Below are 72,089 nucleotides of genomic sequence, written 5' to 3'. Positions count from 1 at the left end.
CTACTCTCACCGATGCCAGTACAAAGTATAAATCTATTCTTGACCAGTTGCCTCCACCTAATGGTAACTAGTTTTTATGTTTGTCAAAAAGGGGGAGTATACCGAGTATGTATAAGAGTGTACAGTATACTGAGCATAATAGAGTATCCGAATGTATAATTGAATTTGATAGGGGGAGCATAGAACACAAATAGAACACTGAGCATTGATCACATGAGAATTATAGTATATTGATAAGGGGAGGATATATTTTAATATGTTACTATTCATTGACAATTATATATACTGTCATTCTAGTCAAATTTTGTAAGTATATAGATTTTGAGTTATGACTTTGAAAGGAGTTTTGTCAAACATACCAAACTAATGTCAAAAGGGGAGATTGTTATTATTTACTAAGTTGTCATTAGTTTTATGTCCAAAGTCATCCTATAATCTCTAGTCAGTTAATACTATCGAAATATTCAGTCAGTAAGCACTAAAGCAGTCGGTTACAGAAGAAAGGAGTCACAAAGTTAAGTATACACTGAGCTGTCTACCGAGCAGAAAAGAAGGTATACCGAGTAATCTGAACCGAGTAGAAATGTGTTACTAGATTCAATGAACCTGGACACATATGTGGAAATGTGTTACAAGAATTGAGGAGCGGGGAATCATTATCACATAGGAAATTGCACTTCAAGATTTTGTATGATTTTGAGGAAGTTTATCCAATGAAATAATTTCTATGATAATTCATTCGATGAATCTTGTTTAAAAGATCAAAGCATGAACTAGATCACCATCCCAAAGATCTATTTATACAGAGTGATTTGAGAATCAAAAAGAGAGAGACATGTGTGATAGAAGAAGTTAAAAGGGAAAATCATAAGAGGACACATTGAGTTGTGACTGCTACGACTGACAAAGATATTCAGAGGTCATCGAGAAAGTCTTCAAAGAACAGTTTAAGGGATAGAGTAAACAGAAGGGTTTACCAAGTTGATTTATCTATTACCAAGGTATGCTATGAGCAAGGTAATTTCATATTGAACACATAGAATCTACTATAACATTTCAGATGTAAAGTTGCAGATATTTGTAAAGATTTTATTGAATCATTTGAGTTTTAATAGAAACCTTTAATAGGGTAAAAGACTCTAACAAAGTCTATAAATTGTAAAGCCTTTAACCAGGTGCAACATTTTGTATAAGTGTTGTAAAATCCTTTAGCAAGGTAGATCTAAAGATCTTGATACTCCTAACAGGGTAAGCTATCAAAAATAGCTAAACATGTAGCTCTAACCAAGCAACCTTTATTATTGCAGTAGTGAAGTTGTGGGTGCCATCCCCACCGCAGTTTTTCTCTCTAACAAAGCATTTCTGCGTGACCAAAATATTTGTGTTATGGAGTGAAATGTGTATGAATGTTATTTCTATAATTATGTGTTAGTTTTATATTATGAGATCAGCAGTTTACAATTTATGTTTATCAGTAAGATTGCTTTTGGAGAAAAGTTTTGAAGTACTGATTCACCCCTACCCTCTCAGTACATTAGCTTTCCTAGTTGGACCTAATAGATCTAGATAGCTATCGTAGTTGGCGTGAGGGATTGCGTGCATTTTATGCTGATGGCCTCACATACAAACAAGTTAATGAATTAAAAATAACAAAAATGGATTTGAAAAAATATTTTGTGAACCCTAAGATGGGTGAAGAGATAGAGCGGAAGAAACCACGGATCTCTATTTGATGGTGTAGGCACCCAGGCATTGCTAGACACTTTTGGGACAATCATAAGGTCTCGATGTATTTTTTGAAGAAATTATGGGCTGAATTTGAATTGGGAAAAAAGCCCAATTACTTTGATATTGGATCATTTCAGGGGGTTGGGAGAGGCATGCCCTAGGATAGGCCAGGAGCAAAATTGAGCGATAGGGTTAGAAACTGTGTGTGTGATGATCCATTGGTTCCTCTTCCATCACTAGTTGTTCCAACACTTGCCCATCATTGAGTAGTGGACTCTACTCTAGGTTCATTGAGTGCCCTGTTGAGCAATTTGGTACAACAATTGTGCGAGGTGAGGGCTTCCCCTAGCTTAGCACATGTTTGCATGAGCTGTGGGGATGTATGTATGGGTCCACAGAGTGAGGCTGCCCCTGGAGGAGATGGTGATTTTGATGATGCTGATGTTGCCCATGGTGGTTATGATGATGCCAAGGAGGCTACACATGCTGATACCATCTCTTCATATGTTGATCTCCTTTGGGTAGACGATGATCAGCCTACAAAGGTACAAATTTATTTATATAATTTACAATGCAATATTAAATTCCTGATATATACACATATGAACCATAACATGAGTCAATTTTTTCTGAACAGAGGATGGATCATACCACGTCATTGAGGAACCAACATCATGTTACCTCAATACCTAGAGATGTTGGTGCCCCATTTATGGTATGCACTTTCACCTAGATACATTGTATTGATATGTACATTTAAAATAAACAATAAATTTTTTAATTTAATGATGTGTATGATATGTTTTTTCAATTTTCTAGGGTGCTTCGTGTAGCACTGAGGTGGGTAGTTCTTCATGTGACCCGTGGACCACTGAGGCTCAGCCTCATATACCACTAGTATGTTTTTCATCCATTAATTTGAAGTGTTTATATGCTTACAAATTTATGTACAACTTTGATTCATGTTCGTTATTTTTTGCAATTGTAGGCTTCTAGATTGTTTGATGGCACATCACATGTATGCCTTCGACCATCAATTACTTTGCCTACATCACATGTATGCTTTTATGTGATAATCTTGTAGTATATATATACTTTATAATAAATATATATATATATATATATATATATATATATATATATATATATATATATATATATATATATATATATATATATATATATATATATATATATATATATACAAGTTTGATTCATTCTTTATATATGTTGTTCAGGTCGATACCATTACCAGTATTGGCATGGCTATGGGATTGAGCTAGATGCAACCATCCACATTGTCATTTGAGGTGATGATTAGAAAAATAATTTCTAATTTGTTTATACTGTGTACTTGGCTTTTATAGGGATTATCAAAATTGATGTACAATGTTTTTTTTTGTAGGACTTGACTACGACCACTTTTCTTGTTCATGATAGTGGACCTCCATGTACCAGTGAGGGCATTGTAGAGCATGGTCGTATGGTAATTTATTTTAAATTTTTAGTATTTAATTACTTTATAAGTGAATTATGTAAGTAAATTCTTCTCATGTAAAATCTTTTAATAATGTACAGGAGGGTGTAGACACTGATACTGCACAGGAGGGTGGAGTCACCGATACAACACAGGAGGGTGGAGACATTGATACTGCACAGACACAGGATGGTGCATCTCAGGACCACGTGCAACATGATGATTCATCTTAGTCACCTTCACGTGGAGTAAAGAAGACTATAGATGAGATGCACGCGAGTTCTTAGATTGTATATTTTAGATCATGTCATGTTATTGTATTATGGACTTTTTATGATGACACTTGTTATGTTATCTGCACATCAACTTTTTCTTAGGTTCTACACATCTAGCTAGCCAATACTCAACTTGCTCATCATTATCCTCAGGTGCAACAACAACATACATATGTCCTAGAAAACAAATTTAATTACATGTAGAAATAAAACTTGTTAGAATTTATAATTCAAATATGTAATCATAAACTATATGACAATACATAAAAATATATAATTTAAAGTTATAAACAATAAATTGAATTAAATTACCAGGTTGTATGAGGTCTAAAACACGATCATAATCTTCTGATGCAAATGCATGATCGGGGTCTTCATTTCTTCTAACATCTTTATATTGTGTCTCAGTAGGTATTAAGGATTTGTGTTGCCATTCTTCGACCCATTCCGTAGTCTCGCATTCTTCCCATTCACCTACAACACAAAATTAATAAAAACATGCAAGCTCTCTAGTCCATATAGTCCAAGTGTTAGAATTAGAACTCTTAAATGAATGCCATCTAGCTGACCCATTGATTGTATCACAATCATATCTTGGAAGGATATTCTCCTCTTTAACTAGCCAGAAGAAACATCTAATTGCAGAGTTCTGACTTGATCCTATGTATAAATTTGCACTACACCAATCCACACTTGCACTTGCATTTTTAAATTTAGCCCTTTCCTTGAATTTGAGTTGCTCTCTGCAAATGGTTCTCTTAACACATGCACTGACACCGACATGTTCTCCTTTCCTGTATCTAGCCTCAAAAAAACTCCACATGTGTTCTAGAATTCTTTAATTGCCCTGTGTAATTATCAGACCATATTAGATGTTGTGTCATTTGAATTTCTCTCTCCCTCAAATTTTGAAAAAAGGTCTTGAAGCAAAACTGGACAAACTCAAATGAGTGTAGGGTAAGTGCACAAAGATGGTGGTCAAAAAGGGGGGTATAAGTGGACACTTTTTTTCTGAAATCAAGTGAACCTGAACTTGGAGGCAAAAATTGAAAGTCATCCACTCAAGATATGAAGATAATCAAAGAACAAATATTGTAGTACTCTGAATCTAGTTTCCAAAAAACTAAAATTTTTAAAAATTGGATAAGATTAAGGGGGTCAAATCCTTCACGCACGAAAAATAGACCCTATTTTTTTTAGAAAACATAGCATAGTGTCTGACGTGCGCATCAAAAAAGTCATATTTAGATTTAGTATTTTGACAAATCCTTTGGCAGAAAGATAGTTAAGAGTGAGCACTAGAAGATGTGTATTTTTTTGTAATTTTTGGTTGAGTAATTTTTTTTTAATGATTTTTCCTATAGAGAACATCCTGAAAATTAGGTACCTGTTCATGCGTGAAGCATAAGTTGCACTAAAAAAAATGAAAATACATTTTTTTTTTTTAAATTGTAAAGAATCAAGTTCACTACAATAATATATAATTTTTTTAAAATTTGGATAATTATATCAAAAGTTATTAAAAAAATGGTGGATATATGTCTGTGAGAACTATGGAGACACTGGTAAAAGAAATTCAATAATAATATGTTGTTGTTGTTCAAATTTTAAAAAAATTATATGGTTAGAAAGCTCAGAAGATGGGTGAAAATATGGTGGAAATTTTAAAAATACCCACTTGATGATGTGTAAACCCAATGATGACAAAGTCGAGAAACCAAGTTGATAAAATAAAACACGCCAAAAAAGAGGGAAATGGAGGGAAATCAAACTTCCAAACTATAGCTTTGTCATCCAGGCCTATTTCCAAGCCTAAACAGACAAAAGCGCATATGGGGTACCTATGGTATAAAAGCATGTACGAGGTACTTATGGTGTAAGAAGCGCGTACGTGTTATCTTTACTATAAAAAGCGCGTACACGCTATTTTTACTATAAAAAGCGCGTACGCACTATTTTTACTATAAAAAGCATGTACGCGCTATTTTTACTATAAATAGCATGTACAGGCTAAGTTTGTTAAATTTTGGGAGTGTGTATAATATGCTATTGTATATATATAATATGTGTATATACATATAATATATAATTTATATATAATATAAAAAATAAAAAATATATAATATTTATATATACATATGTATGTATATAATAATACATAATATATTAAATATATATAAACATATGTGTGTATGTATGTGTATTGTCTCCCTCTCACCCCCTCTCAAGCGTGTACAAGGTATCTCTCTCTCTCTCTCTCTTGACAAGGTGGTCGGTTTTCTTTTTCTTTTTAAAGAAGATAGGATATAAAGTAGAAAGTTTGAAGAAAATGAACGTATTGGTTTCTTTGGATCATGTGGATGTATTAGTTGGATAATATTTATGGGTCATATGGTGTACTAAGGGTTCATATGGTGTATTATGACCCCTTAGGTGTCATTATGGGTCATATGGTGTTCTATGATCCTTTAGGACACCATATGACCCCTTAGGACTCCATATGGTGTCGTTATGGGTCATATGGTGTGCTAAAGGGTCATATGGTATTCTATGACCCCTTAGGATACCATATGATCCCTTACATGTCATTAGAGGTCATATTGTTTCCTAAGAGGTCATATGGTGTCCTATGACCCCTTAGGACACTATATGACCCCTTAACACACCATAAGACCCATAACAACACCATATGGTATCCTAAGAGGTCGTAGGATGTCATATGACCCCTCAAGACACCATACAACCCATAACAACACCATATGGTGTCCTAAAGGGTCATTTGGTGTTTTATGACCCCTTAGGACACTATTTGGTGTCATTATAGGTCCTATGGTGTGCTAAGGGATGATATAGTGTCCTATGACCCCTTAGAATACAATATGACCCCTTAGATGTTGTTAGGGGTCGTATTGTGTTCTAAGGACCTCATATGGTGTCCTCTGAGCCATTAGAGCACCATATGGTATCGTTATGTGTCTTATGTTGTCGTATGACCCCTAGGACACCTTATGACCACTTAGGACACCATATCATGTCATTAGGGGTCATATGGTGTCCTAAGGGGTCATATGGTCTCCTATGACCCCTTAGGACACTATTTGACCCCTTAGGACTCCATATGGTGTGATTATGGGTCGTATGGTGTCCTAAGAGGTCATATAGTGTTTTATGATCCCTTAGGACACCATTTGGTGTCATTATGGGTTGTATGGTGTGCTAAGGGGTCATATGGTGTCTTATGACCCCTTAGGACTCCATTTGACCTCTTATGTGTCATTATGGGTCATATGGTGTCCTAACGGGTCATATGGTATTCTATGATCCCTTAGGACACCATATGATCCCTTAGGACTCCATATGGTGTTGTTATGGGTCATATGGTGTCCTAAAGGGTCATATGGTATTATATGACCTCTTAGGACACCATATGATCCCTTAGGTGTCATTAGAGGTCATATTGTTTCATAAGAGGTCATATGGTGTCCTATGACCCCGTAGGACACCATATGATCCCTTAAGACACCATACGACCCATAAAGACATCATATGGTGTCCTAAGGGGTCATAGGATGCCATATGACCCCTCAAGATACCATACGACCCATAACAACACCATATGATGCCCTAAAGGGTCATATGGTGTTCTATGTCCCCTTAGGATACTATTTGGCATCATTATAGGTCCTATGGTGTTCTAATGGATCATATAGTGTCATATGACCCCTTAGGATACCCTATGACCTCTTAGATGTTGTTAGGGGTCGTATTGTGTTCTAAGGATCATATGGTGTCCTATGAGCCATTAGAACACCATATGGTATCGTTATGTGTCTTATGTTGTCATATGACCCCTAGGACACCTTATGACAACTTAGGGCACCATATGGTGTCATTAGGGGTCATATGGTGTCCTAAGGGGTCATACAGTCTCCTACGACCCCTTAGGACTCCATATGGTGTCATTATGGGTCATATGGTGTCCTAAGAGGTCATATAGTGTTTTATGACCCCTTAGGACACCATTTGGTGTCATTATAGGTTGTATGGTGTTCTAAGGGGTCATATGGTGTCTTATAACCCTTTAGGACTCCATATGACCTCTTACGTGTGGTTATGGGTCATATGGTGTTCTAACAGGTCATATGGTGTTCTAACAGGTCATATGGTGTTCTATGATCCCTTAGGACACCATATGATCCCTTAGGACTCCATATGGTTTCATTATGGGTTGTATGGTGTCCTAAAGGGTCATATGGTATTCTATGACCTCCTAGGACATCATATGATCCCTTAGGTGTCATTAGAGGTCATATTGTTTCCTAAGAGGTGATATGGTTTCCTATGACCCCTTAGGACACCATATGACCCCTTAAGACACCATACGACCCATAACGACATCATATGGTGTCCTAAGGGGTCATATGATGCCATATGACCCATAACACCACTATATGGTGCCCAAAATGGTCATATGGTGTTATATCACCTCTTAGGACACTATTTGGCATCATTATAGGTCCTATGGTATTCTAAGGGATCATGTAGTGTCCTATGAACCCTTAGATGTTGTTAGGGGTTGTATTACGTTCTAAGGGTCATATGGTGTCCAATGACCCATTGGACACCATATGGTATCCTTATGTGTCTTATGGTGTTGTATGACCCCTAGGACACCTTATGGCCACTTAGGACACCATATGGTGTCATTAGGGGTCATATAGTGTCCTAAGGGGTCATATGGTCTCCTACAACCCCTTAGGACACTATTTGACCCCTTAAGACTCCATATGGTGTTCTTATTGGTCGTAGGGTGTCCTAAGAGGTCATATAGTGTTTGATGACCCCTTAGGACACCATTTGGTGTCATTATGAGCCATATGGTGTGCTAAGGGGTCATATGGTGTCTTATGACCCCTTAGGACTCCATATGACCTCTTATGTGTCGTTATGGGTCATATGGTGTCCTATGAGCCCTTAGGACACATGCATGGATCCCTAGGATACCATATGACCCCTGAGAATACCTTTTGCCCCTAGAGAGGGAGAGAGGGGGAGGAGAGGGAGGCAATGGGAGAGAGATACACCTAAGAGAGGAGGAGAGTGAGATAGAGAGATAGAGACTAAGAGGGAGAGACAAGAGATAAATGAGAGTAGAGAGATAGAGACTAAGAGGGAGAGACGAGATAAATGTGTGTGTGTGTGTGTGTGAGAGAGAGAGAGAGAGAGAGAGAGAGAGAGAGAGAGAGAGAGAGAGAGAGAGAGAGAGAGAGAGAGAGAGAGAGAGAGAGAGAGGGTGAGAGATAGGGAGAGTTTGAGTGAGAGGGAGGAAGGGGTGGAAGGATATTACAAGAGACTAGAGAGAGAGGTGCGAAGCGAGGGAGATAAGGAGAAAGTGAGAAAGAGAGGCAATGAGAAAGGGAGAGAGGGAGGGAGAGGGGGGAGGAGAGAATGAGAGAGTGAGATAGAGAGAATGAGGATGAGAGGGAGAGACTTTAGAGAGAGAGAGAGAGAGAGAGAGAGAGAGAGAGAGAGAGTTAAGTGAAAAATAGAAAGGGAGGTGGGGAGGTAGGGAGAGAGTGGAAAAGAGATACACTTGAGAGAGGAGGAGAGTGAGATAGAGAGATAGGGTGAGAGACTTAAGAGAGAGAGAGAGAGAGAGAGAGAGAGAGAGAGAGAGAGAGAGAGAGAGAGAGAGAGAGAGAGAGAGAGAGATAAACTTGATAGAAGAGGAGAGATATTTGATAGATATATTTGAGAGAGGGAGAGAAACTTGATAGAGATATTTGCGAGAGGGAGAGAAAGAGAGGGATATATGAAAGAGAGAAAGAGGGTGAGGGAGATGAGAAAGAGACAGAGAGATACCCGAGAGACAAAAAGGTAGGGGTTAAGGAAGAGAGAGGGGGAATGTAGGAAAGAGATGAGAGACATAATGCTGATATGAGCATGCTGATTACTAAAATTTGACTAAGTCTGAAATTTATAAGAATACTCAAAAAACTAGAATCTGCATTATAACTCTTAGAGATCTGGAACCACTCTCAAACATCTTGACAATATATACATAAAATATAACTTAAATGTTATATTTTATGTATATATCCTACTGAAAAACCTAATGGAATTTTATTGATAGACAGAACTGCGTATGCGGTTTTAGTTTTTAAACTGCATACGCGGTTAGTATTCTTTAAATTGCGTACATGGTTAGCATTCTTTAAACTGCATACGCGGTTAGTATGTTTTAAACTGCACACGTAGTTTAGCTTTGGTTAGGCTCGACAAAACGAGCCTAAATGCGTACGGGGTTCTTTAAATTTGAAATACCTCGTATGCATTTTGGTGTTTTTCATGTGTTTTTTTGGTGTGTCCACTTTTCTGACCACCATCTTTGTGCGCTTACCTTGTAATTTATTATCACTCATATAGAAATGGTACTCTCTCAAAATTTTATGATCCTCTTCTGTACTATCTGGTGCATGCCTATAGACAATATGGACAAAAATTGATACTTGCACTGAATTGTAGTATTGTGATTGAACCTCATCTTGTGGTGCAAGTGTGTAGTTCTCTACAAAGTCAACAACCGAAAGTATACTACCAACACGAAATTTATCCTTACATATTCAAAACTGACCATCGAGCATTTTGAGTGTGTTTAACATACTTAGGTACGACGTTACTCTTGAATTCATTCATAAATGTATGAACACTAACTTTTTCAATGATTAGATCGCATCATTTTCCAACCTTTCCATCCTTCAGTGGATACTCAATAGTTTTAAATCTTTTAACATCAACTAATTGTTGTCCAAAATCATTTGAAAAATTTTCATGCAAACATTCATCCAACAATGCAAGATTGTCACATATATCACATACACCAGAAACACATGCATCGAAAAGAAAATTTTGTTCATTTAGTGGGTTGCAAAATAAACTTGAAATAAACTCCTTTATAGTTTCAGGTGGTATATTTATACCACATTCTTGGAAAATTCCATTACTATGCATGGTAACATGTATATATCGAAATACATCATAATGGTAGCAAAATTGAACATGAGTTTTGCAACATGTGACTCTTTCTTTGTTAATTCGAACATACCAAGGTTTACACTTTTCAAAAGAGCTTTGACAAATGCTAATAGTCAACACCTTATCATCCAAAATTTTTTTATACAATTTAGTTTGAGTCATGTCCAATAGGTGTTTTGGATGTGGATCACGAATTTTTGACCCAACTCTTAATTTAAGAACATCTCTAACATTAGGTGATACTCTCGTATTATCATGTCAGAATTTTTTGATCAAATTCTTGACTTCACCAGTAAGTTTTATATCAGACCTGTTAGGATTCCCAAAGATACTGAGGGGGGGGGGGGTGAATAAATATCTAACTAGTTTAAGAATTTAGTTGACTTAAAACATGAAAAACATATTAAAACTGTGTACCGGTAAACAAGAAATAATGTAGTAAACAAGAATAACAAAAACCACATGAGAAGCACACCATAAAATAGTATTTTAATGAGGAAACCCAGTGTGGGAAAAACCTCGGTGGCATTTGTGACCCACAATATTTGCTTACTGGCCATTAAGGGAATATTAATCTTACAATAGGGGCCTACACATGCAGGAAGGCCAAGTGCCTAGAGCTCACTCCTCAATTACAAAAGAAGTCACACTGACTTACAAAAATAGATTATATTAATCCAATGTCCTATACTGCTTTAGATTAGCATCTGCTATGCCAAATCCAGTACCAGTTTAAGCTCTGCTACATACATAAACCCTTAACCTATAATTCACATATTAGGTCTTCTTATCTTGCATCCTATCACACATATTTCCTATTACAAAATGATCTCATACATATATGGGTCATATTACAACTCACCATGTCGGCTTACAATGATTTTGCAATTAATTACAAAATACATTATAAACAAATTTCCTATCTGCTAGGGTGCCGGTATCCTTCCTTTCACTGCCGGTGTTTTGTGTGCCAGTGTAGAGTTTGTCATTGTCGGTGCCGGTATCCTATCTTGCCAACATCATATGATTGCAAGGTTTCCATCAATGACAAAACCTTCAATCACCTACAATTTCTCATTGGAGCGTGCATTTGCCAACAATCTCCCCCTTTGGCATTGATGGCAACACTCATGAGAAAAATCAAAAGTGTCCAAAATGATATCCAAAAATAGTCTGCCAAAATTGTCTTACCAAAACTGTATGCTCCCCCTGAGCAGATGAAGTCCCTTCCTTCCGACCATTTTTCTCATCCCACTACTCCCCCTTTGACATCAATGAAAAAGGTTGTCATTCACTGTCAGTGGAGTCCTGCCTGAATTCTTGTAACTGGTGGGTTACAATTTGAAAGATATTTGTCAAAACTAAATTTATGCCATTGCTGAATGTTTTGTAGTCTTTTATTGCCTCTTGTGTTCTCTACATTGTACCGGTGAGTATGTGCATTTGCTCCTCTGGTGTCTTCAGTCAGGGAACTAGAGCCTCAGATATTTCTTTTCTCAAAGAAATAAGATACTCTAGTCTTGGACTAAGTCTTTATTTTAAGTCCTTTGCCTTATCCTTTACTCCCTGTTTGTCTTTCTCCAATTTCTTGATTTTCTCTTCCCGCTCTGCAATTTTCTTTTCTAATTCCAAAAATGAATCTGATGTTCCAATCAAATTTTCAGCAATATTATTTATCTTCTCTTGAGCTTTGTTGATCTCCTTGTCAAGATCCTCTATTAAGACATTTGTTTTACAAGTGTCCCTATACAGTTTCTTGAAGTCATAGATTATTTCTCCAAGTTCTGGTAAAAGGGTATCCATTTCTTCCTTGTTTTTCTTTACAATATCTTCAAATAATTTCTCTTTTTCTTTTATCATTCTCTTCTTAAATGTATCCTCATTTATTTGATCAACAGTTACTAGGTTGCCAGTGATAAACTTAGACAATGTGTCTAGTTGACCTAAAGAATCTTTATTCTCAACACTGCACTTTGGTGCTATCAATTTAAGAATTGGTATAGTATCATCAATAGCCTTATAGGCTTGTGCATTGCATTCCGTGATCTTCTTTATTGAATCTAATAAGACCTCTGTTGCATTAGTAGGTCTGAATTCTTTCATAACTATACGAGATGTTTGTCCAACAATTTTTACAATAGCCATGCTACCGGTTGTAGTTATTTCCTTGCTTTGTTCGACCTCTGGTAGGTCTGTCTGTGTTTGCATTTCCACAAACAAAGGTTTAGGCTTTTCAGTTTGGCCGGGTGCCACTGTCTCTGTCTGTAGCTGTGCTTCAATCTGTATCGGTTTGGGTTTCTCCAATTGTGTCTTAAACGGTTTCTCTGAGCTTTCAGTTGCCGGTTCCTTAGTTTGTGCCTCTGAACTTTCCTTAGCCAGTTTTTTTGATGGTTTGTCTATTATATCTACCAGTTTCTCAGTGGTATTCTCTACTGGTTGCTCTACCTATGTAGGTTTTTCTGTGTTTAACTCAACTTCTGCAGCCGGTGACTCAGTGGCCACATCTTTCTCCTTATCCTCAGTGGTCTCTCTATCAACCATGACATTAACTTCCTGAGTATCTACATTTAATGTATACAAAATTTATGATTCAGGGTTTGTATCTTCTACTAGAGTCTCCATACTCTCAGTGGTCGATTGATTTGCAGTAGTGTCTACGGATGGAGTATCTGAAGGAGGTGGGGGCATATTGTCAGTTATTTTAAAACTTGGTGGTCCACCTACATTGCCTTTTCCCTTGTCTTTGTCCTTTTGATATACTTTGATAGTTTTAGGTCTGAGTAATTCTTCCTCTTTTTCTTTCTCCACAAAGAAAATATCCCATCCATCAGCTATTTCCTCAGATACTTTAGTTACTCTACTAGCCATTAATGCTACATGTCGGTGAGCAATAGAGAATACTATCCGCTTAGCCTCACTGATTAATTTGTCTATTTGATCAGGTGAGTTAACTAGATTCATTGCCTGTAATTTTTTAATCTTAATCTTTTTATCTAGTTCAACAATAGATAATCTTCTAGCTTCTAATCTCCTTCTTCTTTGGAGTCATCTTCTTTGCCGGAGACCTTACTGCATGTTGCTTTTGTCTTGTCCTTTTTGGTGTAGGAGAAGGTGTCGGTGAAGGTTTTCTTTTCCTCTCAACTCTCTTGAATACAATAGGTATGTCACTTTCTGAAGAAGTTCCAACTGGTGAAAGGTGAGTTTCCAGTTGAAGTGCTTCCAACTCACTTTCAGTTATACCAGTTTGTTTTAGCACATCTTCCTTGATTTCCTTTGCCTGTTGGGTTCCTTTTCTAACGGTTTCTTCTACCTTCTTAACTCTTTTCCTTGATTGTATAGTGCTCTCAATTGTTTGTGCACTACCAACTACTTTCTCTTCCGGTTCCTTAGGAGCTTCAAGGAGGGCTTTTGCATAAGTTTCTATGATGTTATCATCTATCTCATAGCCCATTTCAGTTACCCAGATGGTTCTAGGGATAACTGCCTCCATCCAAATTTCATCTTTCTTGATCACAAAATAGATTTCCTTTTGATACTTATCCATAATAGCTTGTGATAGTCTTACTCTGGTCTTCATTCGAGCCTTAAATGCTTGAAAATGCTCATTTATTTTTTTCTCCCTTTTGTCTCCCATATTGTTTAATAGTTCTGATAGTTGTTTTCCTACCGGTATATCAAATCCAAAATCTCTAGCACCAATACTGGGTGCTTGTTTGGTTATGTATAGCATCAGACAAACAAGTAAGTTTCCAAATCTGAATGTTCCTTTCTTGTCTCTTTTGATCTTACCCAAATTGTCTATCAACTCATCTTTGAACCATTCACATATGTCTATTCTTGCATTATCATTTACCATATCATAGGCACTCTTAATACATAGGCTAGAAACTGAGTTTAACCTATTTGCACGTGTAGACTTATAACCTAAGATCATACTAATAAATTTGATATTTGTATCCTTTACATCATTTACCCTTAGAGATCTCTTATCAAATGTTACACTGGTTAGGTTTGTCACTAAGTCATTTGAGACCTTCTTAGTTTTGTCAGTTCTATTGCCGGTGGAGGGTAACCCTGTTACAACTTTTACTGCTTCTTTTGTGATTTTATGAATAGAGTCGAACTAGAAGAATTCACCATGTACTCTGCTTAGCACAATCCTTATGATATCCTTGGGGAAATCTGGGATACTAAGTATTTCAATGAAACCTAGGGTTTCTACTATCTTATGTTCAGGTTTGACATTTCCAGATTCATCACAAATTACAGTCTCATACATATTTTTAATTTCATCATCACCTAGTTCATCAATATGATAATGTATATACATTCTAGGGTCTTCAGCATATACTAATCCTTTAGGGATTTGAGAGAATGCACCTATGCTATCATCTTTCTTAGCAATTTTGGGAACCAGTTGAAATATGGGTCTAGGTCGCTTAACAACTTCAACAATAGTAGGGTTTGCAATAAATTCAGGAGTGGATGAAGATGCCATAGCTATAAATACCTCAATCTGCCTTAAGAATGAATGATTTGATGGATTGCTTCACTTCTTTGCTTGGAGTACCTTCGCTCGGGAATTTTCGCGCTCTTGAAGAATTGAATGCTCAGTGAATAAAAAGGAGCCAAAACACTTGCTTTATAATGTTATTTTCGCCAACTACCACATTTAATGCTTCTCGATTAAGTCACAACTTAAGTCATCTGCCGGTATAGAAGTAATTTCAACTTCTCACCATCAACTGAGGGAATAATAGCATGTTTTTCATTTTGTGCTAAACCCCCAAAATAATTTTCTTCAGTTAGATGAAGAGTATCCTACCGGTGGAGTGTTACTATGTTCTGCTGGTGGAGGATTAATCACATCAACATTCTAATCTGACTTTCTGATCCATTGTTTTGAGAATTCTTGCTTTACCTCTTCAACTTTTTCTTGACCTTTCAAACTAGGACCTTTGTTATTTGCCGGTGAGGACTTGCTTCTACAAAATTTAGCAATATGTCCAATCTTGTTATAGGCATAACAAGTCACATGTTCTTCTGAATAGCTTTCCCATATCCTATGTCGATATGTGTTCTGCATTGATTAGATAATTGCCCAAATCTTCCACAAACATAACATCTCACATTCATTCTGCAATTTTCTGAATTGTGACCAACTTTGTTGCATTTAGAACATTGATTTCTAGATCTACACTGATTTTCTCTATGACCATACTTGTTACAATTAAAGCATTTGACATTAAACTTGTAAGCAATAGGTTGTCTTACCGGTTTGTTATGATCATGATTATTTGTAGTACCAGAGCTTTCACCAACTTCAAAGCCAAGGCCATTTGTATCACCATTAGGTTTTTGATTCTTCGGCACATCACCAAGTTCTTCTGAACTTTTCTTGAATTTTTCCTTGTGATGATTTGCAGCAGTTAGTTCACTTTCCAAGATTCCTTTCTATCTTATGAGTTCAGCTCTGTCATTTTGTGTGTGCATTAGATCTGTCTTCAACATATCATTTTCATGACTGAGTCTTGTGTTTTCATTTCTAGCATCATTTAGTCTTCTAACCATGTCTTCTTCATTCTTTTTTCTATCTTCAATTTCTTTACAAAATCTCATAGTCATATCCTACATCTCATTCTTTGTTGTACTGATATCTTGTCTTAGCTTGTTTACCAGATCATTAAGAGTTTCCTTTTCATCATTCTCATTTTGCATCTTTTCACAAAGTTCTCTTCTCTTATTTCTTGCAATGGTAAGATTATCTTGAAGTGCTTGAATGATATCCTAAGCAGCCTTTAGATTATCTTCAAGTTTGATATTCTTCATCTTTTCTACATCATAGTCTGAAAGAGTTGTTTTCAATTGTTCTCTCAAGTTTTCTATCTCTACGAGTGACAAGATCTTCCTCAAGCTGTTAGGCTTCTGAAAATAGAGGACTAGGCTTTGATACCAATTGTTAGGATTTCCAAAGATACTGAGAGGGGGGGATGAATCAGTATCTAATCGGTTTAAGAATTTACTTGACTTAAAACATGAAAAGCATATTAAAACTATGTACCAGTAAACCAGAAATAATGTAGTAAACAAGAATAACAACAACCACATGAGAAGTACACCATAACACAATATTTTAACGAGGAAACCTGGTGTGGGAAAAACCTCGATGGGATTTGTGACCCACAATATTTGCTTACTGGCCAATAAGGGAATATTACTCTTACAATAGGGGCCTAGACATGTAGGAAGGCCAAGTGCCTACAGCTCACTCCTCAATTACAAAAGAAGTCACACTGACTTACAAAAAAGGATTATATTAATCCAATGTCTTATACTGCTTCAGATTAGCATCTGCTATGCCAGATCCAGTATCGGTTTAAGCTTTGCTACATTCATAAACCCTTAACCTATAATTCACATATTAGGTCTGCATATCTCACATGCTATCACGCATATTTCCTATTACAAAATGATCTCATACATATATGGGTCATATTAAAACTCGCCATGTCGGCTTACAATGATTTTACAATTAATTACAAAATACATTAGAAACAAAATTCCTATCGGCTAGGATGCCAATATCCTTCCTTTCACTGCCAGTGTTCTGTGTGCCGGTGTAGAGTTTGTTGTTGTCGATGCCAGTATCCTATTTTGCCGGTATCATATGATTGCAAGGTTGCCATCAATGACAAAACCTTCAATCACCTACAATTTCTCTTTGGAGTGTGCATTTGCCGACAAGACCTTGGTAGTCTACCATTAAAAGTCCATAATTTGTTTGTCGGATCACTTTCAAAATTAACTCTTATTTTTATAGCTCTTGACAAAGTTTTGCGATGAATATTAAGATATCCACTTATGTTACTCATCATTCTTTTATTAGAAGTTGTTTGGCTTACTACAGCTGTTGTTATTGCCTGTTGTGCCGCATTTTTATCTTTAGAATGACTTTTCTTTCCAATTAGATCAAAGGCGCTAGCAATAGTTGATACAACTTGTTTTAAAGACTCATCTTTCTTCTTGGGTTTGACATAAAAGCCTAACTTCTTCATCATTTTTTCATTTTAGTCATTTTAATTAGTTGTACCATTAATTAACATTGAAACCCAAATTTGTTATTATAAAAAAAATGTCAAAACAATCTATTTGCATGTGTCCTAATCTGTCTCCATGAAACCAAGCCAGGAAGGTTGTCTAGTACATCACTTTTAATTTCAAAATTTTCATTCATTTGATTATCATTCAAACATGTTTCATTTTCAATTGGTGTTTTCATGTCTACATACACATTATTGGTTTTAGTTGCAGGTAGATTTTCAATTTCATTTGGAGTTTCAAATTCGGTCTCAATTTTAGTTTCAAGTTGAGATCTAGTTTCATTTGGGGTTTCAATTTGGATTTCAATTTCAGTTTCAACTTGAGTTCTAATTTCATTTGGGGTCTAATTTAAATTAGAATTTCATTTAATTAGTAACCTGCTTCTACTAAATCACCAATTTCTTCATGAGAATAAAAATAGGGTTGTGAAGACATGCATGTATCCAATAATGGATTAGAAGATGCACCTGAATTAAATGGTTCTATTGTGTTTCCTTCGTCAGCATTTATAGTCTCATTGATGTTCTCATCTTCTAAAATGATTGTGGAACTTGAAGCTCCTTGTCTCATTCTTGATCTTCCCTCTCATTGATGCATTGCCTCCTTCTCCCTATTTGCTGCAATCTCCTCAGTTGTCAGAACCTTCCTTTGCCTCTTCCTGTGTTGATTTGATCCCATGGCCAAAATTTGAATTCGAATCGATCTCCTTACCAAATCGACAATAAGACAAACAAAGAGAATGATTAATCAAAACATTCTCTTTGCGGATCGTACCTGTCAGGCAATGATTGAAAAATTATTCAATCATTGGGATTTGTGTTTGTGGGCTAGATTCTAGCCCAATGCATCTTTTCAGAAACGTGCGCTCGTTATTGAATGAAATGGGTGCCCGTTTTTGAAATCGGGCGCCCGTTTTGCTTTCAACGATACAAAGCGAAATGGGCGCCCATTTTTTGAATTTAAAAAATGGGTGCTTGTTTGTTAAAATTAGGGGCGGGAAACAACCCTTAGCTTTATTTTTTTCTTCGGGATAGGCTTGGTCACACCAAGGCTATGCTTGGACCTCTAAAAAAATGACTAAGGTAAAACGACATTAGATTTCTACCTTGGCCTAATTTTTTGAGGGCCTTTCTGATTGAATTTTTTGACGAAATGAAAACCCATTAGAGTTTTTAGCGTCTTGATTTCAGAAATGTGAATTTCATAGTGATAATATTACTTTTACTATTTTTGTATTATTTATTAATCAAAAGTGGAACCTAAACCTAATATACCAAGGTTCACTAAAACTTTAATAACTTTTTTGTTTTTAGGATTTTAGAAAAATAAATTATATGAAATCAATCTACATACAATTATTTTGAATATTAAAAAAAAAAATTGAAAAATATAAAATTTTCATCAAATTATGGTGGTCGTACACCCGATGTTTTGAAAATATACTTTATTGTCAGTTAAAAATTAGTAAAAAAAAATATATTCAATAAAAAAATAAGCAAAAATATTCTCATCAATATTTAGTGTCTTAGGTATCATTTAACAAAAGGATTTGCAAAAATTCATTTATTTTCATCAAAAAAGGGTGGTCGTACACGTGTGGTATGGTCCTGAAACATGCATTTTGAAAAACTGGTTTTTAAACATGCCTACTAAAAAAGGATTTCTAGCATGTGGGTATTAAAATAAATTACATATTTAACAAGTAGACTCTGAGCACTACATTTTCTATTATTGAAGTGTTTTGAGATTCAATCTCTAAGTGCATCAAATTTTGACATCAATCGACAGACAATTTGAAAAACAGAGAAAACACTTCCACTTTTTGCCCAAAAGTGGGACTCAACTTCTTGCAGCCACCCATAAACTTTATGTAAAATTGTCAAAATGTACCTTCTTCCAAAAGGAGGTTTTGTATCTAGGTCTATCATTTTTATAGAGGGAATAGTAGTGGACCAAACCAAGATCAAGGCTATACTTAAATGGTCAAACCCTAGAAATATTCATGAGGTGCTGATTTTTATGGGATTAGTAGGCTATTATAGGAGGTTTGTGATGAAATTATCTAAGATATCCAACCCCATTACCACTCTCCATATATAAATTGAAAAAGATTCAAATGGGCAGATAAATGTCAAAAAGCTTTCAATCATCTAAAGGAGAGATTGAATAAAAAACTATTCTGAAAGTACCAGATCCAGAGACTCATTTTGTAGTAGTAATCGATACCTTAGGGGAAAGATTGGGTGGAGTACTCATGCAAGAAGAGTGAGTGATTACATATGAATCTAAGAAACTAATATCTTATGAGAAAAACTATGCTCCCCATGATCTTGAGCTTGTAGCGATTGTGCATGCTCTTCATATGTGGCGATATTACTTGTTGAGAAAACCTTTGAACTTAAGTTAGACCATCAAGGTTTGAAGTATATCTTTTCTCAACCAAACTTAAACACTCAATAAAGAATATGGTTAGAATTAATTTCTCACTATGAGTTTGAAATAAGTTACATCAAGGGTAAGAAAAATCGAGTAGTAGATTCCCTAGGTCGAAGGAGGAATATTTCATCCATGTTCTCCATTCATCCCAACTTCATAGATTAGGTCTTATAATAGTCAAGAGAAGATGAATACTAAAATATGTTAAGGAATCCCTTTAGGTTAACCCTTAGGATCCAAGATATGAAAGAGAAAAATTGCATAGCCCTTTGCAATTCCACCTACACTTTTATAGCCACTTTAGTGTCCATTCCCCTAGCATCTAAGTAGGATCATTTCAGCCCTTGCATTAGCCTTTTCCCTCTTAGGATTCTCAAGACACTTTATCAACTACTATCTTTCAACTTCAATTTTGTGTTAGTTGTGAGTCTCTCTTGTCACCTATCATTTTTTTGTGAATGTTTCATCTAGACACTAGCATCTCAGACATAGGTTTGCATACAATGCATTTGTCTTGTGATGTATCCATGTTCAAATGTCAATTATGAGCATTTTGACACTTGTCACCTGCCCGAGTTGACAAAAATGATTTAGAATCTTCCAAAATAGCTTGACAATCCTCTTTTTCCCTCCTATTCTCTCTTTTAAAATCCATCTTTTCACTTATAGTGAGATCTCTAGTTCTCGCTTGGTTCTTTCAACAATCTCTCGTGCTCTCTCAACTCTCATAACTCTCTCTTTCTCTCTCTCATTTTCTACTTGACAATATCTAGCTTGCTATGGTACAACAGTCTTTGCATCTCTCTTCGCTTTCTCAAGCCTTTCTGGTAATATCATTTTCAAATTTTTGAGCATCTTTGGATTTATCAAATCTGCTATATATTTGATCATTTATAATTCTATCTATTTATATTTTGATCTATCTAACTATCTGGTTGTCTGTGGAGGTGGAAACACCAAAGCAAGGGTTTGACTGAGGCAAAACCCTATGTAACCCCAACTTTTTTGTTTCTCTTTATGTTTGTAGGTTTTGTGAAGGAATTCAATTGCATGGAGGTTTTGTTGTATTTATTTTTTATTCATTTCTTTTATTTGAATCTTTATTATACTTCTTTGTATCTGTATTGTAGATCATTTGTTGGTATATTTCTGGTTCTAGGTTTTGCAGGTTAATCAAAACACAAAGTTGGGTTTTCATGTTTTTGAGTATTTTCTATTCCTAGTCTATACAAGACTACGACATGTCGTGTAGACATCTACATGATGTCTTAGCATCCTTGGTTGAGATGCTCATATTTGGATAAAAAACTCCCTATCATCTACTCTTTTTATTTCTATAATTACATATCTTTACTAGTTTCACTAGTTGGAGATATCTAAATGTATGTTGTGAAATTGGCTCTCAAGGGAACATAATTCTTCCCTTTGTAGGGTAAATTTTGCACCATTACATTTTGGTGAACCCAACATGAACACTATTTCTACATTATTTTCAAATCATTCTTTATCATTCCTTCAAGCACTCAATGCACACCTAAAATTAAAAAGGACTGACAATTCAAATGTCAAAAGAGATATATGTTGGCCTTTGAATGACTTGACTATATCTCTCTTTAAAACTAAAATTTTTATTTTCCTTTCTTCTATCCCTTTCCATCTTTGTTAAGAAACTTCAAGAAGTTCTTGTGCAAGCATGTGAAAGTAAGTTCTTTTCTCCTTTTCTTATTATTCTTTGTTGATCCCTCTCCTAAATTTCCTTCTTTTTATAAGGACATTTTGGTGCAAGAGGATGAGATAACTGATAGCTTTCTTAATGTTACTCTACCTTCTTTTCATTCCAGTGCACTCTCTTCTAGAGTTGATGCATTAGTGAAGGATGAATCTTGTCTCACATCTAATCTTCCATAGGTTGATGTTGAGAACATGTCTTTAACTAATTTTCCTACAATTTGTTTAAATGAGTTTGTGAATGTGATTGAAGTCTCTACTACCCCTAGAAGGCCAAAGAGACTGGAGTCATTTATGTGACTCCAACTAGTCCTTCTCTAAAGAAGGTAATTTCTACTAGCGGCATTCCTTTTACAAATAATTCACTAGACCTTTTCATAAGATATATTTAGTCTAAGGCTCATTCTTATAGAACAATCACCCATGATTACCACACTGGTGGAAATAAACAAAGCATTAGTACTCCAACGTCTCTTCCATCTTCTCAACCTACTCTTTCATCTTCTCTTAAACTACCTTTCCAATCCCTAGTAGAGTGTAATTTTATTGAGAAACTTCACAATGATTCCACTAAGATCCCTCTCTATAATATTCTTTAAACTTCTCCCATTTATCATACCATGCTTTACAAAGCTCTACAAAATATCCTTATGCCATCCTCTACTAGACTAAGTGATGAAAATTCTTCAATAGATTGTATACACTTTGATTCCTTAGAGATTATATTCTACCAACATGAACTTCCATCCATTAAAGTACAAGATCAAGATGATCCATTAATAATAGATACTTTTGTAAATAATATTGGTATTAGACATACTCTGATTAATACTAATTTAACACTTAATATTTGTAGTGTTGATATTTTACCTAAAATCAAGATAGATCCAAGTTCCATTGCAAATGATGGACTTGAAAAGCACTGAGAGGGGGGGCTGAATTAGTGCCACCAAAAATAAAACTGCTTCGAACACTAAATGATAGATGAACTTAACAAAAATTTTAAACACAATGCATGCAATCCAAAATGATATAACAACATCCATAAAAAGTCAAAAATCCACCATAACACAAGTGTTTGTACATGGAAAACCCAAATAGGTAAAAACCACGATGAGATGGAACTCAGAAGTTAACTATCTGCAGTACTAGAAAACTGACCGGTTAAGGTCTACAAAGTGCTCTGCTAGGAGCGAATCTTGTTAGAGATCCCAAAGCTTGATTAGAAGCTTATACCATGTTAAAGGTAGTACCCTATTGGGAGTAACCATGGTGGAGGATTTATAAATCCAAACTAATGGATCACCCTATTAGAGGATTTATACATTGAAGCTTGTTAGAGCTTACCTAGTTAGGGGATTTGATTTTGCTGTAATTGTTAGAAAACAACAGGATTGGTTTGATTTGTCTGAGTAGCACAATACTTGCTTGATCAAATCCTTCTAAACATATTCAACACTGCTCTTCTACATACTCTGCAACTTAACTCTTTTGACTTTCGCACACAACATAACACTTTCACTTATATCAAATGATTCATTGTGATGTCAATATATAGACATTATGATTTCATGTTGGTCTTAAGAAATCATAACACAATTTCCTAGGTGCAATGTATCTGGACAAGTGATCATAACTCATCAAAAAAATTACCGCCAAAAGTTTGTCGGTGGGATAACTCATCACGATCTATGGTAACTCATCACAAAATTACTAAATACCGGTTGGAACAATCAAATACCAGTTTGAGTAAAACATATGAACCGTTATCCTTTAATTTCCCTACTATAATGTCCTCTTGATCTTCATCTTGATGCCGACTAATGTGTATTCACTCATTGTCTTTTGTGCATATACCGATTGACATAAAGTACTGGTTAGAGATAAACCTCTTAGTATAACCTCTAGCATACCGGTTGTATTATAAACAACTTGAAGTTATATCCGTAGACAATATAAACATGTGTGTGTGTATGTGTTTGATCAATGACAACATATGATGAATATATTGCAACAATCATCAAGCCAACAATCTCCCCCTTTGGCATTGATGGCAACATTTAGAATTTTTTTAAACTAATACCGCTAAGTGTGCATACAACAAATTTACACATATACACATGCTCCCCCTTAATACATGCATTATACAAAATTTTCAAAAACATACATACATATTTCTACTCCCCCTTTGACAACAATGCCAAATTGAAATATATATATATATATAGTATCAATAATAATTGAAAAACTTGAATCAAAGTTCAGGCATAAGCAATTCTCATGAAAATAACATTGTAGCTCTTCTTCAATTGTGACAAAGCATTTGTCCATGATACCAACATGTTCTCAGTGTACTTAAATGTAGACATCAGCTTTGAATAAAACTCTTCCATGGAATCTAGTGTGCAAGTTTCAGGAGTTGCTAGGATAGCTTCTACATTTAAGTAGGCTCTATGAAGTATGTCTACGTGTGATGTGAGTAGACTTTTGAGATCCTTTAGAGACTGCAGTCTCTTTACCTCCTCATTATCATAGATATCTAGCCTATTATGCAAATCATCTACAGATTTGCTAAAAGCAAATATAGAGTCTTGAAGTGGGACATATGCCTTGCATATCCTTTCCAGCTCTTGCTCTGTTTCTGTTTATCTTTTTTAAATGTCAGAATAAAAGAAATAAACATTAGAGGTGGAAGCAAGATACTTTCCTCTCGTTTCAATAGCTTTTCCCAACAAATCTTTATTGTGTGACAAAGCCATGTTTCCACTATCAATATCCTTTGCCAGTTTCTCTCCATACTTCTTCTTGTGATTTTTATTTGCATAGGTCTAAGCAACTTCTTCAAGTGACTTGATTTGATTAGATGCATTTGCAACTAACTAACCAAGTTTGCTAATAGGGGATGTCAGATGTGTTGTAGAAGTGTCCGGTAGCAGACCAGATAAAATATCTACTGCAGTCTGAATTGTCTTTGCCTCAATCCTTTTTTCTTTGAGTCTCTTCTTATGCACCCTAGATTGCATGACATTACCAATCTTCATCATTTCCAATGCACTCATGTTGTCCACATCAATAGGCCCTGAAATGCCTATTGAATCATTATCATCCTCATCAATCTGCAAAGTGACTAATGGATTTTCTGGTTCAGAGGATGTAACCTTAATGATTGCTTTTGCTTGATTCTTCTATGTTTCCTTTTCAGAGGAGTGTGTGACAACTTTTTCAGTAGACTAGACTTCTTATTATCCTCAATGACCGATGGATATTGGGGTTTCTTCGGCTATTCTATTTCTGGTGGATTGACCACCTTTAGTTGAGTTTTCGGTTACTCGGCTAAGGTAATCTGTGTGTATTAGTGATTTCAGGAGGTTCCATATCTGGTGCAGTATTGTCTCCAGATAGATCAACCATGTCCTGAACATCATCATCAACATAAATAATGGTGTCATCCTTCTTCTTGATAGGATAGACCTCATCAACTTGAACAATCACTTCTTCATCCATTTTCGGTCGATTAATAACATCTTCCTCATTCATAGAGGAATGGATGAGTTCTTCCCTCTTTTTGATTTCATAGGCTATTTGATGGGTCTCAGTTTCAATAATTGCCCTCTTTCCACTAAGTAGCTTCAATCTTCTTGTTTTGAACATAAACTGAGATTTGTATTGATCGACTAAAGCACTAATTTCATCTTTAGAAAATTCAAAAAAATATTGTACAAATATCTCATCAATGATTTCTTTTTCCAATTTTATAGCTTCCTCCCATTTATCTAAAAGAATAGTGTACAAAGAATTTGAGATATCCTTTTCCAGTTCATGTGGATATCTACTGTAGTGACACAAATGAGTGATTACATGTTCAATGACTTGCTTCTTCTTATCTTCAGTTAAGGAATCAAAGTGCTCTTTCAAATTGTCAAACCTATTCCTCCCTAGTGTCTTCATTGTTCTTTCAAAATGGGTTTCAGGCTTGTAAGATGCTATATCAATAGGCACAGTTTCCTTTGGCACTTCCTTAACTATTTTTGTTACTCTACCGATAGCCTTCATCTTCTTAGGTTCTTCTTCAGTATTTGTACCCTCAGATTCTGGTTGGAGAATAAGTTTTTGATTCCTCTTCTTTGGTGCATTCTCCTTCTTTGTTTAGACTTTAGGTGCCAACTCCTTTTTGGTTTGGATACTTCGATTCACCCTTGTAGTCTTTATCAGTGGATGTTCTTCATCAGACTTCTTTTTCCTTCCTTTCACATTAGTAACAGGAGTAGTACTGGTTTCTACTGGTGCAACTTGGACTGCCACAATGTCCAATTTTGCCTTATTTTTGTCTATAGGTGATGCTAATAGGTTGTTAGCATATCCAACTAGTAGATCATAGTTCACTTCATAACTCATGTCTTCCATTTCTTCTTCTCTTGGCTCAATTGCTTGCATCAAGCAAAAGTCAGTGGTAACAGTAAAGACTATGTCTTTTGCAAAGTGCCTTACCACATCTTCTGGTAATCTCATTCTCATGCTCATCTTTTTCTAAAATTCATTAAAATACTTATTCATAGCTATAGGGAAAGTATTTCTTATAGCCTTAATGTTGTTATTGATTTGTGCAGTGACTGATAGGTCTTTTGACCATTCAATGTCTCCAATTCTCAGTAAAAATTTCTAGAAATAGAAGAATAACCCGACCAATAGCTAACCATATTTCAATTTTAGACTGTTGTCCTTTTTGATAGATTGCAAATTTAGAAACAATTGTCTTCTATTTGCTTTGCAAAGATCATAATCTTCATTTTCAGCGATCATCTTGTAAGCTATGTGTACTGCTATTGATGAAACACTATTTAGTCTACTGGAGTAAAATAGTTGGTAGCCTATCATCATTGCTGCTAGTTTCACAATAGGGTCTCTGATATTGTTAATAGAAAAGAAACGCTTGTCAGATGTTGAACCGGTTAGTGAGAATACCATCTCTTTTGAAATTTGTCTTAACTCAGGGACTACATCAGTTGAGAAATAGCCAGTTACAGCCTGAATGGCTTCCTTAGTTATTGTGTGAGTTCTCTATAAATACATGTTCTCACCATGAACTCAACTCAAAATGATTCTGATATGCTCTTCCTCAAAATCTTCAAGATAGTAAGCGGCATTATGAAAACCCTTTTCAAAAACCCTAGCATACTGTGATTGAATCTTTCCATTCTCATCACAGAGAGATTTTAGCTAAGTGTAAATGTAAAGTGACCCTAGATCCTCTATCTTACAATCAATATAACTTGACAAATATCCTTTAACCAAAAATCCACTCGAAACTTGTGACAATGCATTACAATTTGTTCTGCCTCTACAACTTCCATTGGCTCAGAAGTAATCATTAACCTTTCTACAATTTCTGAAGTTGATGCCATTCCAGATGAACAAGATTCAAAGTAAGATGTTTAAAGAAATACCTTGTTTTGCACACCTTTCCCCATTTACCGGTTGAATGCCCAAGTGCACACCAGTTCGATCTTCTGCAACCTTTAATTCAGCTTGATTGCAAATCAAAATGCAACTTTGACAATTATCAGCCAACAATCTTTCTATTCTCAGCAAGCACTCCAAATTTATTTCTTGAATGCGTTAGGGTAAAAATGATAGAGTAAAAACTCACTTTTATCCTTTTTACCTACTGCATTAAATGCTTGCCTGTTAGGGTTACAAACCCTAATTTCACCTCTCAAGGAGAAAACCAGTTGATAACATATTAACAAAAAGTTACCAAAATTTCATGCTTCAAAATTCTTTTACTGCTCATTTTTCTCAAGGGGTCCGGAGGTAATTTTACCATTAAGCTCTCCTTAACCATATTAAAAAGGCTTAAGTCACTGGTGCAGGGTTCTCTTCACTGGGTGAAGGAACAATTTCTTCTCCACGTGAGTCATCACTTTTCTTCTTCCAGATCCAATTCATTTCCTCTCTGGTTTCTTCAACATTAACTTTCTGCTTTCCTTTTTGATCCTTAGAAGAATTGTCTGGTTTGTTATTTCTTGATCTACATAATTTTTCTAGTGCCCCGGTTTGTTACAGTGATAATAGGCCATACCAGATGATCTCCAAGATCCTGCATTTCCTCTTCCTGTTCTTCTTTTGCAGTTCATAGTCACATGACCAAAGTTGTTACAGATGGTACAAATAACATTTGTTACCTTTTCCATCTTAAATGGACTAAACCAATTTTCGTAGGGTCTTTTCTAGTTCAAGTTTACTTAGTTGTCAAAATTCCTCATCCGATCACCATTTGGTCTTGGATGCATGTGTGGTACAAGATTTTTTGCTCCATATCTGTACTCAACAAATCTATGTCCATACATTCCACATGTGAAGCAATGACCTTCAAACTATCTTGGACACATACCTAGCATTAGTATTGTAACTTGCATTTGTGTTAGGTTTGTCTCTACAAACATTTGCAGTGTGACCAGGTTTATGGGAAAAAAAAAAAAAAGGTTTAAAGATCTTCTTATCGGTAGGCTTATTGATCTTAGGAGCAAATTTGTTCTTAAGAGTGTTGAGCTTTGTACTAGAGGAATCACCTTTTTCAGATGTGTGAAAACCAAGTCTAGAGATATCACCCTTCATCCTTTGTCATTGAATTTGTTCTTCCAGCATGGTAGAACTTCTATTGAACTTTTCCAGTTTCTCATTGACTTCGAGAAGCTGTCTTGTGAGATCTTCATTATGTTTTGATAGGTTCTCTCTTAGAGATGATGCAAGTTCAAGATCTAGTTATAGGTTCTCCTTTTCTTCTCTTTCAGCAACCAAATGCTCATGCATAGTGACATTTTCCCGCTTGATATTGGCAATCTCTTGATCTCTTTCCTTGATAATATCTTCAGCAGCTCTTCTGGCTTCCAGTTCCTGACTCATGTGGATAGTGAGACCTTCTAGCTCTCTCCTCAGATTCAGTTTCTCACCGTTTAACTTTTCAACTTCCTCTGCTAAAGCATCAATATTGGCTTCATCTGAAGAACTATTATTAGATATCTCTAACAGTTGTTCAGTTAGCTCTCTCCTTTTGACTTGTGAAGCTTTCAGTTTGACCCTAAGGGTTTCAAGCTCATCTCTGCTAGCTTCTAGCTCTCTAGCCATATCGAAGTAGCTCATGTCCCCCATGATGGTTTCAAGGCTCCCTTCTAAGAGATTAGGCTTCAAAGAAGTTAGACTCTGATACCAATTAATAGACTTGAAAAGCACTGAGAGGGGGAGGGTGAATCAGTGCAACCAAAAATAAAACTACTTCAAACACTAACCGGTAGATGAACTTAACAAAACTTTTAAACACAACACATGCGATCCAAAATGATATGATAACATCCACAAAAAGTTAAACATCCACCATAACACAAGTGTTTGTACGTGGAAAACCCAAATAGGTAAAAACCATGGTGAGATGGAACTCACAAGTTAACTAACTGCAGTAATAGATAACTGACCGGTTAAGGTCTACAAAGTGCTATGCTAGGAGTGAATCTTGTTAGAGATCCCAAAGCTTGATTAGAAGCTTATACCCTGTTAAAGGTAGTACCCTGTTAGGAGTAACCTTGGTGGAGGATTTCTGAATCTAAACTAATGGATCACCCTATTAGAGGGTTTATACATTTAAGCTTGTTAGAGCTTACCCAGTTAGGGGATTTGATTCTATTGTAATTGTTAGAAAATAACAGGATTGGTTTGATCTGTTTGAGTAGCACAATGCTTTCTTGATCAGATCCTTCTAAACATATTCAACACTGCTCTTCTGCATACTCTGCAACTTAACTCTTTTGAATTTTGCACACAACATAACACTTTCACTTATATCAAATAATTCATTGTGATGTCAATATATAAACATTATGATTTCATGTCGGCCTTAAGAAATCATAACACAATTTCCTAGGTGCACTGTATTTGGACAAGTGATCATAACTCATCACAAAAATTACTGCCAAAAGTTTGTCGGTGGGATAACTCATCACGATCTATGGTAACTCATCACAAAATTACCGAATACCAATTGGAACAATCAAATACCAGTTTGAGTAAAACATATGAACCGTTATCCTTGAATTTCCTGACTATAATCTCCTCTTGATCTTCATCTTGATGCCAACTAATGTTTATTCACTAGTTGTCTTTTGTGCATATACCGGTTGACACAAAGTACCGATTAGAGATAAACCTCTTAGTATAACCTCTAGCATACCGGTTGTAGTATAAACAACTTGAAGTTATACCGGTAGACAATATAAACATGTGTGTGTATGTGTCTCATCAATGACAACATATGAGGAATATATTACAATCATCATCAAGCCAACAAAAAATTCATCTTTATCTACTCATGGGTTCGATATTGTTGGTCGACAAGCTCTTGGTACGATAATGCTACCTTCACGACTTGGACTCATTACTTTACCTACTCTAGTATATGTAATGCAAAGGCCCTTGCAATATAATCTTCTTCTTGGTAGACTGTGGATTCACACTATGAGTGCAGTCCCATCTACCTTGCATATAAATATATTAAATTCATTCATAATAATCAAGTAGTTGCAATAAACATTGATCCCAAATCCCTCTACTATTATAATGAGGCTAAAGTAGATCAGCTTTGAAGTTGTACTCATTTTAAAAATTTAATTCCCTCATTATCTTCCAACTTTGTTACACCACCATTAGTTCCTACTATTGATGATGTTGCTCACTCATCTTCTTCTTCTCAATCAAATGCATGTCTTGATGATGATCCGAGTTCCTTGAATTTTACAAACCCCTCCATTGGAGAATGTAAAGTCAACTCTATCCACCTTGACATCTTAAAGATTTAATTCACACCTACTATCAAGGATGATTATTCTTCTGTATTGTAGGATAATGTGAGTGTTATTGGCTATACTGTTAATGGTGATCATCCCTCTCTTGAGGAGTTGCAATCACGTTATGGTCTAGGATTCAATATTATTTCTAAGCATGGAAATAGATGAAATATTCTTGAGCAAATGGAAGAAGGAATCAATGGTCCCTTTGGATCTAAAGTTACACTCTTTTATAGTGGGTTCAGGTTACAAAGCTTCTCCTTTATCTTCATCTTAGCATCCATTGTCTAATGTCTCCATGTCTTCTTCTTGTGAGAACTCAAACTTTTCCTCTCAAGAAAAAGGGTTTCTTCTTGCTCCTCATTCTTTATCTAAGAAATAACATATTTTGTTGAGGCTTCTCAAGAATGGGGTTTCTTCCAAGTGATATACATAATCAATACCAGTTGGGTTTATCCAGCAAAATTTAAGCTAGATGAATTTCTTAGTTTAGCATTAATGTGTGATTTATTATGGGTGGTGCATCATGGAATTCCTCTAGATATGGTGATGCAAGAGAATCCCTGATCTATGAGCAACCAAAAATATTTTCTTTTAGTTTAGTTCTTATTAAGTTCTATGTGCAGTTTCTGTGCTCCTACCGGTATGTTCTAGTGGTGTCTTTCTTTTCATTACAGATCAAAATTTTGGTTTCTAGGCTTGTTTATGTGCTTAATTCTAGATTCTCAGTCCATTTGGATTCTTTTCCGAAAAGATATTGCTTCTGGTTTGATTGTTTCTGGGTTTCGGAGTAGTTTTGGGCTTACTGATTGATTTTCTTCTTTTCCGGAGTAGTTTTGGGCTTACCGATTGGTTTTCTTCTTTTCTGGAGCAGTTTCTTAGCATGTGGATCTATTTTGGATCTTGCTTAATGTTCCTAAGTCCTTGGTCGACCTTACAATTGATCCGCACTTCTCGGTTGTTCTTTTCTAGAGAATTTCCTTTCATTCTTGGGGTCGACCTATTCACGCTTTTCATTTTCCTACATTGGTAAATGTAATCTTTTGTGGCCAACCCAGATATGTTCCAGAGGGTATATATATGGTATTATGTAATCATTTGTAGGGTAGTATATCAGAATGAGGACTTAGATTCATGATTAGAGATCCAGATGACTCTAAGAGTTTCAGAAGGATTGTATCTGGCATGTTAGCCTACATGTAACCAGTTGATTATCGAATATTCTATGATGAATGTATGATGATAACTGGTTGGTTACTAAAGGTCATAAGATGATAATATGATCTGATTTTGTAATCTTTCAATGTTTTATTATTGCTTCCGTTGTGTTACTCTTGCTGGATGAGCCAATCAATTCTCTTTGAGGATTCACTGGTTATGGTTGTGCCATATGGTGGAGAATGCAAGGAAAGCAACAAGAGGCATCTTTGAGCTTCCAGTACAGGAAAAAATGAAATGGGATCGAGATGAAGGGAAAATAAATCAAATTGTTGACCTTATGGATGTATAGAGGGCTTCAGAGGCCAACATACCAATTGGATGGATTCGCTCTATGCTCTCCTTGCTCATGATTCACTCAAAGCTCCCCATTTGTGGCCTTCAACACCCACAAACCATAGGTTAGGCAAAAGCTCAAGCTAGCAACTCATGATGGTATTGAATATTTTAAGATTTTCACAGTTAGACATGATAATAATTATTTCTAAACATTAATGGGTAGTATTTTTTATTTTAAATTTTTAATCCCTTTAAAATTATAATGGATTCTAATTGATCAATAGTTAAATTTAAACAATATATGTAAAGATTTGATTTGTTTAGGTGACTCCTCTGGCCCACCACTTTATCCCTCCCATCAATTATATCCTCCCACCTACTCTAGATAATGGGGGCCTAACTACCTAGATTGGATCATGACTATGAAGCCAATCCATAGTAAGTCATCTGATGGAGCCATACTCTCAACCATAGGTATGCCCTAGGGGCTCTACTATTTATAGAGCATGGTGATGCAGTCATTGAGTGTTGATATAGGTGAGAATGAATGAAATCAATTAACTGAAATTGTATTTATAGATAGGTCTTATTGAAAAAGTTAGTACAAGTTCAAATGAACCACTAAACAAATCAAAACTCGGAATGTGTCATTCAAGCCAAACCTTTACAAACAGATATCCATATAAACAACTCAAATTTCTCGAATTCCTTTAACATATTGCTTTACTTTGATACTCTCTCTTTTGGTTTTAATATGCAGAGAAACAATAGAAGAGATTGGAAAGGAATCTAAAAAACTTATTGATGCATTTACTGAGTATAATATTGGAAGATTTGGGGATGCCCACTGAGGGTTTGGGCAAAGAATTTGCAGGTTAGAGTCTTTTCTAAAGGGAAAATTATTATCCGCCATGCCTAGATAAAGTGTTGGGCACTTATGCACACATAGACCACGGTGCAATTACAATTCTTGTTCAAGATAATGTCTGTGATGGCTTGTAAGTTGAAAAAAATAGATGGGGTTGGATCTCTCTTGCTCTTGTTCAAGATAATGAATGTGCGTTATTTTTTTCAAAAATTATAATGCAAGTTGTGAATTTGAAGGAGAGTGATGATTGAATAAATTTGTGATGGTGTAGAAAGTGAGTAGAGGTAAGTACAAAATTTCTCTGCATAGAGATGTGGTGACAAACAAAATTACAACCATGACACTTGTTCTTCACTTGGATCCTCCACTCAGACTTCCGTCTCAATAAACCTACTTCTAGAGACCCCTTACTCCATTAAAATAGTTTCTATAATGACTTCATATGATCCCTTCCTATGACAACTACAAATTTTTTATTAAAAAATATAAAATAAGTTAAAAAACTCATGATAACAGTGAATCATTTTATTAATTTTTTCTATTATACTCATTCAAAGATAGGAACAAAGTTGCTAAGCAAACAAAGCTATAGAAGTAGTACTATGAAGTGGGTCATAGTCATATTATTTCTACATATACAAAAAAAACAAAACAAAAAAAACAAAAAAACAAACAAACAAACAAACATTAGGGAGAGGAAAGGGAGAGGCTCTTAATTAGTACTTGGGAACTATTTAGAAAGCAAAGGTTCTATTAGATATTAAAAGATTAATACAGAGTTTTGAAATAGAAACAAAACATAGAGGGCCGACCGACCGAATCACCCAATTCCATGACAGTTCATAGTATGAGGACCTATAATGTCCAAATTAAGAAAAAACCAAAAGGAAAATGGAAAAAGGCAGTAAATGATATTGCTAAGAGCAAAAACTCAAAGAAGATACTGTGAACTCCTTTGAACACTTTCAGTTGCCTCTAAGAGTCACTCCACCTGCTCGAAGGTCAGCTCCTGCTCATCCTCATCTTTGCCAGAGGAATCCAGACTTTCCAGAGCATCCAGGCATATATATATATATCCTTCATCTTTGTTTACATAATTGCCTGTAACTCTCTCTGCCCAACCCTTAGACGAAAAACCCATGAGTCTCTTTAAAAATTCCAAGATCCTCCCAATAATGAATTCTCTTGCCTCAAAGATCTTCTAATTCCAAATAGTAAGAATTGGAATCCTTGGTGCCTTCCCTGTCTCAGTTTTAACTACAAAATATTGTCCAGGATGTGAGATTGTGAGCTTATCATCCACCGCCAACAATGCTCTATCCAATACGCCGAGAAAAGTTCCTTTAAAAAATCGGCGACAAAGCATTTCCACAACCGATTTTCTTTCTCCCATGTGAAGCATTGTGGCCAAAAACATTGTTGAAATATCTGAGTTTACACGATATCTATGATCGGCAACGATAAACTCCGGGGCCAAAATAGATTTTACTGCATAAAAAATCAACCTATGTGAGAAATTGATTACCTCACATATCTACGTTTTGGAGTATTCTCACCTAAGAAAGCCATTTTCTTTTTGCAGGCCAAAAATCTAATGGGAGGGTCCATAATAACATAGGAGAAACAAGGAGAACACAAAGAAAAGAACTTGCCGAGGCAAAGAAAAAATTACATACTTTAATTCTTCCACCTTCTCGAGAATTCTACCACAAGATTTGTCATTAAGTCCACCCACATCAATGTCCTTTCATATCCCCTAGATGATCTGCCATATCTAGCTTTCCCATTGATACAAGTCTCGATCCAAACACTGCTGCCAAAGGATAAGAAAATACATTAACCAAATACTTTGTATTAATGGAGGCGTGAGAGATGTTGAGATCCAAGCAATTTGATCATCTTGAATCAATAAAAAATATGTCCTATCACTATTAACTAACATTCATCCACTTTCATTGGATCCCTTTCAAAGTAAAAGGACTATAAAACTAGGTATATATCATAATGGATATGACTAAATTAAACAAACACTCCACTTCATTAAATGCCTACCCTTCATATACGCTGTAGCTATTCTGGCTCCAAAACGGCATGCCTCTATATGATGCCGAAGGCATACCATTCAAGTACGACAAGTCCATGAGAGCGATGTTCCTGGGATTCATAGATGACATGGAGGTATTTGCGGCGGCGATGATGTGGATGATGTTGCCGGTTTGCGTTTGACGGAAAAGCTTGCTCGCGGTTAACATTTTCCCCCGTCCATTGTCACCTCAATGCGATGGTTACATCAGGCGAGGCGGTTAACATACCGCCGAAAGGCAGTTTACATTTTTGGTGACCACTAGTTTTGATTTTTTTTTTTTTGAACGGCCACATGGCTTACATTTTTTGGGTAACCTGCTTTATTGCGTCCACGAGTCGACTAACATCGGCGGTCACGTGTTATGGGCACAATTTTCAATTTTTTTTTTAATATTTTGAATGGAAACTCGATTTCCCAAAAATTGAAAATATATTTTGTCCGGGAGCTGCATGCAAAACACAGTAGTGGAGTCGAAACAAAATATTCGACGGTGTAAATTCATGTCGATCGAGACATGACAATGTCCCCAATTGAATCACTGAGTGAAGGAGTTGCGCTTCAATTGTAGTTATAGGTATGCATTGTCAAAATATCTGTGGCTCCAAAGCAGAGGACAAAAGCCAACCACATGCATAACACGAGTTGTCTGGGTATATTTTTATCGCCTGTTAACACGCGGGTTTTTTCATGTGTAGGGAGGAGGTGCTTCGTAGCGCACAGGGGGTGGTACGATTCAAGATTGTTGTGTAGGGTTATGGCGGCATCGGTAAATTCAAACCTTAACAGATAACGATAGTTTTATGATTCCTTCGTCAACCCTGTGTTTTCGATTGTAATTTTTAATATCATTTTTGTATCGCAGAGGTGGTTGTGAGTGTGCCCTCGGGAGGTGTCAAGAGTACAACGATTTGGGTGGAGGCTTAGGTGGCTGCGGTGATTTGAAACCCTAAGACATTCAATAATTTTTTTTATTTGCTGTGTCATTTTTTGTTCTGTTTGTGTTTAGATTTTATTAAACATGATGGACTTGTATATTCTGGGTTTGCATTCTTTGTTTTCATTTCTTATTTTTCTTTATATATAGTGGGAAAATTTTCTTGTTTTGCTTTATATGTAGTGGGAAAATTTTCTTGTTTTTCTTTATATGTAGTGGGAAATTTTTCTTGTTTTGGAGGTAGAATAGGGAGAAAATTTACTTGTCTAACTGTCGCATTAGGGTTAGATACCATGCGAGACGCGTGTTTGCTGGCTCCAAAAAGCCGTGGTAGTAGCTGTCTGGTAATGGGTTGGCCTTTTATCTTTGTGACTGTAGATTTTGAATTGGACGGGTGGGATTGGGTTAGAATGCGCATTAGGTATTCGCGTTGGGGTTAGCCACGTTAGGGTTACACACCGGCTCACTATTAGAAGGCGGATCAAGGTTAGTGGCGTTAGGTTAGAAAGCGCTAGAAAAAAATAAACAACCATCGGCGTGTGTGTCTGTGTGTATATTGCTTCATATTCATATATATATATATATATATATGGATTTGGCAGGCTACGTATATTTTGGCTCATTGTTGAAGGGCGTCCGATTTTTGAAGGCTTGATTATTGACGGGTCATTGTTGAGGGCTGATTTTTGGGATTTTGTTGAAAACCTTCAGGGTTTGCATTGTTTGTTTGCGGTTTGGCGTGTGCTAGTGTATATATATATATATATATATATATATATATATATATATATATATATATATATATATATATATATATATATATATATATATATATATATATATATATATATATATATATATATATGTCAATATGAAGCAATATACACACAACAACACACACACACACACATAGACACTCACACATAGACACTCACACACACAAACATGTCCTCTGCAATACAGAGGAAAACGACAAAATAAAACATAGATAAAAGAAACTATGGAAATATTATGCTCTGTTTCCATTATTCTCAGGTGCTCATTAGATTAAAAAAGGAAAACCTAACCCTAGCGGTCTCTAACCCTAACGGGACAGAATGCATCTATTTTGGCTCCAAAATAGGCAAATATTCGACATAGGCTGAAGCTATTCTGGCTACATATAGAGGCAAACAAGAAACGCAAACAAACAATGCAAACCCTGATGCATTTAAACAAAATCTAAACTGAAACAGGAAAAATACGAGTTATAGAGGTGGATTTCAACATACCCCAAGTTGCAGCACGACACAGAAAATTGCAGTCGCATAGATCCACCTTCAACAATGAGCCATAATAGATGCAAGTTGTTTCAACAAGGAGCCCTTCAACAATTACTCTTACTTTTTCCACGTTAGGCAAATTAAAAAGGTGCCATGTTTGCTATCATCAAACAAACAACAGATCAACTCCTAATTGTCAGCAAACAGCAGATCAACTCCTAAACAAGAGCAGGTCAGGCACAGTCAAGGAATGGTTGCATCAACCAGTCAACAACCAGATTTTGAGGAGTCTATTTGCATCAAAAGACAAACCATAACATGTAAACGAGGTCAAGACCACGTAAAAGAAACTCAATTTGAAACAGAACATTCTACCTCACTTTCTCTTTCATGTAGCTATTAAGTGTTTGTCACTTGTATTTGCATATATATATTTATTCTCGGACATGTATGTTGATGCATGTCATTGGTACGATAGGTCCTTTTTGGAGCTAGAATAGATGCGTCTCATGTATGTCGATTCATGTCACTGGTACAATCTCATTTTGAAGCCAGAATAGACATGTCTGACACAAGTTGGAAGCACCTAATGTGACTCGAAAACTGCAGAATAAACATATATGCAAATATATGTGGGAGGCTATGTGTATTGTGGCTCGACAACGGACCTATCGTATCAACAACATGCATCAACATACATTTCTGAGACATGCATACCATGCCCACTTGTCATGGCGCTTAGACCCATGGTATGTGATGTGGAGTTGTTTTCGAGTTCTCGGTTTCACTCCTCGGGGCCCATACAAAATTATGTGGACATGCCGGAGGATGGCTGAGACATGCTTCGTGGTTACTGCCAGTTTATTGTGCATAACATGCACATTAAAAGCTTGTGAATGAAGGAATCACATTCGGACGACATCCCGGTAGGAAGAAGAGGCCACGAGATACAAAACTTGGTACGTTTGTTAGAGAAAAGACTAGCACGAAACTCAAGTTACTCTTGCAGCGAGACGCCTCTATTGTGGCTGCAAAAAACAACATGGGGGGACTAACACCCCATGTTTGTGGTAGGTTTTTAATCGTAGGTTTTGCATTTGATGGCTGCTTTTGTCTAACACGACGTTGTTAGTCTATACGATTTGTCTATTTTGGAGCCAAAATAGACATAACCTCTCAGACCATTGTTCATGTACGGTTTGTGATTTGATGCAGCTAACAACGGTAAAGCCAAAGGCTAACACGCGATGCAATTTACAATTGGAGTTGGAGTTAGTCAATAACAAGGCTCGAGAATAGACAAATGCTACTACGTGTTAGTGACATGTTATTCAATTGCAGCCGTTGAATGTAAAAATATAGTGTAAAACGTGTGACTAAGTTGTGTCTTAGTTGGAACATAGCGTTGATTTCAAGTTGGAATAAAGGCGTCTCCTTGAGCGCATAAAAACAGTATGAAAAATAGGCGGCTAATATAGACAACTCTAGCACTATGGAAAATTGACACATATAATTTAGGTGATATAAATTACTTAGTGGTAGTTTATATTGAATGTTAAACTGCATTTTCATATATGAACATGTAGGTTCCTTTTATGTCATGTGAAATGCATTTACTTCCCAATGTAGACTACCACTAACATTAGTTATCCATGGAGGTTGTTGATTTTGAAGGACTATTGAGCAGTCCCTCGGCAAACATCTAGACATTCCCAGGTTGTTTCTCTCTCTCCCTTTTTTAATACTACTTGCACTGTAATGTCCCCTTACTAATAATCTTTGGGCTTGTGCAAATTTTTTAAAGGGGCTTGTTATATATATATAGTTTGTTGTATATAATTTTTTTATGCGATACAAATGTATGTATAAATTTTAGTTATTGATCATGTAATATTAATGTCCTTACTTTTACTGAATTTGATAATGATGAAAATGAACAATGCAATTGGCTGATGCCTTATATTATATGCTATAGATGCACCATATTAGACAATAAGATATTATTTTCCAACCTGAATATAGTACGATTGTTATTTATGGATCTTCGAGTCATGAAACCAGTGTTGAATATATGAACCAAAAATCCCGATTCTTGCGAACTATGTGTTATAAATTTGTATATATTCTGTTGATTTATATGAGAGTGTTTATGTTCATCCCAGTGTATTTGTATATTTATATTATTGATGTTCATGATGTTTGAGAAGTACATGTGTTCGATGATCGAACTCCGATTTGAAATGTTATTTGGGCTTTTGTTTGAGATGTCTCTAGTTGGCATGACGAACTCCTCACGTGTCTATCCTTCACAATGTTTTTTCTTTTCTTTTCATAACTTAAGACTACGTTTTTAATAAATAATAATATTCCCATATCAACAAAGAGATGGAAGCTTTAGAATAGATACTCGTTTCAAAAGACATGTGTCTTTGGAATAATGAATTGGAGGTCTTTGTACCCATTAATTATCGTCAAAGACTTTGTTAATGATAATGAATCCCTATGTATTATCTGACATAGATTGACCATCTTAATTGCTGCACACTCATTTTACACTATCAATTTTGCAATTAGCGGCTGCGGTTGACTAACTTGTCGCTAACACATTGTAGGAAAGGTCCGTTTTGGAGCTAGAATAGATGCAGCCGATGCGTTAAGCATGTTTTGCATCCTTCTTTATCAATCCTTAACAAAGTCTAGTTTTTGTGCTGTATTTTGGATGTGGAGAACACAGGAAGCCTTTTTAACAGCGTTGGTGATGGATCATAGTCATTATTTCATTGCAATTGCAACAAAATATGTTCTACAACAAAATGTCATGGATAGTTTATGGATAAACCATTAGTTGGGTTGTGCATAACACAGGGACATGCTGACTTTGTATTGCAATGTGGGAATAACCGGTCGTGTGTTGGCTATGTCATTTGTGGTGAATGTGTGGTGTTATTGATAGTGTGAAGAATATGAATTGCATTTTTTTTGTTTCAGTTCAATCATGTAAATTGCGTTGCGAAAAAGGTTGAGGGAAACTGTTGATCTTGATTATGAGTTACTGGAGCTAAAGGAAGATGATCTCCTAGGAGTTGGCCGTGTTCGCTTCCTAGTGACACGTGACATCGGCCTGCTTGTAAGCTAAGTAGTTTAAATGGATTATGCAACATGTAGTATTTTTTGGTGTTATCATTGTTTAATGCTTGTGACTAGAGAACCAATTTGTATACCCAGGAGAGAGTTGGGCTTTCATATGCGGGACTAGTTTGGCATTCATATCTGAAAGATTCAGGAGTTGGGCTTTCACATCTGGGAGTAGTTGAGGATTCAAATCCAAAAGAGTGGGGAGTTGGCCTATCAGATGCGCGACTAGGTAGAGATTCAAATCTGAAAGATTCAGGCGCTGGGATTTCGCATCTAGGACTAGTTGAGGATTCAAATCTGAAAGAGTCACGAGTTGGGATTTTAGATGTGCGACAAGTTGGGGATTCAAATTTGAAATATTCAGGAGTTAGAATTTCACATCTAGGACTAGTCGAGGATTCAAATCTGAAAGAGTCAGGAGTTGGGCTTTCAGATGCAGGACTAGTTGGAGATCCAAATCTGAAAGAGTCAGGAGATGGGCTTTCAGGTCAGGGACTAGTTGGGGATTCAAATCTGAATGAGTCACGAGTTGGGTCTCCAATTTTGAACCCATTGTCAAATCGGCTTCTCAATGACTGCACAACCACACTAGTAATTATTTATCATTGCATTATATTTTTTTTCCATCATTGCATGACATGGTTGCTGGAAGTTGGGATTTATAAGTGGAAATGTAGATATATATATGGGCATAAAAAGCATCGATGATGTGTGCTATTTTATTGAACAATATTATGATAGTGGTTGTGCTGGTGAGGAAGATGAGGCAATTGGAAATGTAGATGAGGGTGATTATACTGATGCTCCAGGCGGTGAGAGTGAAAAAGGGGATGTTCGTAGCAAGCACGAGGTGAGCATAGAGCAGGAGATTGAATGGCAACGTGATTCTGTCAGTGCTCATGAACAGGAACAAGGAGGAGGGGTGAGTAACAAGGAAGTCCACTATTAGTCATTATATATTGGATTATCTTTATAATGCTTGATTAGTGCAAAATTGAATGTGACTCTTTGTCTCTGTTGGCTATGTGTAGCAATAGGCCGATCACAAAAGAGAACATATTAATGGCAGGTTGCACTACTTTTGTCTCTAACATTATTGTTCCCAAAATGGAGGCCGTCAGTTTTGGGATTTGGGGAGGCTTAATATGCATAGAGCCAGAGAACATCAACTTCCATTATTGGGGATTGCACGACACCGTCGTCAACTGTATGGTAGTGGACAACGCAGCGTGGATAATACGAAGAAATCGCTGATGCACTTGAAAAAGAGGGAGTCTAATATCGAATACCAAATAGGTGTACGACACAGTATGCAAACAAAATGTGTCACTGACTGGGTGTGCATGAAATATGGAAAGAAAACACGTGATGAGCTTCCTTTCGAAGGGAAGGAAGAGATAAAGGAAGCAATGTGAGTGTACGATAATAGTTCGGTTAGGGAGGCGAGAAGGAAGCAGGTTTTAGAGTTACTGGAAAGAAAGAATATTGCAACAGAGGTAATTTTTAGTGATCATATTATTTTGTATTTACTAAACTCCTTTAAACATCTAAATAATTACTTATTGAGCTATCCTATCCTGGTGCCCAGATTTTAAGTGACAGTGCAGGCCATGGCGAGGAGGTTCTGGCATCAAAGGCTAATCGTGAAACAAACGTGCCTATGAATGAGGCTGCGTCTGTTTCTTTGGGGAAGCAAAAAAAGAAGAATGCTGTAGAAAAAAGAAGGCCGACTTCAGATCATGAAACAAATGAGGGTACACTTGTTTTGTCGGGGAAGCAAAAAAAAGAAGAATGCTGCAGAAAAAACAAGGCGGACTTTACATCCTGAAAAAAATGTGCCAGTCAATGAGCCTACATGTGATTCATCGAGGAAGCAAGAAAAGAAGAATGCCATAGAAAAAACAAGTCCTACTTCATATGAGGTGACACATTTGTCATCGAAGGTGACTGTCTATTGGCTTGTTCATATGTGTGTTTTCATTGCATGGTATGCTTTGCACTCCACTGTGTAGTATGTTGACTATTTCGTCCATGTCATTGTAGGCTGATTTTGATGGGGTTTGTGGAGGGAGCATGGACTGTCCCTAGGTATTGGATGACACAGAATGCAGTGTACCCAAAAAATTAAGGAGAAAACCTTGGTCGTATGTTAGGTATAAGTTCGTTTCATCGAAGAAGATGAAGGAGATGTCGAATGAAAAATTGGGTGCATGCAGTGGCGAGAAGATTGCAAAGCAGTCTCCTGAGTTGGGGCAAATGATGGACGATAGGAGCAAGGAACAATCAATGCAGTTTCCTAATGACACCGTGTGTAGTGTTCCCCAAAAACAAGTCCAAAATCTTGGATGTCTGTTAGGAGGAAGAAGGTGAAGGAGACGGCGATTGAAAAACTGTGTGCATGCAGTTGCGAGACGATTGCAGAACAGTCTCCTCAACTAGGGTAGAGGTTGGAGGATAGGTGCAAAGATGAATAGGTAATGTGGTTCCATTATGCATGGCATGTAGTGCTATATCATCACATGGTGTGTTATACTATAGAGTAACTCTTTTGTATGCAGTTGGCCGCGGTATTGGGCGAGAAACTTCAGAAGTCTATTTTGAGGGAGAAGGTGAAGGAGACGTTGAATGGAAATTTCAGTGTTTGCAGTGGTGAGAAGATTGTAGAGGAGTCTACTCAATTGGGGCAGACATTGGAGGATAAGAGCAGAGATGAACAGGTATTGGGCTCTTATTTTGGATAACAGGCAGTGAGAGGCAGTGTTATACCGGAGAGCATTTTTTATGATGTTGTGGTTTGTGTCCATTATCTGTGTTCCTTTTATTACCTTAGTCATGTAAAATTCTTTGGCCTTGGTCCATTAGTGTTCATAGGCGTATAGGTTTAATGTATACTTACACTCCTGTACAATGTGTCATGTTTTGCAGCATAATCTGATAGAAGAAAGAATTGAGAAAGAGTCTAGGGGAAATGATGATGGATGTACAAATGCAGACCGTGACCACGATGGGGGCAATGGGCCGGGAGAGACAACTATTTTGGTACTGTTGTATTGCATTGCCATGAATTGATTTGCCTATGTTTGATGGACAGGTATAAGGAATTTTATTTAAGCGACTGCGTCCACCCGTTACTGACGCAGGCAACCGTGGAAGACAAAGAAGAGTGTGCCAATGAAGATGCTCACACTGTTGCTGTTGGAGTTGAAGTCCACCTACTATTGGATGGAGCAGTGGTTGGGGAAGGCATTGTTGATGGCCAGGGGAAGGGTGTAATGTGTCATACTATTCCAGTCCAATGATATTATGCTAAAGTTCACATTGTCAAAGTCTTTGATGCAAATGCCCACCTGCCTTGCCTAGGTCCTTTCGCCGATGTCTTGTTGGATTCCCTAAACTCATGGGCGGTGTGGCCTATTGAAGACCTTGTCTATTCTCCAACCGTAGTAAGTTTTGAAGATGACAAGATCCCTTCCTCCGTCTTCTCATTCCATCGTTTATCTTATTCCAATGGAATAAAATAGGCAGCACTCGTATGATGTCGTTTGTATGTTGCAGGATAAAGTTGGCGAAAGTGTCCAGCCACAAAAAGAGCATGTTAAATGTGGCCCTGTGATCAGATGGGTAAGTCATAGGCTATAATCACTTGGCATCACCCCTCCTGAGTTGCATAAGAATGAGAATAAGCGTAAAGCATTTTACGATGTTGTCAACTCCATTGTGGAATCCAGATAGCGAAGGTGATAATATTTTTTGATCATAGTTGTTGTTCCTCTTTCCTAATATTTAGAGAAAGATACTGTGGTGGAAGATCAGTCTTGATAGACTATTCAGATGGGATTTGGAGATGCTATATTGAGATGGCTTTTACTTTACCATAGTTTAAACCCTCTCAATTATTGTTTACGTTTTAAATGAATTGTACTTTATTTTCAGCCTTTCCTACTATTTTAAGCAACATAGCTGTAAAGGCTTGATTTGTTGGACTGTTTCATGGTGATCCTGCACCATCAACTACCCTTTAATAACTTCAGAAACCTGTCTTTGGTGCTGAACATTTTTAATAATGATTGTGGATGGTACAATAAAGTCGATGATAGTCGTTTATTGTTCAAGTATTTTTCAAGGTCTCTTACATATTGCATATGCATAGGTTTTGTTATTGCGTAGCAATAGGGTTCCTACAACTCTTTTACGTATATAGATCAAGCATAATGTTTGATTGAAATTGTGAACCATGTGCTCTTTCCATTGTAGTGTACGACAGTTCAATATACCATTGCTATTGTTTGTTTTTCAAACATTGAATGCGGATTCAACGCTCCCTTTAATCACTTTATCCTTCAAAGTGGGCCCATCATTTCATCACTCACCTCCTCTTTGTCGCTGATCCATGATGGGTAAAGGTCAAGCATCTTCCCTTTGTGGTCTAGTGAAAACCATTGATTTCCTCTAGACTTTGTCACATTGGCCGAGCCCACCATTCAGTCACTAGTCTGTAAAGAGTAAATGAGGAGCATCTCTTCATAGTGGTCTAGCGACAACCGTTTGATCATTAGCTAACCACTCAATCCTTAAGCTTCGTTACTTAGCCATCACCACTAAACTGTCACCGCTAGCTATCTCCATTAACTATATGGATTAACTGTTTGACCGGCTCCACTGCTAGTGGCTTGTCACTGGGTCATGATGAATATTCAACACGTAACTTCCCATTGCGGTGTCTTGACAACTACTAGATCAAAAGAAACTTATCTGACCTTTAAGAACCTGACACATACATAAAGGAAAATACTTACGACTTTAGCAAACTATGAAACATTTCAAATTTAATTAAAACCCGCCCAAACCTAGAATTCAAAATGGCCCCTTTCGATTACACGGTGACCCTTCCACTTAAGTGAAAAAAGCAACGGGCAAATAGAAGTGATTTGGAAATAATGAGACACAAAGGTTTTTTTTAAAAAAATATTTTCAAAGGGATCAAATCCAAAATTTGGAAAATTAAGGATACCAAGAAAAACTTCCTACAACATCCAAAACAATGATAACACCATAGAGGAATAAAAGGAGGGTGTATCAGAATAACCTACGCCGATGTGATATAAAGGTGAAAGTAGAACCTAGCCATGAGACGAAGTGATCGGTAAGACCTATGCCGACTAAAGGACAGGTGGTGCCAAGTAATTGAATTATCGAAAAAGTTATGCCGATTAGCCATTGTGAAATATGATTGCAAAACCCTAAACCCACCATTATCAAATGCAGAGAATGGGTAGATTGGTGTTCGCACAAGGCAAATCATAGGAGGATTTCAGTTGAGTAAATTCTTCTAATTCATCAAATCCATATATGATGAGTCGGTACAATGATTTTGCATAACAGTTTGAAGCTAACAGAGAGATTGAAGCAATATTAAACTACAAAAAAGGCAAAACTAACAACTATAGATCAATACTTCATGTGACAAAAAAATTGTATTTGACTACATCAATACTTAACAAACATTTTGTTAAAAAATTGGCAGCATGAAGTGTAAGAAGCATTGGTTCTTTACAAATTTTAATGTCCACCATCCATCATCAGTACATTTAGATGAAAATGACATCTTTAAACATCAAAATATTGGCTACAAAATGACCATCAAAGGCGCTCCATGCACCTACAATGGTGAGCCATTTCTAATATAGTGTCAGCTGACACTTTTTCCTATTTACCATAACAAGATGTTTTATAACATAGTGGGTAAGTACATAAAATAGTGCTACTGCTAATTTTACAAAATTATTCCTATTGTCTACAATAGGGTCATAGAAGTGTAGTTTCAAGTGACATATGCAAAATAGGAAATTGTAGATAAACAACAAAACTAATTCCCAATGTATTGGAGTATGACAACCATGTTCTCTCCAATCTCCATTACTTTGACAATGGTTGGTGCCGAGAGCTAGTTATCATTGGAGTTGAGTAGTCTGCGGAAGAGATCCAAATTCCCATTCCTCACCCCTACCCTAAACACCTCCCATGCCTCCTGGATGAAGTTCTTCCTCCTCTCCCGTGCTGCCCTTTTTTGGGCAATTTCCTCATCTTTACTGTCTGACTCCTCTGATTCAGAGGAGATGTAGTTGGTGTGGTTAAAATAGATGTCGATGGTGCTTACCCAACAATCAGAATCCAACTCTAGAATGGCATTTGTTAGGGCTTGGAATGGCATTTGTTAGGGCCTATCCACTAGACGGGCATATGAAGTCATCGATCCTCTGTATGGTCACTTCCTTTGAATTGAATATGTCAACCATAGGGCAAATGCCAGCCTCATAAACAAACCCATAACACCAGTGTTGATTAGCACCCAATATACCATTAGCCACCCACCATACAACATTACAGAAGACATCGTTTGCTCAAAATAGCTGGCTGCATTGGGCCTGGATTGATTCCTCTCTGCATAGGCAATTGAGACAAAAATGATGCACCATCGGTTCAGATCGATACTTCCAGGCTTAAGACTGCAATCTGAACCATTTCTTATATAAAGTTTCAGACTTTCTAGAGAAGTCTAGAGACCACAACAGGCCCGAATTCCAATCAAGGTTCATCCAAACAAAATATCTTTACTATTATGAGCACTTGTCAAGTCCTTGCTCGTACGTACTTTATCTAACCAGCCTGATACCAATCTGCCAAAGCGCATGAGAAAATAGAGGTCTTCGGTTTGTCCTTCCACTAAGGTATGGCCTACCTCTAGCAAAAACGAAGCTCCCATGCTTGATCAACATTCACCAACATAAAGGGCGTTCCTTATACTAAAATAACTTGTTCCACCAAATGGAAGAGATAGGGAAATTAAGACCATGCTAAGTAGATTCATCATACCAAGTGAGGTGTTAGGAAACTATTTACCAAGGTTTCAGAATACTATTAAATGAGTCTATCTCTAAATTTTTGTTTACATAGTCTAACATTTAATTACAATCGTAATGTATAATGTTGAATCTCCAAAGTTCTTGAAATAGATAATTTGGACACCCATTGGTGCAGGAGCACCTAGCTTTTAACCATTTTTTATGCATTTTCCATATTTTGAGGTGATGATCCATATTTTGGATTAGGTGTTTTAATAATGGAATACTCAGAGCTCCATATGTGTGTTTGATAGTCATTTGAAGGATGATTATCACCTAGGTTGTTACTTTTCTCAAATCTGGCCTATGAGCCCTTGTAAGCCTAAAATGGCATAAATTTGCATTATGATCTAAAATGACTTGTAAAGCCTGATTAGGCATTTAGGCATGTTATTTTAATGTTAGGAAGTCATTCTATGAGGTTCAGTATAAGTAAAAATGCATACAAGGCAAAAATGCACATTTGAGCAAAAGTTATCATTGTTGCTTGACAACTTTTTGCAACTTTTTGAGAAACTTTGCAATTTTTTAGCAAATAGGTGGTTAGGAAACCAATGAAGAGTTGATTATGACCAAAATGAAATTTAAAATGCTCTGAGAATGATTCTACACGAGTTGGAACATTTGTGAGCAATTTTGAATAGATTTTGAAGACAATTTCCAGATTTTACCTTGCAATTTTGTCATTTTTGTAGCAGCAGTTTGCACCAAATAGATTGACCTTGCTACTATTCTTTCATACTAGTTTAGTGTATGTTATTTTATTGCTTAGGAGGTTGTTTTTAATTTCTTTTGGTGCAGGTTTGAGGTGTGTTTACAAATTTGTATTGCTATTCACCTAAGCAAGGGTTCACGACTAGTTTGACTAACACGCGTGTTAGTCGCGCGTTTTAAACCATCGATTTTATGATAAATGGCTAGGATTGAATAATACGTCGCTATCATGTTGTATGAAAGGTCTATTTTAGAGCCAGAATAGCTGGGATGCGTCTATTCTAGCTCCAAAATGGACCTTTTGTACAACGTGTTAGTGACAGGTTAGTCAATCACAACCATTTATTGCAAAATCGTCAGTGTAAAATGCACGACTAACATGCATGTTAGTCAATTCATACTTCCGCAACAATCTGTCCATGAATTATGAATTTTGGGTTTAATAATTTCGAGAACATTTGATAAAAAACCTTCATGTCTTATTGTCTCTAAAGAAAATCTGTTTGTCCATTACCTTTTTCTCCAAGTAACCGGAAGGGTCTTTATGTCATTGAAAATGGGCCATTTGAGTTTTAAGTCTAAGTATGATTTTCTAGCGTATGCATTGGGTTCTTAAAAGTCGGGCAGGTTTGTTTTGATCCAATGGTGGTCGTGATACCGTAATGGGATGTTACACATTGAATACCCATTACGACTCAACGACAAGCCGCTAGTGGCAGGGCTGGTCAGAGATCTAGCACTAGCAGTTAAGCATTGGTGGTTAAGTGATGAAGGGATCTTAAAGTTTGAGTGGTAAGGATTTGATCTGATGGTTGTTGCTAGACTGCGATGAAGAGTTGCGAGTTTTTTTACCTTTTATGGACTAGCAACTGAATGGTGGGCCCAAAAAGTGTGAAGAGGAAAAAGCGCTTTAAACTGTGGTCAAGTCCAAGGAAAATCAACGGTGGTTGTGAGACCCTGATGGGAAGATGCAAGTCCTTTTACCCATTGCAACTCAATGACCAACAGGTTCATTGGAGAATGTCATCCCACGCTACTCTGATACCCGATGGGCTAAACGACAAAGGCGATATCATCGACATATCTTACTCCAATGAGGCAATACCGAAAGGTAGAAATGCTAAGTCATCAGGATAACTCAAATCATCGGTGAGAGGATTTTTGGGTTACATCGATACCCGATGAGGAGACAAAGCTGAGCACAGAAGAGGAAGATAAGGTTATCGGTTTTTTTCCACCATATATATTGAAATCCTCCAACTTCTTACCGAGCCAGAATAGAAATGCAATTGTGCTACAAGAATTTAATTTTATTTGCAGTCATATATATTGAAGTGCTTGAGTTTGATGTTATAGAACAATTTCATGCACATACAATCAAAAACATTTATTTTTTCACCATATATAATGAAATGTTAACAACAATTTCAAAACAGGGAAGATAAGAGTATCAGTTGGTGTCAACAATTTTTATTTTTGTCTGGTAAAGCTATATTTTATATTAATTCTGAAAATGTTTATATTATAAAAGATAAACCTCCACAGCTAGCCAACTAGACGATCGAAGCCAGTATACATAACGGTCCATACATAACACATTCAAAAATATTTAAAAAAACACAGTCCTTGCTTCAAAAAAGGCTGTATGTGCCATCTCGCTACTCTAGGTGAATACTGATCATGCCCTCTTCCACATCTATCACTTCCATGTTCCTAACTTGGTTCATTTTTGTCTCCCTGCTAGAGCCTTTACCAAACTACAGCACACGACCCTTCTTAGCTGTTCCTCTTCCACAAGGTCGACCCCGTCGTTTTGTGCATGCAGGAACCGTTCGTTGCACAAGTGCTCTATATTCCAACCAAGGTCCCCATTTTCCCATCTCTACACACTCTTGCCAGACATCTACTATCTCAAGGTATTGCACAATACCATACACTCCAGCTTGTGCTACACTTCTTCTAGCCTCTTTATCGAATGTGGCACTCTAGAGCAAGAACGATCGCAAGGGAGGAGTGAATTCACTCAAGTGAATCCATGCTCCGTCCACACTTTCAAAGCCATCCATGTCTCTTGCCAAACCTAATAAATCTTCCATTCCGCCTAACCATTCCTTCTTGACACACCTGTTCATGATTTCTCTGACTTTTAGAATAGGTCGGAGCTCCAAACATCATGCCATAAATAGAGACACTATGTCTGCATTCGTTCTGTACTTCCATCCATCATCTACATACTTAGGTCCAATGATCAACTTCACTACGGAAAGGAATGCGGTATCTTCATAGATAAACAAGTTCATCAACCTATCATCGCTTATTCATCCCCAAAATGCAACCTGTGTTTTGCTTGTCTCTAAAGAAAAGTTGGCTTCCATATTTGAAATTGAGATACCTGTGATTCCAAAATGGACATGCAAATTTGTCAGACTAACAATGGTGCCTATAAATTATTTGAATTTTTATCAACCTATGCCTTAATGTTTTAGTGCTTTCTAATAACTAAGTTCATCTACCACATGTTCCATGTTATTCTAGAATCTGTTTCTGCACCATAGTCTATGGACATTTTTGTACACATACACATATCCATATCATGTTATCCTATGAAGACCTTGGATTCATATGATGCACATAGCTAATAAAAAGTTTTTTTGACTAACAAGGCGCATTATACACTTTTGCGCATGACCGCTCCAAAATGGTAGTACGCAATGACTAACACGCCTGTTAGTCGCACGTTTTACACCGTTGATTTTGCAATCAACGGGTAGCGATTGACTAACACAATGCTAACATGTACAATAGGTGCTTCCGCTCCAAAGAGGACCTTTCGTACAACGTGTTAGCGACAGGTTAGTCAATCAGAGTTGTTACTTGCAAAATTGACAGTGTAAAACGCTCTACTAACCCACGTGTTAGTAAATCCATGCTATCATTTTCCAACCAGAATACACGCACGAGCGACTAACACATGTGTTAGCCAATCCGTACTGTCTTTTTTGGAGCCAAAATAGATGTGTTCGACTGCAGCTCCAAAACAGACCTTTCACAAAACGTGTTAGTGACAGGCTAGTCAATCACAACCATCAATTGCAAAATCGATGGTCTTAAACACGCGACTAACATGTGTGCTAGTCAATCCGTATGACGGAGTCTGCATGGCCAAGACTATTGCGCGACTAACATGCGTGCGGCTATTCTAGTAAATCCTTACAGTGGTTTTGGAGCCAGAATAGATGAGTGTGCATCTCAAGAAGCATAATGAGAAAAGGCACCCCCTTATGAATGGAAGTAGTTCCTGCTTGATTATGGAAGTAAAAATTACAAATAATGGAAAGTTACACTATCGGGATAAGTCACCCCAATAAAAACACGCAACAAATACTAGTTGTTGATCGGTGTATCATATACCGACAACAATGCATGAAAATCCAAGGTCAGACCTATCGGCATCACTCTCGCCAATTATATTATGAAGTCAACGATGGTTATATCGGAGAAGCATATACCAATAAGGCTCATTGGTATAGTGAACATAAGCGGCAAAAGCATAAAATTGTCTTGCTAATAACCAATGAGGCTATTGGTAAGACTTATACCAAAAAGCGCAATAGTGGAAATGTCCATTGGTGAAGGTTGTAGCGAGAAGAAATTTCGAATAGCTTCGCCCAGACATGACCGACCAAATAGATGCAGGCCACCAAGCAAAAACCTAACACCAATTCCTTCTAACCCTAATGCGGTAGACACGGCTATTCTGGCTCCAAAATGACAGTACGATGAGACTAACATGCATGTTAGTCATGCATTTTACCACGGCTACTATCACAGCTTTTTTGAGCTAGCAAACACGTGTCTCACATGATATATAACCCTAACACGATGGTTAGACAAGTAAATTTTTGAATGATTCCGCCTCCAAAATAAGAATAATTTCCCACTACATATAAAGCAAAACAAGAAAATTTTCCCACTACATATAAAGCAAAACAATAAAATTTTCCCACTGCATATAAAGAAAAATAAGAAACAAAAATAAAGAATTGAAACCTAGAATATACAAACAGAAAGAAAATGACTTGTCCACATACTTGACAACCTTAAAAAATGAAGCCTCCTTCAACAACGCAACCTGCCCTTCAATAATAACTCACAACTTCCTTCTTCAAGTCCTTCTTTTCCTTCAACAATAACTCCCAGCCTCCTTTTTCAAGCCCTTCTTTCCCTTCAACAATAGAAGAAGACTTCAACAATGAGGACCCCCAACAATGAGGACACTTTCTTTAATCGTGCATTAGTCCTCCGTTTTTCCACATGAGGCAGAAAATGGCATGAGGTATTCTGAAACGGAGGTACAGGGACGCATAGTACGGTTTGACTACCATGCGTGTTAGTGGCATGTTGTACATCGTCAATTTTTCAATGAACGTTTGCGATTGACTAAGGACTAAGCCACCTATCACTAACACGTACAGGAGGTTTTGGAGGGAGCCAACACATTTTGGAAGCCCGCGCCCTCTTTTTCCCGCCATTTTGTCATCCGAACGTGGTCATCTATAGTTGCCACCGATTGTTTGTTTTTCATGGCTTTTAATGTACGTGTTATGCACAACACACCACCATGAGCCACAGCCCAGGATCCACCATCCTCTGGCATGTCCACGTAGTTTCACGTGGGCCCTGACGTTTGAAACCGACGAGTCCAGGACAAGTCCACGTCATTTTCTGTGGGTCCAGTGGCTACGCTAAATTGGCATGGTATGCATGTCTCGAACATGTATGTCGATGCATGTCATTGGTACAACAGGTCACTTTTGGAGCCAGAATAGACGCATCCTATACCTAGTAGGGGGTAGATATGATGCCTACAGATACGCCACACCAAATAAAAAATATTTCCTTGAGAGACTTGCTACCAAGTTCAACTTCAAATTTTTCTCTGCTGCGAGTCATTGGGCATCCTCTCCTTGACAAGTTTGATACATTTACTACTCGTATTAATTACTTTTATCAATTCATCAACCACTTTTTTAGCCAAAGTATCTTCTTCCTTATTACCCTCTTGATAAATGTGGTTGACCATATATGCCTCAAAATGGTTTAGCAGAGCTAAACTAATATCTAACAAAGCTTTCAATTTCTAGTTGAATATATAACCTGACCTCATAGCATTAATTACTAAGGATGAGTACCCTTGAATTTATACCTTCTTGATATCCATTTCTCTACATAAAAAAGCCCAAGATTTAGAGCTTTGAATTTTGTAACGTTATTAGTCTTCTCTTTCAGAGGATTTGACAACCATCCTATAGTCTCTCCATTTTAATTCTTAATAATATAGCTCGCTCCTAATGTACCTGGATTTTCCCAAAAGGCCCCATCGAAATTGAGTGTGTACCATCTTCTTTTGGATGTTTCCATTTAACTTATAATCTATTAAGGAAAGAACCTTCGTCTTTACTTCCAATGTGAGGAGGAATCGTTATGCTTGGCCATGAAAATCTCATTTTCCCATCCCATTTAGTAAATTTCCTCTGGGAAGTTGGATTTAAAACCATCCTATTGTTTATGGTTTCAACAATTACTACTTCAATCTTGTTTTGAAAATAAAAAAGAGACATTTCTCTATCCTAAAAAAATGTCCTATTACGTTCCTTCTAGATTCCCCAAATATAAAGGGAGGGATAGATCTCCCAAAGATTACTAAGAAAATGTACCCATGGCTTGATTGGCCACATTTGGAATAGAACTTTAATATCATTTGGAAGAGCCATCACTCATCCCAACATGGCACATATCCATCTCCAAAATTCAAATGAGAAGGGCATCCTAAAAGGATATGATATATATTATCTTCATGATTCCTACATAACACACATCTTGATGGTCCCTCATAACCCATCCTTCTAAATTTCTTTGTTGTAAGGATTCTCTTTTGAATTGTAGCCCAAGCAAAAACCATTTCTTTGGGAACACACTGCCTACCCTGACATAATTGAACAAGCATATGAGATCTTTCCATTTGTTGCAGATTAGAAATGATTTTATATCCCTCCTTAGTATTATATTGCCCATGTTTAGACCTTGCCCATATTAATTTATCTCCCCCCCCCATTTCAAAAAGAAATCTCATGCTGCTTGATAAGTTCTATTAGTAGTGAGATTTCTACCACAAGTAAAGGAAGTTGAGTTAAATCTTTCCAATCCCATCCCAAAGCTGGATCACCATAAGGGAAGATCACATAATCTCTCACTTTATCTCACCAATGTTATTTTAGAAATGTTTTAACATTTTCTACTGAAATCAAATTTTCTATACTTGGATAACCTCCCCAAGAATATTTCCAAAATAAGCTTGACTCTCCAGTGTAAACATTCAACGAGACACAATCCACTATCATTGTCTTACATCTTCACAACAAATTCTAGACCCTAGAACCTTTATGAGGATTTTTTAACTTAAGTATTTATGCAGGATCTGAATAATTTTTTATATTTTTGGGCGAAAGTGGCAAGCCACTAATAATATATTAATATAATAACTAGTTCAAGAGCTCAATAGGGAAAGAACCAGTGAAGAAAAACCTATATCCTTTCTCAAGTACAAACATATAGATAAAATCCCGAAGGAGAGCCCTAGTCTATAGTTTGAATCTGATACTATTAACAATATCCAAGGCATCAAAAAAGGAGTACAGGATGCCATCAATATGCATCTACCCTGACCACTAAATCATATTGTATCTATTTTAATTACAAAGTTTATATAAACCCCCGAATACACATAATGGGCTATAATCAAAATGAAGGGGATATTAAGCATTACAATAAAAAGAATCCCCATAATAACATCCCATTATGGGAAATGACGTCATGAAAACACCTCGAACTTCGTTGTGAATGTCGTACTAGAGGAGCCAACCACCATGCCTCTCGAGCCTCAACATCATGTCGCACATACCAAATAATCATATCTATTGTAGATTCGCATGCGAAAAAATATTTTCATTAACAATCTTTACTAGTTGGGGGAATTCTAAGGTTCTTATATCTGAATCCAAGAAGTCAAGGTGTACCTGATCACACCCCATATTAGCCAAGAAATCTGCCAATTTATTACCTTCTCTGTAGGTATGAGAAATGTAACATTCTTCAAATGAGTCCAGCAATGACCATGCTTATTTTAGTATATAAGAAATGCGACGATTGAAAGCATGCCTTTTGATACAAGCATTAATAATAATAGATGAATCCCCTTCTACATTAATATGCCTTAGCCCTAGTCTTCTTTCGATGACCAACCCATTCAACAAAGTGGTAGCTTCAGCCACATTGTTCGTATCTAGTTGAATACTTGCATATTTCAAAGCCAAGAGATTACCCAAGTTATCTCTAATTGCAATCCCGATCCCAACTTTCCCTGGATTTCCCCTTGACACTCCATCAAAGTTAATTTTATATTGGCATGATTGTTAGGGCTTAGTTTGTTTTGTTACTACTTATCAAGTTTCCATTAGTTTTATGTTCAAAGTTATTCTATATACTCTAGTCGGTTATCTCTACCGAGATATTTAGTCGATATGAACAGTCTAGTTGGTTATAGAAGAAAGTAGTCTTAGAGCGTAGTATACACCGAGCTATCTGCCGAGTATCATTCCATGTCTACCAAGCAGCAAAGATGACACATCAAGTTGATATACATCAAGTGAAACATGTTACCAGATTCATTGAACCTGGACATACATATGAAAATGTGTTACAAGATCGAGGCACATCTAACCGTTATCACATTGGAAATTGCACTTAAAGATTGTGTATGATTTTGAGGTCATCTAACCAATGAAATATTTTGCATGGTTATTCATTCGATAAAACATGTTTGTAAGATCGAAGCAATGAATGGATCACTGTCATAAGAGATCTATTTATACAACATGAATTTAGATCAGGCATATACATGTAGCATGACAGAAAGGAAGATATAGAGATATATGAAGCAAGACATGTGAAAGTACTAAGTGTTATGACTGTTACAAAGACATAGAGGTCACCGAGAAGGATTTCAGAGAACAGTCAAAGAACAGAGTAAACAGAAGGGTTTACCGAGTTACTATATGGGTTACCGAGGTATGCTATAAGCAAGGTAATCATATTCTGAGCACATAGAATCTGCTATAACATTCTAGATGTAAAGTTGCAGATATTTGTAATGACTTTATTGTAATATTTTGAAGTTGTAAGAGAAACCTTTAATAGGGTAAACGACTCTAATCAAGTCTATAAATTATAAAGCCTCTAACCTGGTGCAACATTTAGATGAAGTGTTGTAAAATGCTTTAGCAAGGTAGATCTAACAGATATTGTTACTCCTAACAGGGTGAGCTATCAGAAATAGCTAAACATGTAGCTCTAACCAAGCACCCTTTATTATTGCAGTAGTGAAGTTGTGGGTGCCATCCCCACCACAGTTTTTCTCTCTAACCAAGATTTTCTGCATAACCAAAATATATGTGTTATGGAGTGAATCATGTATGATTGTTATCTATTTGTTTTAGCTTTATATTATGTTACTGCACTATTTAGTTTATGCATAACAGTAAAGTTATTGTTGAAGAAATTTTTTGGAGTACTGATTCACCCCTCCCCTCTTAGTACATTAGCTTTCCATATTGGGCCTAACATGTTTATGATGGTAGATGGGGGATGGGAATGAAGAGAACTTGATGTCATCCCATATCTTAATAATTGTAGCATCCCATGGAGTAAAGGTATGTTTTCCCTCCAATCTATGATCATTGTCATTGACCATTTCAGAAATAGATTTTTCCAGGACAACAAGAACATATTGGATAAGAGAGTGAGCTTTCCTTAAGATTCTTTTATTACACTCCCACCATATGGCCCATAGGACTACAGCTGGTGAAAAATACCATAAACTTGCTAACATTGATTTTGAATATAGGATTGGCCATCATAGAAACATGTCCCAAAGTGAATTTGGAAATGGGAAGACCAGGTCAGGCTTATTCATGACAAAATGCCAACACTGCTATGCAAAATTGCAATGTAAGAAGAGATGATCCACTGATTCTGTAGATTCGTTACATAAAATGCACTAGAAAGGTTGTGCCATATTTAAAGATTGAAGTCAATTGTTGGTAAGAATACGCTTTGCTAACCAGGCAAAACAACCATCCTTTGGGAGTACAACTTTGTGCTAACAAAATAATAATTCCCTTTGTTTCTTTTTTGAATTTATCATATGTTTAATAGACTTATAGCCATGTTTAATTGTGTAATTTCCCTCTAGAGATGGAGTCCAAAATCGTGAATCAGAATTGTTAGAAATGTATAAAATTCTTTCATTTAGTATAGATTGGAAAATTGATATTTGTAAAGGTGAGATTGGTAAAACTGAAGGATCTTTCCAGCATGCCTTACTTGTATGTATATCAATAGCAGTAATATAATCAATTAATTTTGTGCCCCAAGAGTCCTTGGCTATATTAGCAACATCATCCAATTCATCATTTTGTATTAAAGGAGCTAGAGCGTTCCTTGAATCTTCCCAAAAGTCAATGCTTTCTCCATTATGTACCTCCCATGAGATATATTTTGTAATTATAACACTAGAAGAAATCACGAAGTTCCATATTATCAATCCACTAGGGGGTTAAGAACCGTAATAATTCTATTTGGTTCATGTGAATCAAGATATTATTCTTGTAGGAGTCTATACCATTTGATATTTGGTTTCTTGAACATTTGCTAGACTAATTTGCCTCCAAAAGTTTTGTTTCTAAATGCTAGATTATGCAGTCCTGTGCCACCCACATTTTAAGAAGAAGACATATCTTTTAAAGATACTAATGGAATTTTCTTTTCTCTAGACATATTATTGGTCCAAAGAAAATCTCTTATGATTTTATCATTTTGTTGTATGACAGATTTTGGCGCTTGAAGAATTGACATGAAAAGTTTGGTATGGTTGATAATATTGTTTTAATAAGCAATATTCTACCAGATAGAGACACCTAATATTCCTTCTAGGAAGAAATTTTGTTTTTGATCCTTTCAATGATGGGCCTCCAGTAGCCAACTCTATTGGCACCCATAAAGAATGGAATACCAAGATAGGTAGAGGGCAGAGTTTCCAAAGAGAAACCCAATGTAGAAATAATTTTGTCTGATATTTGCTTGGATGTGTTGAAGATGAAAATTTTAGACTTATGAGCATTTACTCTTTGACCAGACATGCTTGTGTATAGGTCAAGGACATTCTTCATTTGTTTGACTTCCTAGAGGTTAGATCTCCCAAAGAGAAGTGATTCATCTGCAAAGAAATAATGTGTGATCAATATGGAAGTGTCCACAATTTGAGCTCCTTGTCACAACCCCTGGGCAACTTTGAATTTGATAATCCTGCTAAATGATTTTGCCATAATAATAAATAAGAATGGTGAGAGGGGGTCCCCTTTCCTAACGCCTTGAGTTGAAGTGAAAAACCTCCTGGTGAATCATTAATAAGGACTGGAAATTGGGCTTCAGATATGCACGCTTTAATCCATTTGCACCACTTTGTAGCAAAACCAAACCTCTTGATAACTTTCAAGAAAAAATCCCAGTTTAGCCTATCATAGGCTTTCATCATATCAAGTTTAACTACACAAGCTGGAATATGATAATATTTTATTGAATGAAATGTCTCATGAGCAACTAGAGAACCTTCCATAGTTTCCCTCCCTAGGACAAAACCTCCATGCTTTGGAGAGACGATCTTTGTAATTAGGTGCTGCAACCTTAGATAAATTGCTTTTGTGATGATTTTGTAAATTGTATTGCATAATAAGATAGGGCAAAAATATACAAAGGTTTTAGAATTCTTTCCTTTAAGGATGAGGACAATGTTTGTTGTATTGAAATGTTTAAGCATTGCAACATTTTTCCTAGATTCTTCAACTACAGCCAGGAGATCATAGCAAATAACTTCCCAATATTTTTGAAAGAAAATCCCAATAAAGCCATCAGGGCCCAAAGCTTTATCAGCCATCATCGAAATTTTTTTTTTATGTATTTGTAATAAGGTGAAATGAGCCATCAACAACAAATTATCCTTTTCTATTATTAGTGTAGGAATGACCCTTAGTAATTCATCTTCATGTGCAGAAGGAGTAGAGAGCATTGTTGGAGAAAGGAGACCTTTGAAGAAATTGACTCCCTCCTCTATATCCCATGGATCAGACAGTAACTTATTTGTTGCAGCTTTATGAATAGAGAAAATAGTTTTAGCTACTCGCCATTGTTTAGCACACATGTGGAAGAACTTTGTGTTTTTATCTCCATGAGCGAGCCACAGTTCTCGAGATTTTTGGCGCTAGTATTCTTCTTCCCTTTTTCAAAGTTCTTCTTATTCCCTGATCAATTTCTTTTGTTTCTCATAAGAATTTTGATTCAATCCATCTCTAATAATATCATCATTTAATTCTTGTAATTTTTTTTGCACAGATTCCTTTTCTTCAAAAATATTTTTGAAAACAACCTTGTTCCAAATCTTGGTCTCTTTTTTAACAAATTGCATATTTTTATAGAACTGGAATATTTTAGTGCCCTCTGTTGGTGGAGCCAATGCCCATCATTGTTTTAGGAGAAAATGGAATTGGGGATGTCTGAACCACATACTTTCAAATTTAAATGAACCCTTATGTCTTTGCCTTGATGGGATTGAGGAGGTTGTAATGTGCAGAGAGATGGGAGAGTGATCAAACCCAAGGAGAGACATGATTCCTGACTAGATTTTAAAATCTAATAATTTCCAGCATTGTGTAAGTAAAAACCTGTCCAACCTTTCAGCTATTTGAAGGAAACCCGAGTGTTTGTTGGTCCATGTAAACCTGCCATTGTGAGGGAAAACATCCAACAAGTTGTTGTCAATAATAAACTGAGATAAATCTTGCATAACACGGATTGTGGGTAAGATTCCACTAGACTTCATGTCTACCAAGGTAATAACATTGAAATCTCCTGCTATAACAATGGTGTAATCAATATATTGTTGGATAGTATTTGTAATAGCCAACCATAGCATTTTTTTGTCATGGGTAGTGGAGGGTTCATAAACATTAATTATTAGGAAAGGCTAGTTAAAATGATAAACTTGAATGAGCTGCCAATTAGATTCTTGCATTATGAGCTCAGATTGAATAGACTTGGGGTTCCATAGGACAACAAGACCCTTAGATGCCCCAACACTTTTAATATGAATGGAATACCAAAGGGACCATCTCTGGAGGCTTTTATTGAAATTTTCCGTAGAGAGTTTTGTTTCTTGTAATAAGATTATGTCAGACTGTGAAGAATCAAGCAATTTATTGATTCTAATTCGCTTCTCAGGGGCATTAAGGCCCCTAAAATTTCAGGCTTTGGTCTTCATTGCTGATGAGGAGAACAAGATGAATATGTTGTTCTCCTCATTGTCCTCTTAACTAAAGAAAATTTCTCCTCAATTGTTGAGTGTAATCCTGCAACAATTTCCTCTTTCACTTTGGCACGATTTGATTTTCTTCCTCTGCTCTTGACAATTTTTTTCTCAGGTTGAGCTGCAAGAGATGTTTGAGTTACTGATAGAAAAGTAGAATAGTCAAAATCATTTTTGGTAGATTCATCCTTTCCTAGAAAATTATCCTTCACGACAAATGGTTCTAAAAAAGCATTCTATTCTAGTTCTGTGAGGGGGACAGTTTCGATCTCCTCAAAATTTAGATCATCATTTCCTTGATTTTTCTAGTCTTCCTTATGGAGGAAATCAGGAATTCCCTGGTTGTCAACATCAAAATCTTGAAACTCTATGGGCAAGTTGTCCATTCCAGATAATTTCTTTAACCCATAATCAACATCAGAACCCTGCAAGCCGTTAAGAGTCCTAATCATATTGGTGTTGCCCCCAACATCAATTTCATATTGAAGTTTATCTTGGGTATCAAACTCCTCATCCCTTATTTCATCAAATAATTCTGATCCAACCGAGATTAGTAGTTCCTTTCCCAAGATCTCAGCCTCATGGTGAGATAGTTTCCTTATTGTGTTTGGAAGCACATCTTTAGGTCATTTATAAGTCTTGTTGAGGCATTTCAAAGGGCCATCAAGTTTTTGTTGAAAATAATATCGTGAACAAGTGCCTCAGAGAAAGATTCATTATGTCTATGAGGCAACTGATCCATTGCACTGCTTATAGGTAGTGTATCATCAGCAGAATTAGACCCCAGTCTCAACTTGACAACTTCCCCATTAGTACATTGATCGAAAGCAGTTGAGTGAATGAATACTGTAGGATTGTTATCACAGAGCTGAAGTAGAGGGTAACATAACCTTCTTATCTGCACGAAGATATTAAAAAGGAGGACAAGTAATAAATGAAGCAATAGAACCCATGATCTGGAGAACTCAATAGTGATGTGGAATGAGTAATTATAGTCATATGTTGACAATCCAAAAAAAGGATAGTTCGATAGGAATATCTGATTTAGAGATCCCATTTTTATTGGAACATTTAAAGGGATCAGAAGCAGGGTCCGAAATAAATTACAATGTTCACATTCTTTGAGGCTTGGCATTGATGAAAAAAATGACCCAGATAGTCCTCACACTAGATTATTGTTGCCAGGTCTTGTATTACAATTTTTTGAAGCCATGTGCCCCATTTTGAAACAATGGATAAATATGTTGGGAAAGGTTTGGTCATATTCAGAAGCAAGCAAACTCTGATCGAAGCATTTAGCTTTTTGTAGGGGGTAAGATCATGGCGGATGAAAATGCCCAATTTGTTAGCAAGTAGCTCTACAAGTGAAGGATCCCTATATTCCAAGGGTAGAGACAGGAATGCAATCGAGAAAGGCATGAAATTAGATATGACAATATCGGGGTTGAAATTCAGGATCCATAGGATTTAGAACAAACCTAATCCACAACAAAACCAACCCTTGTGCCTATGTGCAAGATCTCTATTATCCTTAGAATAAAAAAGATCTATAAAATATGCAGAGTTAGGGTTAGGATAAAAAATGTGCTCAATACCTGGCCAAACATATTTCGCCCATTGCAAAATGACAGATGATTGAAATTTTGTGTTCCAAAACTTACCTATTAAGGCCCTTTGTCGAAACTCTGCAATACACCCTTGAATTAGATTGTCAAGCAAGGTGATCGAATGATTGTTCTCTGAATCTTCCAATCCACCATTAGGAGTATTCCATTTAGGAGGAGGAGATGTGGGAATCAACCAATTTTTCTCCAAACCCAATTAATGTTGTTTGGATTGAATGATGCACCTATGTTTTCGTCTTGTGACCTAATCATCTTCTTTTTAATAGGCACTATGTTGGGAGTGTTGAGGAAACGGGGGTCACTAAGAATGATCATGTTATTCAGCCATGATATATAAGAAGGAAAACAATCAGAGATCCCTTCCCGAGATTGATCTCTCATATCAAAGTCAGAGTTGTTAGACATAATGAACCACTGAGAGGGGTAGGTGAATTAGTGGTTCTCAAAATTTTACCTTTAACAGTCCTATGTGAGCATACTGGTAATTAGATCTAACCGAGAAAAAACTTACTGGTTAGTGGGGAGACCAACTCAAATGCAAACACACACAAAGGGAAAACACATAACACCAGTATGTATGAGGAAAGCCCAAGATGGGAAAAACATCGGTGAGAAATGTTGTTCGGTCTACTACTCCAATTTAGCCTCACAATGAAACTCTGTTACAATATTTAGGGCTACAACCCAAGGAGCTACAACCCCTGATTTAGGGCACCAACCCAAGGAGCACCAACTCCTGATTTAGGGCACCAACCCAAGGAGCACCAATGCCTAACTGATTTATGGGCTACAACCCAAAGGAGTAACAACCCTTGCATCGAGCTACAACTTAGTGAACACAAAGATAGCCTCAAATACAAAATTTGTCATACTGTTACAAGTGAATCTTTAAACCAATTCATATACCTCTCTATCGGTAAGACACCTTCTCTGCTACACCAGTTCACTCTTCTGCTACTTTTCTTATCGATAAACTCTACCGGTTCACCTCTCCTCTATTCTACTCTACTGGATCTCCTCATTGCTCTTCTTTGTACTAGTACTATACTCTACCAGTTCTATATCTGCCTTCTCTACAACTTCCTTCACTTCTTCTCTACCGGTATAGACACTACCAGTTCTACATTGCTACCGATTGAACAATTCAACCTAGTTTTCCCTCACACTCAATCTCTTCTCAGATACTCGTTGAGTAATTGACTGATTTTATCTCACATGTAAAAGTAAAACTTAATCACTTTGCAACAACACTATTATTTAAACTCTTTAGCAGTACTACTCTTTCATCCAGCGACAACCCTCTCTGATTTTGGCTTGCATATTTATAGACTGGTTTTATCGTCAAAATTCAATTCAAATCTCAAGCATTTAGGGTTTCCTCATTAAGCTTGAATCAAACCAAATCCAACCAGATTTTGTCTGATCTGATCTTCCAGACAGCCAATTGTACATCTCTGCCATTGTCATGCCTTCCAATTCACGTTTTCCAAATATAGAAAACACGACCCTGCATCTCGAACAACATCTGTCACAGATACCATTAATACCTTTGTTGTTTCCTTCTCGAGGTCTTCTCACCAACTGATTTTCTTGCTTTGATCTAGGAGCCAACAACTCCCTGATTTGTCTCTGTCGCTCATTCTTCCTCGAGCTGCACTCCTATGATCCGATCCAAAAATCACGAAATCCATATTAAATGCACAATAGTAGAGACACCTATCTCAACATGGAACTCTACTGACCTTTGCATGCTTTCCACTTCATCTCTTCATGGCATCCAAGTCGGCCAACTGCCAGCTTGGATCAGTGTGTCAGTTCAGGAATCACCGACCAAACACTCAACCGATTCTTCTCTTCTACTGGTTTACTAACCCTACCGATTAAACCCTCAAACTGCTCTGTCATCAACCTTGCACTCTACTTCTCTTTCGGTGGACTACTCAATTGGTTAGTATTCTTACTAACCTTCCTTATGCACATTTTTATCAGATGGGGAGTCTTTTGCATCTACACCTTGTCCACATTATTGGTGGACTTACATACCGGTAAACACCCTTGATGACACCATGTCATCAACCTTAACTAGACTCCATCTTCAATCCAACCATTCTCTTCTGACTACATCTGCTCAGTGTTTCCTTCTCCCTAATCAAATATGACCATATCTCTACTATTTTTTCTAAGTGACCTAATCATTCTTCATCTATATCAGCATCTCAACATGCCTTCTTAGACTGTCCAATGCATATCTGTGATTTCATGCACTTACGACCTTCTTTTGATTCACCAGTAGATCTGATGTGAGCCTTCAAATACCTGCATTTACCTCATCTTCCTTATCTCAAGGGACTATGATGGACACTATGCATAATAGGAGATAAGTTCCACTTATCAGTGAGAGCAAGTCTTTGTCATCTACATCCTGCAGTGCACTCATGTGGCTTCCCTATTTGTGCAACACATCTTCAAACAAGAACATGTGATTTAGTGTGGGCACATTCATTGTCCGTCATTGCTTCTCATGATGACTGCATTTTCATCCGGTGGAAGTCCTGTTGTTCTGCTACCTCACAGTATACTGATGACCTGTTCATCTTTCTCCTCCTATGTGGATGTGATTTACATAGTATTCCGCCTCTTCATCACAAACAAAAACTCAAGCACCTTGCCCATCCGGCTGGTACACTGGTCTTGTGCTTGCCAGTTTGCAGCTACTCACTTAGTTGAACTATTGTCCTTATGTCAACACATCACTTACCAGTTGACATCGTTTTCTTACCGGTGATACACTGTATTGGTAACCTATTCTTCTCATCCACACAAGTCAGGCCCTAACTTGTATACTGGTGACCTCAGTGATCATTCCTTTGAGTGGGATGCTCTGTCTTACCTTACCGATATTTTGCAACACAAGGGGATATCAAGGATATCTCATCCTGAACTACTGAATGACAGTGTTGCACATATATCTCTCATACCTGTAGTCATCCCATATCGGCTGACATCAATGACAACACAATGCCAACAATCTCCCCCTTTGGCATTGATGTCAACTCATGTAGTATCCAACATACTACATAATCCTTGTCCCCCTTTCTCTAATCCATGGATTCTCAACATATTTAGTATGTTGTATACCTATAGAATCCCGCTCCCCCTTTGACAACAATGGCAAAGGGCACTGTCAGGGTATAATTCCTCCTTGTATTTACCGAGCACTGACAAAAATTTTTCTCCCCTTTTTCTTTACCGAATGTCTCTCCTTTGATATCGATTTGTACAAATTATTACATCTTCTCAAGTCACAACACTTGAGATTGAAGACTCAACCATCAACTGACACCAATTGAGCATGCAAATTTTATACCATTTGTTAAAATACTCAATTGCAGAGGGATGTTTCAGTTAATACTACTCACCTACTGATCAAACTACATCACCTCCTATTTGATCCCAAATTTCTTTAGAATCAAGTGTGATTGTACTATCAATACAACCAGCCAAATGACAAGTAGATACCCATAACAATGAAACTCTCCTAGATATTCCTACTATAACTTCCATCATCTGCAGTTTGGGCAATCAGTGCACTTACACTTTCATGTTCAAGCATGCCTACCTTACATACTAATCACTTGAACTCCCCCTGAGTCATACATCTCAGGTTCTCAACTCCGGTGAGGTCTAATACCAGGGGCTCCAATCATCTCCATGTACCAATTGATATGTGCATATGTGATCATCTATTGATCTTTAGCTCCATCATATCCACCACATCCTATGACATGATCCTAAAACTGCACAATGCCATACAATGACATCAACATGGCATAAATTAAACCGGTTAGCCCAAAGACATGCATGCCTACATGATCAACCACCAGGCCAACATATGTCACTCAGGTCTTTTCCAATACCACCTAAGACATAATTTTCACATTCATGCTATCGGGGCTATTGCAATGATCTCCAACCTCATTGTCTTACATAACTTGCAAGTACCTATTAGACTTCATGTCGATAACATCCTGCACATACCAGTCTCATGTACCAGTTGACTATCACTACCGCAACACCTTTGTGACTCTTGAACTTTTGTGTCACTTTGTATTTGATTTCAATTGTAATCTCATCATAGTTTGACACAACACTAGTGATACAACATTCACCTATAGGTGTGTAGTCAGGGCAGCCTCTACACACACTTATCTTCTCATTTTCTTCCTTCATACCGACAACATGTCCTTCCATGTGTCCTTCTTCACTGAGGGGTTGAATGATAAATTCAATGTACTGCTCCCCCTGAGGTCCTATATCTCCTTTAAGCCTTAGGATATATCACTTGTGCATTGAATGCATAGTGCTGGTCCACAGTCTTCTTCCCATTTTTAGTCTTGGGAGCAGGTCTTTCCTTTTTCTCTTGATGAGTCCTTCCTTTTCCAGATTCTGCATCACACATAGAAGCAGTGCTATAGTAGCAGACATCATTCATCCCAACTTCATGATTGAGGAATCTCTTAACATACCGGTTTGACCATCTTCTCTTGGTCATGTTGCTGTGTCTACCAGCTGAAACCGGTGGACCTCTTTCTCTTGTAGGGATATTTCTCCTTTGGTTCCATGTAGGTCTCTGATTTCCATATTCTCTATATCCACCTTTCTGTAAAGCATAATTGTTGTACTGGCCTCCATGTGATTGCAAGTTCCTCTTTCTGCAATCAAACTCTCTATGCCCAAATCCATTGCAGTTATAACATACAATATTTACATTATAAGGAACAACAAATGGATTCTTTCTAGCATAACTGGGAGAGGGGATATGCATGTATCTATTCCTATATACATTTTTCTCATATGCATGATGTCTATGAGATCCTAGATTATTTCTTCTAGATCTCTTTCTACATTCTTCTGCCCTATGGCCATAAGCATTACATGCAAATCAATAATAGGTAAAAGATGCAATATGACTTACAAATTTATTCTGCCATGCATGGGGAGATCTTACCGGTTTGGCATCTCCACTTCTCCTTCCACAAGAATGGATCCTAGGTTGTTTATTCTATGCAGCTCCTACATCTAGTCTCTTTTTCTACCACACTTATTTTTCCCTATGGGTGGTAGCATTTCTTTGTCCTTTGCCGGTAGGAGGTCTTCTTTGCTGTCTTCTCATGTTCCTACTTCTAGTGAAGCTAACTTCTCCAATCTTCCCTTTACCTTTGGGATCTACATGGTTCCTCCTTGTTGTAGTACTAGTCTTTATTCTTGTCTGCAAGTCTTCACCGGTTGTATTTAGATCAACCTTCTTCCGGGGAGTAATTCTCACTGTGAAGGTTTGGCCTTTGTTTTCTCCATTTGAGGAGACAAACATAATGTCATTATGGGGGACATTCTTGATGTGGAACATTCATCGCACCATTGCCTAAACCTTTAGTGTCATTGGCATGCTTTTGCTTCTTCAACATTTTATCCAAGGAATCACTGCTGCCATCAAAACAGATTCTTACCTTGAGTTCATCCTAACATTTCTCAAGGTCACTTCGGAGAGACTCCAATTCTCCAACCAGCTGCAGATATTATTTATCCTTAACTTCTAATACAAATGCTAGATCATTACACCGACACTCCTTGATGCCTTCTTCTTGAGTCCTCAACTATGAGATGCATTTCTCAGATTCTTCAAGGCATTTTGTCAGCCGGTTCTGCTCCACTATAGCAACATTCTTGAATAGCTTGTATTCCTTTCTTACTCTGTTGAGTTCTTCAAGTGCATTTACAAGCTCTCCTTCAAGATCAACTTCTGCTTCATCTTCTTCTTTACCTTCACTAGCAAATAGATCTTGCTGGCTAGATCTATCTACCTTGTATCCTTCTTCTTCATCATCACTACCAAACACATCATGCCGATAGGAGTGATTTGCATGATCAGCCTCAGATGTGTGCACCTCATCTTCATATTCTTGTGCCATGAAGAGATGAGTTCCTTCTTCATCATTGCTACAACAACAATTTGATCTACCTCTGTCATCTATGCATGTGTCTGCTTCCTTGTTCCTCTCATTCTCATAGACTGATCCAGTGGTGCAGGGCTCATTTCCATAGAGCTTCCTTAGTCTATCCCATAGACTCTTTGCTGATTTACACTTATCCACCTATGAGGAGACATCACCGGTAAGTCCATTGAATATAGCCTTCATGGATTCTTCATTGCACATGTATCTTCTTTCTTCTTCAGATCCAGTGGGAGGACTGACATCCATACAACAAACCCTAGAGAGCATAGTTGGACTTCCATTCTACAACTCCAAATGGAATAGTTTGAACCATTAAAAACTAGAGAAGGGATTAACACTAAGCAAACCATTGTGTCCTAAAGCCAGAATCTACCCAAGCGAGAGAAAGATTGATAAACAGGCTACCTAGGCTTTGATACCAATTGTTAGACACAATGCACCACTGAGAGGGGGGGTGAATTAGTGGTTCTCAAATGTTTACCTTTAATTGTCCTATGTGAGCATACCGGTAATTAGATCTAACTGAGAACAGACTTAACTAGTTAGTGGGGAGACCAACTCAAATGCAAACACACACAAAGGGACAATGCATAACACCAGTATGTACAAGGAAAACCCAAGATGGGAAAAAAATTGATGAGCAATGTTGCTGGAGTCTACTGCTCCAATCTAGCCTCACAATGAAATTCTGTTACAATATTTAGCACTACAACCCAAGGAGATACAACCCCTGATTTAGGGCATTGACTCGAGGAGCACCAACCCCAAATTTAGGGCACAAACCCCTAATTGATTTATGGGCTACAACCCAAAGGAGCTACAACCCTTGCACTGAGCTACAACTCAGTGGACACAAAGATAACCTCAAATACAAAATTTCTCATACTATTACAAGTGAATCTTGTAACCAATTCATATACCTTACTCTATCGGTGAGACACCTTCTCTGCTACATTGATTCACTCTTCTGGTACTCTCATCTATTGCTTTACTTGCCGGTAAATTCTATCGATTTACCTCTCCTCTGTTCTTCTCTACGGGATCTGCTTCTCACTACTCTTCTCTTTACCGATACTACACTCTGCCAGTTCTATGTCTACCTTCTCTGCAACTTTCTTCACTTCTTCTTTTCTACTATGGACACTACTAGTTATACACTGCTACTGGTTGAACACTTCAACCTGGTTCTCCCTCACACTCAATCTCTTCTCAGATACTCATTGAATACTTGACTGATTTTATCTCACATGCAGAAGTAACACTTAATCACTTCGTAGGACTACTCTTTCATCGTGCGACAACCCTCTTTGATTTTGGCTTTCATATTTCTAGACTGGTTTTCCTACCAAAATTCAATTCAAATCTGAGGCGGTTAGGGTTTCCTCATCAACCTCGATTCAAGCCAAATCCAATCAAATCTTGTCCGATCTAAGCTTCCAGACAACTAGCTGTACATCTACGCCATTGTCATGCCTTCCAGTTCACGTTTTCTAAATATAGAAAACACGGCCCTGCATCTCAACCACCATCTGACAAAGATGCCATTAATACCTCTATTTTTCCCTTCTCGACATCTTCTCACCAACTGATTTTATTTCTTTGATCCAGGTGCCAACAACTCCCTGATTTGTCTCTATCTCTCATTCTTCCTCGAGCCGCACTCTTTTGATCTGATCCGCAAATCACATGATCCATATTAAATGCACAACAGTAGAGACACCTATCTCTACATGACACTCTACCAACCTCTGCATGCTTACCACTTCATCTCTTTGTGGTATCCAAGTCGACCAACTGCCAATTTGGATCAATGTGTCAGTTCAGCAATCACTGACCAAACACTCAACCGGTTCTTCTCTTCTACCAGTTTACTAACCCTACCGATTAAACCCTCAAACCGATCTGTCGTCAACCTTGCACTCTGCTTCTCTTCTGGTGGACTACTCAATTGGTCCGCATTCTTGCTAACCTGCCTTATGCACATCTTTATCAGATGGCCAGTTTTTTGCATATGCACCTTGTCCACATTACCGGTGGTCTTACATACCAGCAAACACCCTTAATGACACCATGTCATCAACGTTCACCAGACTCCATCTTGAATTCGACCATTCTCTTCTGACTGCATCTGCTCAGCCTTGCCTTCTCCATGATCAACTCTTACCATATCTCTACCGGTTTGTCAAAGTGAAAAATTCATCACTCTTCATCTGTACTAGCATCTCAACATGCCTTCTCAGACAATCTAGTGCATATCCTTGATTTCATGCACTTGTGGCCTTCTTTTGATTCACCAATAGATCCAGTGTGAGCCTTCAAATACCTATGTTTACCTCATCTTCCTTATCTCAAGGGACTATGATTCACACTATGCATAATAGGAGATAAGTTCCACTTAATGGTGAGAGTGAGTCCTTGTCATCTACATCCTGCAGTGCACTCATTTGGCTTCCCTGTTTTTGTAGCACATCTTCAAACAGGCACATGTGATCCAGTGTGGGAACATTCACTGTCATTCATTTCTTCTCATGATGACTGCATCTTCATCTGGTGGGAGTCCTCTTGTTCTGCAACCTCATAGTATACTGATGACCTATTCATCCTTCTCTTCCTATGTGGATGTGATTTAGATAGCATTCTGCCTCTTCATCACAAGCAACAGCTCAAGCACCTTGCCCATCTGGCTAGTACGCTGGTCATGAGCTTGCCGGTTGGCAGCTACTCACTTGGTTGAACTGTTTTTCTTATGTCAACACATCACTTACCAGTTGACATCCTTTCCTTACCGGTGATACACTGTACCAGTAACCTATTCATCTCATCTACACAAGTCAGGCACTAACTTGTGTACCGGTGACCTCAGTGATCATTCCTCTGAGTGGGATGCTCTGTCTTACCTTACCAATATTTTGCAACACAAGGGGATATCAAGGATATCTCATCCTGAACTCCTGCATGACAGTATTGCACATACATCTCTCATACCGATAGTCATCCCATACTGCTTGACATCAATGACAACACAATGCCAACAAGAGTTAGCTGCTGAAGGCTCAGGAGAACCTTCACAAATATTGAAAACAAGCTGAAGAGGTTGGTGTCGAGCCCTATCCGTATTCCTTCCATGCCACTTTTTGTTTCTGATAGATCCATGTCGACGCCATCTGTTATTGATTTTCCCACGATTACTAAACTGTTGTGAACTAGATCAACCATCATACCTGTTTGAAATTGAATTATTCACCCCGCCCTAAAACCCTAGCTTTCACATTTTGAAATTCCCCCCACTTAATCAATGTTGATTCCAATGTATCACTTATTTCCTTAAAGTATGTTGATTTGAACTCGTCACTTCTTTTCTCAAATTCATCGTATGAACATGAACTTTGAAATCTGAAAAGTCTCGTTAACGATACTCACAAATTTGCTATAAAGAGCTCTTTCACCATAGCTGAAATTGCATTTGGCAAAGAGTGAAGAAATCAGGATCTGAATAATTTAAGTATTTAGATTGTAGAATTCTAGCCCATTTTAAATTTGTCTCCTTTATCATCTTCCACACCATTTTGGACCCAAGAACTATATTCTGCCAATTCTTATTTCTCAACCACACTCCCCCATACTCTTTTAGTTTGCAAATTTTATCCCAAGCAATAAGAGAAATATTATATTTTTCCACCAATCCTTGCCAGAAAAAATTACTAGTTTTTTTGAATTAAATGATATATTAACTCCAACTGTTAGAAAGAGATAAGGGAGAAAATAAATTGGGAGTGAAGAAATTATTGATTTCAGCATCACTACCCTGCCCGCCCATGAAAGCTATTTTCCTTTCCAAGAATGTAATCTCTTAAATCTATCTTATCTTTCAAAGGATCCCATAATTTTCTATTCCTAAAACCCTTGTCAATTAGAAGGCCCAAATAGAAACATGACATTTCTCCTCTCTTGAATTCTAAAAAC

Source organism: Cryptomeria japonica, chromosome 9 (assembly GCF_030272615.1).
Source record: "Cryptomeria japonica chromosome 9, Sugi_1.0, whole genome shotgun sequence".
Classification (NCBI taxonomy): domain Eukaryota; kingdom Viridiplantae; phylum Streptophyta; class Pinopsida; order Cupressales; family Cupressaceae; genus Cryptomeria; species Cryptomeria japonica.
The sequence above is the reverse complement of the archived record's forward strand: the minus strand, read 5'-3'. Positions refer to the sequence as shown.